Source organism: Hibiscus syriacus, unplaced genomic scaffold (genome assembly GCF_006381635.1).
Source record: "Hibiscus syriacus cultivar Baekdansim isolate YM2019G1 unplaced genomic scaffold, ASM638163v2 tig00002317_pilon, whole genome shotgun sequence".
Lineage (NCBI taxonomy): Eukaryota > Viridiplantae > Streptophyta > Magnoliopsida > Malvales > Malvaceae > Hibiscus > Hibiscus syriacus.
In genome coordinates this window covers 1144285-1216373 of record NW_024061925.1, presented here as the reverse complement: position 1 = coordinate 1216373, position 72089 = coordinate 1144285, and the positions used below count along the sequence as shown (strand labels likewise).

At 34.5% G+C, this 72089-nt stretch overlaps 3 protein-coding genes and 2 pseudogenes across 3 annotated transcripts; 3 read left to right on the top strand and 2 right to left on the bottom strand.

The window, feature by feature from the left end:
- Positions 1 to 9101: 9101 nt before the first annotated feature.
- LOC120144742 lies at positions 9102 to 12472 on the top strand (annotated as a pseudogene).
- A 4543-nt stretch (positions 12473 to 17015) lies between these two features.
- LOC120144541 (auxin-responsive protein SAUR76-like) lies at positions 17016 to 17639 on the top strand. The gene has a single exon (XM_039158588.1). The coding sequence runs from the start codon at positions 17016 to 17018 to the stop codon at positions 17382 to 17384; it is 369 nt and encodes a 122-aa protein (XP_039014519.1). The 3' UTR covers positions 17385 to 17639.
- Positions 17640 to 23309: 5670 nt separating this feature from the next.
- LOC120144368 (putative pectinesterase 63) lies at positions 23310 to 31944 on the top strand. The gene is made up of 6 exons (XM_039158447.1): positions 23310 to 23364; positions 23446 to 23534; positions 25885 to 26049; positions 26130 to 26336; positions 31518 to 31666; positions 31785 to 31944. Exons 1-6 carry the CDS (start codon positions 23310 to 23312, stop codon positions 31942 to 31944), a joined length of 825 nt encoding a protein of 274 aa, XP_039014378.1.
- A 213-nt stretch (positions 31945 to 32157) lies between these two features.
- LOC120144730 lies at positions 32158 to 56481 on the bottom strand (annotated as a pseudogene).
- A 13555-nt stretch (positions 56482 to 70036) lies between these two features.
- Positions 70037 to 70674, bottom strand: LOC120144357 (auxin-responsive protein SAUR71-like). The gene has a single exon (XM_039158441.1). It carries the CDS (start codon positions 70502 to 70504, stop codon positions 70037 to 70039), a length of 468 nt encoding a protein of 155 aa, XP_039014372.1. The 5' UTR covers positions 70505 to 70674.
- Between the last annotated feature and the right edge of the window lie 1415 nt (positions 70675 to 72089).

The window sequence follows — 72089 nt, the reverse complement described above, 5'->3', positions numbered from 1 at the left end:
TAATTGAGGGTCTGGAGGGCCCAAAGAGGCACCAACAAGGACAATTCGAGAACATTTGCTTTAAGACCAAACCATCATATAGATAATTTAGTAAGCTTGCCCCACTAGAGCCATGCGGAGGCCTTAAGAGAACTAAAGCATATGTAGTTAGGACTTTAATTTTCTTTTTGTGTTTTATTTGTAGACTTATTTATGAGTTGCATTTAATTATTTTTTTACTACTTCACATTACTTTGATTATTATTTCTATTAACTTGGTTTTCTTTTGCCTCGTTACATGTTTTTCATGCTTTATTTTCTACATAAACATGACATCTCATCAAGTGTATTGATCTTTGAAATAGTTTCTCATTTAGAAGGTTCTTGAAATGACAGTGCCTTTCATTGGGTCAAATAGAATTTCAAAAATTCCTCTATGGAAAAAGCAAAAAAAAAACAACAAGATTCTAGAGACAATCTACCTTGTTACGATTTATAAAGCTCGATCGATAAACTGAAACATTACAAGAGGGGGTGAATTGGCTTTTTGAAATTTTAGGGAGTAAGGAGAGAAAGGATAGACAATTTGCACAATTATTTTATAGTGGTTTAACTTCCTTAATGAAGTCTACATCCACTACCTAAGCTATTCACTTAGGCTTTTCCAAAAAATCCACTAATTTGTTCTTTCTTTTTCAAGGATCAAGAGTAACCTTTACAACTCTTTCATTTTTTACTTGGCTAAACTGGAACCAAAACATCTTTTCAAAAGGATAAGAAAGTGTAAACAAGAAATCTCTCAAAAAGAAGGTTTTTACAAAATTAAGCTCACTAAAACACACACTATTTACAAAAGAAAGAAAAATAAGAATGAAAAACTCTTCTCTTGTGTTTGATTGTTTGGATAGGTGTTGGTCTACTTCTTCAAGTGTCCTTGGAGTGTTTTTATATGTTAGAATGAGTTACTAGTTGTTTCTAGCCGTTGAGGATGATTTGGACCCATTGGAAGCTGAAAAATCTACAATTCTGCACAGGGGTTTCGAAACCTTTAAAAGGGGTTTTGAAACATGCATTTAAAATATTTGACCATTGGCGTGGGGGTTTCGAAACCTTAAGAAATTTTTGTATTCTGCCATAGGGTTTTCGAAACTTCTTGAAGGGGTTTTGAAACCAGGCCCAAAATTGTCTGTTTCACCTTTTAAAAACTTAAAAACTTTGAATTATTTTTGCAATGTTTGAACAAATTCAATTGATTCCAAAGCACATTTTGCTCTATCTTATGCCCAAATAAAAAATTAGCTAGGAGATAGAGCTAGATAATCTTTGATTTTTACTTTCCCATAGTACCGAGATATTAACAATTTTTCGAGAATTATTCTAGGAACAATTATTTTGGGATCAATACCTTTGTTGAATTCGCATTTTGCATTTGCATCTTTATATTTTGTATTCGCATTCGCATCTTTGTATACATGCAATTGTATCTCTACGTTATGCATTGCATCATAGTATTTAAGCATTTCCACATACATCAAGCCAAGAGTATGGGAATAATTGGTGGAGGATTCTGTGACGAAAATTTTAAAAGTGAATTGAAGCCATCTCGTTCATACCTAGAAAAGAATTAAGAGACATGGACATGATATTAACACCACATATGAAGCATGGGCATGCAATTGAGAATTATGGGGCACCAAAAAGCCAAGTTCAGAATTTAATTAATTTAGGGGCATGGACCTTTAGTGAGTAATGGGGCATTCTAATGCGAATAAAGAAGAAATCATTACATTCATTATGAAGCTTTATTGCATGGGAATTCTCTTGTTTGAACTTTTTTTTGTTCTTTATTTCTTTGTTTACTTAAATATTTTGTAAAAAATGTTTGGTGATTGAACTTATGTCTTCTTATAGGGTTATAAGCAATAAAACAAGTTTTAATATTGCAGTTCTTTGAATATTAACAAATTAAAGATTCTTTTAATCTTTTAATAATTATAGATCTTTGGCAAATGGCAAGATTAGCCCTTTCGTATCCTGTCTAAAGACAAAGGTACAATCACTCGATTCGTTACCTCAATTACGTTTATTTAAGACCCCAAAGTCATACATTTGCCTTTTTCGAGATACCAAATTCATACCCTTACCTTTTCAGATAGAACTGCTCTTTTCATAACACTATTATTTCTCAAATATATGACTTTAAAGTCACATCGTCATCTTTTCAGACGCAAAACCATTTTTCTACCTCGATAAAACCTCAAAGACATTGAGTATAAGACATTCATCCATGTGTGAATCTTCCTGCAAGGAAAACTAGACGAGGCATCCATAATTAACTTTTTGAAGATAAGTCTTAATAATCGGGGCATATCAGGAATAAGGAGAAGAAGAAAAAATAAAAAGAATAATTGAAATAATTCTATCATGCATTAATTACATTAATTTCATGTGAATAAAAGTTATTCCTAAATATTCATCCCCTGGGATACCTCTTTTGCAAGGACTTTGTGTATAAAATGATGAACGACATTCTTTCATTTATCCCTTCACAAAAAGAGAAAATATATCCTTTGTTGTCCCTATTTGATCTTTGAATATTTTTTTTCTAATTTCAACTCTAACCAAGGATCACCCTCCACATTGTGAGGTATAGGTAAAGAAAAAAGTTTACTCACATGAAAAGTAGATTTTGGTCGAATTACGAGGATGAAACCCTATAAACTATAGGCAATAAACGATAAGACATGTTTCAATCATAGGAATGGACTTTTTCTCACATGGCATTGAAGTTTTTGAGTTCATGAAAGAAAAAGGAAACGGAAGAAGAGAAAAAAAAAGAAAAAAAAAAGTAAGACAAGAAAGAGAATGAAACATGAGATGAATAGAATGATAAGCATGTACGTGAAGTCTCTTATCAATGATGACTCTCTTGAGTTCGATTATCTTCACATTGAAACATTCAACTTGTTCAAAGTCTCGGATGCGACATTTTTAGAAAGTTCATAATCCTTAAAGATAGAAAGAAGAATGAAGTGAACTCTAGGGTGAAAACTCATGAATAGACAGTCTAGAGCAATCCAAGAAAATAAAGAAGACATGTGAAAACAAATTCAAATTAAGCAATGAGAGATTAGAGGCATCATAATGAATTGATCATTGGTTTGATCACCCTTAAACACTTGTTTGGTTCTATTTATCACTTTCTTTCATAACCTTGAGCCCTGACCTACGTTACGAGCCTGAACGTTCTTTCTAATCATACATAGATTTCTAAATAGAAGAGATTATCTCTAGATTTCGTTCCGTCTCTCAGGGTTAATCTTTTTATTTGTAAAAAGTTTTTTAAAATCTTTAATACATGATAGGGAAAAATAATAAAAGGGATTTCAAGACAAAAATTTCAAATGACGTCTTGAAATCAAATAAGGATTCGAGTTGAAAACCTGAAAAGGTGGCTTGAATATGAAGATTGTGCAGTTGTTGCATAGTATGTAGTCTTATACATCTCTTGATAAAGCATCGTACCACCTGAAAGTATTCAGAAGAGCTGGGAACCATATAATATTTCAAGAAGCTGAGTGTAACGACCGTTTCATCATATCAATGACCACCAGAATCAAGAATGCAAGATTTTTACCAAAGAAGCCAACTTGAAACATTCTACCTTCCCAAATCAACCTCAACCTCAAAATTAGCATTAATCTTGACACTTTTCAAAGGGTTATAATTTTTGAAGGATTAAAAGAGTAGTTGACTCATTTGATATTCAATGAACTCTTTTTTTAAAATTTGCTTAAGTGGCACCATTTTTCAAAATTTCTTTATCGAACTTTTCATATTTTGGAAAATGAAAGAGAAAGAAAAACATTTTCAAACAAGATAATCTCTCTGGGGAATAGATCTTTAAAGTTGGCCAAGTTTTCTCAGACTTAAAGTCTCAAAATTAGAGACTCGGGGCAAAGGAATTGAATGTTAAACGACAAATTTGTTTGGGGGAAAAAGAAACAATTTGTCACGAAATAAAGACTCAGCAAAGAGAACGAAGCAGAGATTTACAAGACAGTGGAGCTCACAATAATAAAAAGACGTCATACATGCATATTTAGGCATTTGTAAAAATATGAGCATGCACATTCATTTTTATCAAGTTTTGAATGTTTTAACAGGAATTCAAAAGGTCAAAAAAGATCTCATTTCACAACTTTGAGAGAAAGAAGATGATTTCAACAAATATTCAGTCCATCTTTTCACCATTGAAAGAACTGAATCTTAGTAAAGAATTATGGATCTTCAAGTCACTACCTTCGGGTACTTTAAATACATACAACTGACATATTACAATCTTTTGCAGGTTTAAAATTTTTCAAAGAGAAGACAAACCAATAAGCACTTCCAATGGAAGTGTTCCTAATAAGAACTCGTCCGATGAGGGAGAAGAAGTTCCTAATAAGAAAAACTTGTTCAACATTGGCTCATCCGTATCATAAGGAGTTGGATCGGCGTTATCTCACTGAAGATTGTTTCCCTTGATACAGAACATAATTTCGCTTGATTCCATCGCATAAGGAGTTAGATCAGCATCATCATTTCAATTTATTCCAAAACATAAAGAGTTGGATCAACACCACCATTTCATTTAATTTCATCCTATAAGTAGTTCGATTAACGTCATTTCGCTTGAGATAGTTTCCCTCAAAACTAAAAAAGATCATTTCACTCAAGATTTTATCTCACTTGAGAGTGTTTTTTCTTAAAAACAAATTTTATATCACTTGAGATTGTTTTTCTTAAAACAAATTTTTCTCACTTAAAATTGTTTTCCTTAAAATAAATTTTATCTCACTTAAAAATGTTCATCTTGAAACAATTTTTCTTCACTTAAGGAAATTGTTTAAAGTTTTCCTTAAAATCATTTCTTTGAAAATCAGATTTCATCTCTTTTAAAATCAAAATATTATTTTTTGTGTCACATGAGACCATCGTTTCTAATAAATAATAAAAATAAATATTCAAATGTGCTAATCAAGGACATTTGTGTCTCTTGCAGGTTCATCCATCAGAGAATGAGGTGAATCAACATTTTTACTGGAAGGGTTCATAATGAGAATAACTCGTCCAATGAGGTAGAAGAAATTCATAATGAGAAAACTCATTTAACCTGAGCTCATCCATCACATAAGGAGTTTGATCAACATCACCATTTCACTTGATAAGGAGTTGGATCAACATCACATTTGCTCGATTTCATCATAAAAGGATGTGCATCGGTATTTCTAGTGGAGAGTTTATAATGAGAATAGCTCATCAGATGAGGGAGGAAAAGTTCATAATGAGAAAAACTTATTCAACTTTTGCCGATTCAATCACAGAAAGAGACGAATCTCCATTTCAACATCTTTCAATAGAAAGTTCATAATGAGAATAACTCATCTAAAGAAGGATGAGAAGTTACTAATGAAAAGAATTTATTCAACTATTCTATCATAGAAGAAGGTGAATCAACATTTCTACTAAGGAGTTCATAATAAAAAAAACTCAATCAATGAGAAAGGAAAAGTTCAGATAGGAAAACTTATTCAACCTGAACAGATACATTTACAAAAGAGTGGAGAATTCATACTAAGAAAAACTTGAAGCTTGAGATTCATTTACAATATGGCCAGAAAAAAATTGGTGTTTTATATATTTGTTTTATTCATGTTTCACATTAATTTAATAAGACAATTGTAATTACTAATTTTGAACCCTTATTATAGTATTATTATTATAACAAAAAATTCCTAGAAATTTGGGCATTGAATGCCCAACTACTACCCTGCAACGCTAGGCATCTGAACTACTGACACCCACCATCAAGCATGCACCCATGCTTGCAAACAGAAATTATATGTAAAAATAAAGCTTTTCCATTTTTCATTTTTTTAATCTGGAGGGGTCATATAAAACCCTATCTGAAATGCATGTAAAGGGTCCCCTCCATTCGAAAGCAATATAAGAAAACTCTATTTTTTATCTGGAAAAAACGTTGTAACAGTGAGGGGATCTATTATATTTGAATCAAAACAAAAAAACTTCAAAGTAGCCTTTTAAAAAAAAAAAGAAATCGTATTTTCAACAATGGCTATGCTTCTTCCATTTTATGTGTTCAAAAAATAAAAGAAAAAGAAATAGATGATTTTTTTACCTGAAACATTAAAAGCTTTGAGAGTTTCTTCTATTTTCCTATAGTTCATTTGGGGTAGCTTTTGGAAGTCTTAGCCTCGGTTTAGGGTGGTTTAGGTCGAATCTAGGTGAGATCTAAGTGTATGTGGTTGTCACGAACGGAGGAGGGCCACCACCGGAGTGTAGTGGCCGAGTTTGTCTTGGCCTTGGTAGCATGCAACGTCTCTCGAGTGAGGAAGAAATAGTTGGGAACGAGAGAGGACACAAATGAGGAAAAGAAATTAGGTTTTCAGGTTGTGAAACGACAAATTGGCAAGGAATTAGCCTAAATAAAAGTTTTTTGGGGCTAGTTACACTTAGCCTATCCATCTTTAGCTGCTTATTTGCTTTTCAATCACCAATCCTGTGTGTTTTTTATTCATTGCAAAGGTCCTAATCTCACTATTTTACACTTTTGATTCTATTAGTGGGTAAGGGGATAGATTTTAGGAGCAATCACGCATAAGTCCCCAGACTTTAGGTGTGGTATACAAAATGGTTACCATCTTTTTATTTTTCATTTCATTTTTAACCCCTCTAACTTTATTAATTATCATTCTAACCCACCGACTAATTTTAATCCTAACCCCTTAATATTTTATTTTCTTGCAATTATGTCCTCGTTGCTCTTTTAATTTAAGCATTTTAAATTATGCATTTACATTTTAGTACATTTACTTTTTGTAATTTTAGTTTCAGCACTTTAATTTTTTTTATTTACATTTTAGCACCTATATATAATTTATTTCCATTATTCACGTTTATGCCATTTTCTACGTAGATGTTAATTATTTAATATTTTTAAGTTTGCTCATGTCCACATAAAGCTAGCTTTTTAAACAAGATATTTCCTTTAATTTTCTTTGACTTTTACCATTTGTCTCCCTTCACTTTATTTCTTCATCCTTAATTTATTTTTTCAAATAAAATATGTTCATTTTATTTCTTACCTGTTTTGGTTTTTTCTTTTTCAGATCAAGATGTTAATCTGGCAATTTTATTTCCTTTTTCATGTTTGACGTTTTATCTATTTGTTTACTTTCTTAATTGACGAGAATATTTATTCTATTAGCTTTAGGTTTTAGAGACTTAGTTAGAGATTTTAGTACTCAATTCTAGGATTAGAGAATATGAGTTTCTAGAATTTAGAATGGTTAGTGAACTCCTTTTTTGTGATGTAATTTTTTAATTTATTTTTGTTGCATTTAGATTAAAGAAACATGTCTTACATTTTTAATATTTTCGTCACATTATTTCAAATAAGGTATATTCACAAATTAATTGAACATTCAATAAATTTCTAGGCGTTAAAGAATTTCAAAGTTATTTAACAAGAGAACATACCTTTCATTTTTTTTTCTTCATAAAACCAATATCAGAGAACTTTCGGACTTTGAGGAACATTTCTAATTTTCTTAGACGTTAGAAAATCTTGAGGTGTTCTAAAGAGTTGTAAGTTCCAAGTTTTAGCACAATTCATAAAAAACAAGGTGTCTTCTTGAATATGATTAAATTTCAATATTCTTCTAGACGTTGGATAATGCTTGAAATCACCTATGAAAGACTTCGACATCAAAATTTTCATAAATTAATTTATGAATTTTTAGGGTTTTCGAGCATAATTTTGATTCTCTTGGTCGCTAGAGAATTTGTAGTTATTTTTCAATAAATTAAAAATTCTCTATTAATCAAAAAATACATTAATCGTATGCATAGATCGAGATAAAATATTTTTGATCAAGTAAGCACCGTTTTTACGGGCTTTGTGAGGGTCTTAACTCTTCCTCACACGTAATTGTGCTCTCGAACCCAATTTTAGTTTTCGTAGACCCTAAACTTTTCTGATATTCCAATCTCACTTTAAACAGATAGGTGACGACTCTCTTCATCTTTTTCAAAAGTTCGAACCAAATTTTTATTTTAAAAAAATGGTGTCGACACCGCCCTTTGCGGTCGATGAAGTTCCACTAACCCTAGGATGAAAATTGCGATCCCGCGTGATTCAGACGATCAATCAGCGGCAACTAAATGGCATATGACTAGGAGAATGGCAGGGACTTCGTCGACGGTGGTGGTCGTTGTGGAAAAGAGCAGCGGAGGCAGTTAGGGTTAGGGATTCAGGATTTTTATAGATTTGGATTTTTCTTTTTTATAATTTAAGAGAAATTATTTTTTTATAAATATAATAATATTTTTAATTAAAAAAATTAAAAAAATAAATTTCAAAATTACTATAATATGACATCTATCATTTAATGGAGAAAGTTTAGCAGTTACAGTCTGAACAACTAAAGTGATAACGTTTGTAACATTAAACACCTAAATCATTCAAAAATAATTTAAATACATATTCGTTAAAAACGCTATAATTTAAGTAATTATTTTATAATTAAACCTTATTTTTATAGAAGTGCGTCAGGAGGCCGCATATTAAAAAAATAAACACAGCTTCTCCGACGATAAATTTCGTCTACAACCTGTAGCTTCCATTTCCATTCTCCATTTCGTTATTTCAGTTTAGGTGCTCCTCTGTTTCTCTGTTGTTTTCTTTACTTTTACTCTTAAAAAACGAAACAAAACAGTGACACATTCAAGTGATTGTTCTAAAACTTTTCTTTGAACTACTCCAAAATTTAAACTTTTTTTGTTTCAATTAATGGTTTGTTAACTAAATCATTGCAGCAACACACATTTGAACAGTAACCATAATTTGATCGACACTAAAGTATTTTTTCCCTTGTGGTTGGTGGCTTAAGGTGGTAGGTTTGGGTAAATTAAGTATTGGTTTCGATTTTTTAGTGTTTATCCATCTCCATTTTTAGATTATCATATTAGATACTCACAGTATCACTCCTCCATTTCTCTGTTCGTACTTACTCTGTTTGGGCTCTGTTTTTTCGTTTCCCAGTTGGAAAAAAAAAATGGCCGAGCTTGATAATACCCGAGTTTAAACCCTCCGTCAGCGTTTGAATGAGGCCATTATTACCTATGAAAACGAGATTTTGGCCTTGCTGTCAAGTAAATTCTAAAGCTGATATTCAAAGTTCTTTTTTTCTCCTTCGAAATGCTTAGATTTGTTGTTCTTATTGTAAGGATTGAGGATAAGGGAAAAGGAATTCTTCAACACCATCAAATCATTCTCGAGTATGAAGCTATCCCCGAAAAGAATTGAAAGAAGCTCGCCGAGGGTGCATTTTTTGAAAATTTGAAGGCTAGTCAGGTAAAATAAACCATTTTCCCATGTTTTTTTCCCGGGTTAAAAGTTGTGTACTTTGGTCATTTTTATGCTATATAGGAAGCGATCGTGTTGCCTCTTTGGGTTGCACTTGCTTTCGTCCAAGGCCAGGTGTTTGGGAGTATATTAGAGTGAATGTTCATGCACTTGTTGTTGAAGAACTCTCTGTTGCCGAGTATCTTCACTTCAAGGAAGAGCTTGTTGATGGAAGGTAACTTGAAAAGGCTCTTAATTTTGTTGAATTCATATGATCCGTTTTTAACAGTGCTTGCAGTGCTAATGGCAACTTTGTTTTGGAATTGGATTTTGAGCCCTTAAATGCTTCTTTCCCTCGCCCGACTCTTTAGAAGTCGATCGGCAACGGTGTCGAGTTCCTCAATCGTCACCTTTCAGCTAAATTGTTCCATGACAAGGAGAGCATGCATTCCTTTCTTGAGTTCCTAAGTCCACTGCCACAAAGGCAAGGTATGCAACATACAAATATCTTCATAGACCAGACATAATTTGAAGAATTTCGTGTCCTCAAAGTTTTAGTTTGAGTTTTGCAGAACACTATGCTGAATGACAGAATTCAAAGCCTGAATTCTCTTCCATATGTATTGAGGAAGGCGGAGGAGTATCTCGGTGCACTGCCTGCCGACATACCATATGCCGAATTCGAAAACAAGTTTCAGGAGATCGGTTTGGAGAGAGGTTGGGGTGACACCGCCCAGCGTGTGCTTGAGATGATCCTACTCCTTTTGGTTCTTCTCGAGGCACCCGATCAATGCACGCAAGAGAAGTTCGAGAGTCCCAATGGTGTTCAATGTTGAGATCCTTACTCCACACGGATACTTCGCTCAGGACAACGTTTTGGGGTACCCCGATACCGGTGGTCAGGTTACCCTTTCAAGCCTTGTTTACTTAGAGAACAAGCTTTGGATCTGCATAATTTGTGTAAACATTAATCCTTCTACCTTTTGTTATAGGTTGTGTACATCTTGGATCAAGTCCGAGATTTGGAGAACGAGATGCTCCTTCGTATCAAGCAGCAAGGAATCAATATTACCCCTCGGATCCTAATTATAAGAGTTGTTGATTACTAGTTTTTTATGAACTTCTGTTTCGGGTTTCTTTCCGATATATGATTGTGACTGTTGTTGATCAGATTACCATTCTTATTCCCGATGCCGTGGGAACAACTTGCAGTCAACGAGTCCAGAAAGTAGACGGAACGGAGTACTCCAACATCCTCCGAGTACCCTTCAGAACGGAGAAGGGAATCTTACATAGATGGGTCTCAAGATTCGAAGTCTGGCCCTACTTGGAAACTTACACTGAGGTGAACCATAGATGGGTCTCAAGATTCGAAGTCTTTGCTTCTAGTATGTCGCTCATGAAATTTTGAAAGAGTTGCAAGGCAAGCCTGACCTCATCATCAGAAACTATAGCGACGGCAATATCGTTGCGTCGTTGTTGGCTTATAAGTTGGGAGTCACACAGGTTTCTTAGAGACTGATTCACTTGTTTTTCGTTGGTCTTTGTTCAGTATAGTGACATTCTTTTTCATCCTTCTGTAGTGTACCATTGCCCAAGCTTGGGAGAAGACAAAGTATCTGGATTCCGATATTTACTGGAAGAAGCTGAGGATAGGTACCATTTCGCGTGCCAATTCATAGCTGATCTTATTGCAATGAACCATACAGATTTCATCATCACTAGTACTTTCCAATAAATTGGGGAAGGTATATGTGTGTATTCTTGATATGCTTTTCTATAGGTATTTTAACTCATAATATTCTTATGATTTCAGTAAGGACACTGTTGGTCAATATGAGAGTTACACTGCTTTCACTCTTCCTGGTCTATACCCATGTCTTACATGGTATCGATGTGTTCGATCCCAAGTTCAGCATCGTGTCACCTGGTGCCGACATGAGCATTTACTACCCTGACACCGAGGAGAAGAGGTTGAAGCATTTCCATCCCGAGATCGAAGAGCTCCTGTACAATAAGGTGGAGAACGATGAACTTGTAAGTACAGCACTAGAACACCAGAAATGTTTTCATTTGCTTTGTTTAGTAATCCTGATTTCAACTAAAAATTTGTTTGTTTGTTGTCATTGTACAGATGTGTGCTAAATGACCGCAGCAAGCCGATCCTATTTACAATGGCAAGGCTCGACCGTGTTAAGGGACTCGGCGAGTGGTACGGCAAGAATGCTTGAGTTGGTTAACCTTGTGATCGTAGGAGGTGATAGGAGAAAGGAATCAAAGGATTTGGAAGAGAAAGCCGAAATGAAGTCAATTCAGATGGATTTCGTCCCAAATGAACAGAGTTCGGAATTGCGAGCTTTACCGGTACATCTGCGACACAAAGGGTGCCTTTGTACAACCTGCATTGTACGAAGCCTTCGGATTAATGGTTGTCGAAGCAATGACTCGCGGTTTGCCAACGTTTTCTAAATGCAACGGTGGGCCTACTGAGATCATTATCCACGGTAAGTCCAGGTTCAACATCGATCCATATCACGGTGATCAAGCTGTCGAGATCCTCGTCGACTTCTTCGACAAAAGTAAAAAGGATCCATCTTACTGGGACGAGATCTCCGAGGGTGGCTTGAAACGTATCTAGGAGAAGTTCACAACGACTTGATTAACTCGAATACAAACAGGAAATAATTCGAAAAATCAAATACTCTATCTTGCTTGAATTTATCATTTTGTAGTAAATGATGCTTACTTGTCTGCGTTGTTGGAACCAGATACACATGGAAGATTTACTCGGAGAGGCTATTGACACTGACCGGGGTGTACGGCTTCTGGAAGCATGTTTTGAATCTCGAGCGCAGCGAGAGCCGTCGTTACCTCGAGATGTTTTATGCTTTGAAGTACCGCAAGCTGGTACTGTTCGACCCCGTTTCCTTTCATCCATTAATCTCGCAAGTGAAAATTGAAGAGTACTAGGGTACATTGTTAATGTGTTTGTAATTTGTTTCAGGCTGAATCGGTTCCTCTGGCAAATGAGGAGTAAAAAGAATCTGAAGGCATTGAAACAACATGCAGGTTTCACTGGAGGATTTTTGTCTGTGTTCTTGAGAATAATCTTTGTTGTTATTATAGTATCTATTCGGACAAGAAAAGCCTCTCATTTGAATGAGATGTATAGTTTGTAATTTACTAAAATCTCTAATTTTTTCGATTTGAAGTTTTTCCTTACTAATATTCTCTGAGTTCTTTTTATTCTTCTATGGTTTATAATATTTTTGTTATTTTGTTTAAAAAAAAATAATATTTCGTTGAATTCCTATCTTTTCCGAGAAGATAAGATGTGAAGTCTTTTCAAGTAAAGTTAGTAATTCAAATTCTGACATTGTCAATTGGATAAAATAATCTAGTTGAAAGAATCGTTTCTATAATATATATTTACAATGTTCTATTTGAATTAATTAATTAATTAATTGAATACTAATATATATATATATATATATATATATATATATATATATATATATATATATATATATTAAAAAAATGCTATTTGCTAACGGGCCATTCACGTTTTCTGAAGGCAGCAAGTCCTTGAAGGCCTTAAAAGGCTGAAGCCATAATGACTGAACTGATACATTTTATAGTATAGGGACTAAATTAAACTGACGTGCTTTTAAAAAACTTCAAAGAAGTCCACGTTTTAAAGGTTTTAAATAAAAACAGATCTAATAAGACAATGGTTAAAGCTGATTAATATTATTAATAAACCCTCGATAATGCTAATCACATGCTATATGTCATCATAATGTTGCTGTGATGATCAATTAATCTACTTGCATGAATATAATTTGTTAATATTATTGTCATCACGAGTGACCAATTCATTAATTTTATTTAATAAATTTCTCATCAACACGTCATATCATTAATCTACAAACATATTTCATAAGCACCCAGAAGCAATCTTATCCGCCATGACTGACGAGTGTTGTCAATTTAATTTAAATAATGTGATGTTTCATTAATTTAATAAATTTCTCATCAACACGTCATATCATTAATATCTCATGCATGCATCTTATTGTTTTCTCCATAATTTTATTCATTTATCAAAGTTTTAAAATTTTATCCTTAAATTAATTAGGTGGAAATGATTAATGTACCAACAACATAATTTTGATTATATATCATTTTTTTTTAAATTAATCAATGATATCTTATCTATTGATCGAATAATTTAGATCGAATACTGCAGAGGCGAGTTTTACTCTCTCAATCTAGTTTGCTCCATTCGTAAACGTCGTGATTTATACCCCTGATCTTGCTTAAGGAATCTAATGCCTGTAAACACTATTTTTTATTTTTATTTTATTATGTACAAAAAAATATTATAATATTATAGTGATTTGGGTTATTAATACCCCAACGAACCTTGTAAAATCAGAGACCCCCTTCCCCGAAAATAAGGAATGAAAATATATCTTCTTTGACTTTGTGCTTGCTCTCCATTTTTGCTTTCTTTCTTCTTTATTATTTTTAGCTTTTTTCCCTTCATCGTGATCTTTGTTTCGGAGTTCGAGTATTCGACGTTGAGTAGACAAGGGTGGTGGCCGGCGTTGGGCTCGTTTTTTAGCCTTCTCGGCCACCGAATGGGGAGGAGAAAGGAAGAACGAGAGAGTGAGATAGGAAGAATGGGGAGATTTTTGGCCGTTCAAAGGAGTTGGTCGATCCTCCTCCGTTCATGGTTGAGGTCACCGGTGGTTTAGGGTGGTCGGTGGCCGGCGTGTGAGAGCCGGAGTGTAGTGGCCGAGTGCATTTGAAGCTTTGATAAGCGTTTACGTAAAACAAGGGAGAGTATTTGGTTTATATGGAAAATAGGTTAATCATGTATCAAGTCCCTAGTTTCTAGGGGTTTTCTGTTTTGTTCATCTGTTTCAGGGTCAAATCATTCACCAGGTCCTCCTATTTTCAACGTATTTACTCTTTGGTCATTATCAGGGTAAAATCATCCTTAGGCTCCTCATATTTTAGCTTCTTTTGCACTCTGGTCATTGACTTTGTTATTTATTTCGAATATGTATATTAATTTTATTAATTTTCGAATTTAGTCACTGTTTTTTATATTTATTCATTTTAGTCGCTGTTTGGATTTTGTTTCTTATGTTTTTATGATTTGGATGTGATATTTTCAATTTACTCATTGTAGTCACTTTTTTATTCTGATTTGGCTACTATTTTTTGTTTTATTATATTTTGGTCTCGTATTATTCATCAATTTAATTTCACTCTTGTAATTATTGCACAATAGGATTTGTAATTTAATTTTAGTCTGTTTTAATACTCATGTTATGTGATATTTGTATATTAGCCATGACTTGTTATATGTTTATTATTAGACCTCTAAAATTTGATGTTCTTACTATTTGGTCCTTATTTAATATTTATGATTGTATTTTATTTGTATTATAATTCATCATGTTTGTAAATTATCACTCATGTCCCTAATATGTATGCATGAGTGTATATGCATGTTTCATATTTTTATCACATTGAATGCTTTATTTTGCTATCTTGCATTTTGGTTCTTTTGTTATGATATGATATGATTTTATTTATTTAAAGCACTTATATTTGTGTGATAATTATTTTTGGCCCTTTGATTTTTATTGTGTTTATACTTTTACCATTTTAGTTTAAACTATCATTATCTAGCATGATTAATACAATTTGGGTTAATTGCCTTAATTTCTTATTTTGGTCAAATCAAATTGTTTAATCTCGAATTCTTGGGAGAAGTTATAATATTCTTTTTATTTCATTTGGAAAGAGAAATATTCGTCCTAAAATATTTTAGGGATTATTTTATCTTCGATTGGAAATATTAGAATATTTTTCATTTCTCCTTAGAATTTTTCATTAAATAAATATTGTATGGCTGAATCTGGAATAATAGGATCGTAACTTAAATTTATATTTGAATTCTTAGATTTTCACTATTAAAGACAATTTATAATCGATGGGGTACTAATTTTGGGTGTTGTGGGATGCTTATCCTTCCCCACATGTAATCGATCCCCGAACCCCTTTTTTATTTCAAAAAGAATGAATCTCTGGTTACACGCAGACTGGTTTATCTTTTAAAATGAAGTTTTTCTTAAAAACTCTTTCAAAAGAAAATTTTTAGGTATTCGACCTACCTAACTCAAAAGGTCGATGACGACTCCAAAACATTTCAAAATCTTTTCAAAAGAAAACCCCAAGTCGTACTAAGTTTTCCCCCGCTCGGGAGGAAAATGGTGTCGACAGTGCCTCATCGTACTAGATCAATTGGTTGTGGGTGATTATATATCATTATTGTATTTAAGTTTAATAATTTTAAATACGATATAATATGCTTGATTTTCAATATATAACATATTAGTGTAAAACTGAGTCTTTCACGCATTGTTAAAATTTTTACCATTGATATTTTAATAATTTAATTATTAAATTTATTATTATGCATATAAATATTTGAGTCAAGTTAATATCTTAATCATGCTGATTTAAAATAATATATTTATTAATATATATTTAATATTTTTTTAATTTTTATTTTTACAAAAAGCAGTAAGTTAAGTTACTCATGCATAACCTACATGAAGAGAACATGAAATTCGACCATTAGATCATTAAAATATTAATAATAAAAAAATTATAAAAATATAAAAAAGTACACTTAAATTTACACTAATGTAAGTAAATTCTTTGATACTAACTTAACCTAAATTATATATTTTGATCATTTTCTGATTAAATTTATAAGTGATTAATCAATGACACAAACTTAATCAAAATTATTCTAAATAAGATAGATAAGCCAAAAAATTCTGTGAATTTAATTTAGTTGCCAACTTCATCCTGAAATATATTCTGCATCATAAACTATTAAAATATTCTCTGGATAAATCATTCATAAAACGGCGGAGGATTACGTAAAAAACTTCAGAAACAATGGGTTTGTCTTTATTAATACCCAAGACAAAAGGTCAGGGCCCATTATCCGTTGGTTTAATGATATTTTCACCCTCGATCCTTTTAAAAAGTTATTTTAGTCCTCAACCTTTTCCGTCAAATTTAACTCTTAAACTTTTTTAGTCAAATTGAATCAAGTGAAAAAAAAAAGTGATAGACTCGTTAAATTGATGATAATTGGTTTATCTTTTTTGTCAATATAGATATTATTATTTTGCCCTTTCATGTAAAAATAAAAATAATAAAAATATTTTTGAAAAATAAATTATTAAAAATTGTAAAAAATATAAAAGGTATTAAAACCATTCTAAAGTTAATTAAATGTAATAAAATTAAAAGAATAAAGAATAAAACATCTTAAATTTACATAGTGTTATTATAGTTTAATACCGAACTTCAAAATTTAAAAAGAGATTTTAATATTTAGATTCAATATTACGAAAATTATAAATTAGACCCGTCACCATATTCACATCTTATCCTAATGGTAGAATCACATCTCTAATGAAATTTACAATTTTATCCCTTCCAACTTCCTTTATAAACGAACCTTCTTCCCCTTTCACAGCGCTTACAAAAGCACCTTCTTCCTCACAAAAATCCTTACACCTCCCAAATGGAAAAAGGCATCAACAAGCTGATAAAGCTGAAGTCAATTCTCAAGAAGCTAAACTCATTCAACCAAAAGCAAAGCCGTCCGGCGTCTTCCTCCGTAGTGGCTGCGTCCGATGTTTACGAATCGTCTTCGGACGTCAACCTCCAGCCAGTCTACGTCGGAAAGTCAAAGAAGCGATACCTCATCAGCTCCGACGTCCTCAAGAACCCTCTGTTCCGCGAACTCGCGGAAGTGTCGGGCGAGAACGACGAAGCCGTCATCAACGTGTCGTGCGAGGTCGTCTTGTTCGATCACTTGCTTTGGATGCTCGAAAATGGTGATCCTCAGTCGGAGTCTCTGGCGGAGCTCGTCGAGTTTTACGCTTGTTGAAAGATTACTTTGGCGATCGAAGGACGGTTCCCGTGGGATAGTTCTCATGGTACACAAAATTTGTACATTATGTAACGATAAAAATGCATGTGGATGTGATTAGGCGATGTAGATTAAGAAACCAGGGATTAATGATTATAGAGATTAAGATCAGAAAGAAAGGTTGATTTCGACGGTGAGGATTTAACCGAGTTCACGCCGGCTAAACTGTAAGCCTGGTCGGAGATTATATCAGCGCATCATCGTTGTTCATTTCCATTTTTTCTTATATAATAACATAAGAGATTAATGTTTCATTTATGCTACTATAATTCAATAAACGTATCACATTATTTTGAGGTTATTCTTATGTTTTATTACACAATAACCCCTTGTTTGCTTTTTGTCTCATTTTATTTGTCAATTTCTAGTTTGTGACTCGAATTTCATCGGTTCAGCTCAAAAAGAATTACAAGATATATAATTATTAAAGATCGTGACTTGAATTTCGTTGATCCAGTTTAAAAGTTAATAATATAACCTATGGAAGAAATAAAATTTATTTTTTCTAACCTTCAATTTTCCAATTTTAAAAATTTCACATAAATTTAAATATTTTTATTTTTTTACTACTTTACGATAATTTACTTGTTATATGTAATAATAATATTTGTTCAACTAAACAAAGAAAAACCACGTATATACTACATTATCACTTTTTTCGAGAGAAAAAAAAAACAAGTTAAACTCTTTAACATAATTAAATGAAAGGATCGGCTTTCTCACTGAAAATACACAATTAAACAAGTGCAGGAGCTATAAACAATTAAAATTAAAGCAGGATGCCTAGATTTGCCACAAACAAAAAATATGAGGACCATCTCTATAATTTAACCTATTTTATTTAACTTACTAGATTATTACTGAATTAACCTGCCGGCATTCCCCAGCCTTGCTTTGAAATTCACCAAATAAGCAAAATCAAAAGCCCTAAAATGTGAATGGTTCCAATATTACAAAACAAAAGAGAAAAACAACTGGGTAAATTACACGTTTGGTACCAAAACTATCAATTTTGGTACGTCTTAGTACTTAAACTTCTAATTTTTTTAAAACAATACCTAACATTTGTTTCATTTTATTATCTCTCAGTTAAAAACTTATCAGGTCTGGATTTTTATGGGTAAATTACATCATCCATCCTTCAACTATCTTCTCACTTCTATTTTGATACTAAAGTTTTTTTAAAAAAAGGTCAAGTTAACTACTCAACTTTCAAATTGCTCCTATTTTAAATACTATAATTTATTTCATTAATAATTTTTGTGATATGACAAATTTTTTATCATTTTATTAATATATAATTAAAAATAAGAAATAAATTTGAAAGTTGAAGTGATTAAATTAGGAGTAATTTGAGAGTTAAGTAATTAAATTAAAAAATTTAAACTTTTTGGACGAAAATAGGAGTGAGAAGATAGTTGAGTGATGAATGATGCAATTTACCCATAAAAAAGCACATGTTAATTTTTAACGACGAGATACTAATACGAAATAAAAACTAAACGTTAGGTATGTTTTTGAAAAATTGAAAGTTTAGGTACTAAAACGGATCAAAACTGATAATTTGGTACTAAACACGTAATTTACCCAAAATAACACGAAAAGGGCAGCAGCAGTGAAATGTGGTTGCAGAAAAATGGTGTCCATACCATATTGCGAGACAAGAAGCCGGAGCCAGGAAGACGACAATAAGAGGTTTTTAATTAAAAATTATGAGAGTTGGTTACCCTATAATTGCAACTATGAAATTGCATGGCGTTCAAACTGGTCATGATCGGGTGGTTAAGAGATGCCATCTCCTTGAACCATTTTATGCTTACGATTTTCTTGGCGGAGGGTTGGTTGAAAATTTTCGAAAACACGAAATAACGCCTTTTTTTTAGCGATCTGTTACGCGTTTGCCATGGCCGCCACCACTTCCTCAGAGGAGGCTAATTCCACTTTTCACACTTTGATCCTTGATTACACGTAACTTCATGCCTTATTTAGTTTTGATTTCATTCTACCACACATCCTTAAACTATGTTTTTCATTCAAAATTGGTTCCTAAACTTTTGAGTATTTCAATTTCATCCCCAAACTTATAACACACATTCTACACTAATCACTGAACTTTTGAATGTTCCAATTTTACCCTCAAGCTTTTGAATTATTTTGATGGGATGTTATTGTAATGTTCTAAAGTTTGGAGATTAATTTAGAATGAGAGTCGTAGTTTGGGGATGAATTTGGAATGTTTAGAAGTTTAGGGATCACTTTAAAATAAAAACTAAAATTTAAAGATGAAATTGGGATGTTCAAAAGTTTAGAGACCAATTTAGAACAAGAGGCATAATTTGAGAATATATGTTGCAATTAAATCTCTATACTTCGATCCACTTTAGAATTACTAGAACATGCTTCTCGTTATATTTCGCATGGTGTTTAAATTAAATTTAGATGGAATAAGATAACAAATAAAAAAAATATAATAATGAATTCAAATTTAAATTAATTAAAATTTCAAATTGGTCCTACTTATAGCATCTCTCATTAACCCGGTAAAGAGAATACAGTAGAAACTCTTTAAATTAATACTCGGTAAATTAATAAACTCTCTAAAATAATAAATTTGTCTGGCTCCGACTTGGGCCAATGTAAAAAATTGAAAAACTCGATAAAATAATAAGATAATAATTTTTCGTGAGAACCCTTTATAATTTTCGGTCCCAAGAAAATCATAAATTAATAATTCATAGAAACTGAAAAAAATTTATTACACTCTATTGAAATATGATTCAATAGTTGTCTGTTTTCCTTTAAAGTTTAAGTCTATTTGGAGCTCATTATTAATTTAACTCATCTCTTACAACGTAATTCTAAGAGGTATAGACTAATTTGCCTTTTTGTTTGGTATGTACAGTATAATTACTTAAAAACTCTTTAAATTAATAATTATTAATTTATCGATAAATTAATAACTCTCTAAATTAATAAATTTCTCCGGTCCTGACATTATTAATTTATAGAGTTTTAACTGTATATAATTTACCAACAATCAATTAGTCTAATGAAATGAGACACTAGATCCCTTAAATAAAATCAGGAATTCAACTTCTGTTTTTTGCGAATGGAACAAAACGGATTGTGAAGGTCTCATTTACCTATACAATCAAATACATGTGATTATACCAATTATATATATATATATATTCAAATACTGATGTTTGCGAATGTAACAATATAAGTTGTGAGGGTCGCTCTTACCTATACAATCAGATATAGGTGATTATACCAAATATATATATATATATATATGATTATGATCAACTTACACAATGTAAAATGTTTTAATTTTATACAGATTTAAGATCGTTAGATGAGAGAAATCAAAGGCTGAGATTAACTCTTTATTTTTTTTCCATGTGATAATCTTCACATTTCTTACTTTTAATCTCAGTCATCTATTTCCACTCATCCAATAGTCTTAAATTTGTGTAAAACTAAAAGAGTTTTACATTGAATAATTAGATCATACCCCATATATATATATATATATATATATATATATATATATATATATATATAATTCCATTTTTTGAAAGGTGAAAGTATATAATGAGTAAAGAAAAAAGGGGCTGATCCCACGTGAGAGATGGTCGTGGAAATCGGATATGAAGTAATGATAGGCCCATGTTACACGAGGAATTTTTGTCCTTAATTATTGCTTTCTCTTTTGACGTATATTTTCCTGTCTCTCACGTCCCCCACGCCCATAAACGCACATGCAAGAGACGAGAGAGTTATGTGAACTTTCTTCTCCTCAATAGATTATATATGTATATATATATCATTGTTTCATCCGGTTTGGGTCACTCCCAAACATTATTTGTTACGCATTGAACCTTGTTTACATTGTAACATACATCTCTTAATACGAGCGAAGGGTTGTTTAATGATGGAATTTAAGATTAGTATGATAAAGATATGTTTATCAGACAGGTTTTATTTAACGTCCCCTAACCTTGTTTTAGGCTTACATTAATGATGAGTCTCTCTACCTATAAAGTTCTGCCCTCTACCTATAAAGTTCTGCCCTCTACCTATAACTCGTTAAATGCTATATAATTAAGGGAGTCGGTCATAGCATAAATATGCTTGGCTTCTAATGTCTTAGGCATTAAATATTCAAGCATGACACAAGGGGACCAAGAAACATTGTATTGTAACGTTATGGTATTGGTTGTAGGCACTAAAATCCAAAAGTTCAAAACCTAGTGAACCACATGACATGCGATATGTTCCCAATCCTAAAATCCCACCCAAAAAAACTATGGGTTCTTGTATTCATTCTCTTCCAAACAAAAACAAGGCATAAACAAAATATATATATATATATATATATATACTATGGGTTCTTGTATTCATTCTCTTCCAAACAAAAACAAGGCATAAACAAAATAATATATATATATTAATGGGAATATTTTATTTCGTAAGTCGTGAATAATTTATCTCTTTTGATTTGGATGACGAATTGTAGTCGATGAGGGAATGATTACTAATAAGTTTTTGAATGAAGAGTAGGATGGATTATCATGAGGAAGAATAAAGAGGGTTGATTGGGAAATGAGAACAATTATCTTTCTCGGTTTTCATTGAGGATTTTTATAACATCATTTAGTGTGTTAGTCATAGAATAAAATTAGCTGATCCTATTCCCATATGTAATGGGGTAAGGGGGAGGTAGGGTAGTAGGCTGCTTCCAACGCCAGGTTGAGAGCAACTTCCGTGTAAGACATCCGTTATGAATTGCCCTCAGTGGGCTCGATCCCACGACCACAAGATTAAGACCTCCGCCATAGAATCATCATGGCTAATTGTACGTTGGCAAAGTAGGTAAATTTGGTAGTTTGATTTTGAATTTTGTTCTAATACATCATTTGAGTCTGTCATAGATATTGTCTATGCGTCGTAGTTGGCCTGAAACATGTGCTTAGAGTTTGGAGGTTGGTTGAAGAATATGATAAATGAAGAAGTTTCTAGAAATCATCTTCGAATATATAACAATATATATATATATATATATATATATTCAAAATTCAATTATTTAATTTTGGTTTAAACGAGAATTTTTTTTTTTACTTTTTTTGAATATTTTGAATCTAAAAAATAATAGTAGTGTTAGTTTGATTTTTGTTTAAAATTCAAATTAGTTCGATTCTATATTTAATCAAAATTCAATATGATTATTAGAAAAATTGACCTTGCACTAATTACAAACTTTTGATAAATTTAATGATTATTTTATAATAATTTGATTAATGTAATGATCATTATATAATTTTAAAAGTTCAATGACCAAGATGGCCATTTAAGGATAGTTTAGCTACCTAGGGTGTACTTTGTCCAACTTAAAGTAAAAACTTAAAGAGTCAAAACCCGTCGTTTCCTAAGCAAAAGAAAGAAAGGCCAGCAATCCCAATCACCTAAACATGGCCTGTAGATATTGATTTCCAAATCCATAGGCCCAAACCCATCTTCTTAACGCTCTTTACCGATCCGACTCAGTTGCCCCATTTGCCGAACTCGGCTAGTAACCGTGCCAGTCATGACGACCATCTTCAACAACAAACATTAGAATTTCCGGACCCTGGAAAATAACATAACCGACTTTTCCTTTGAACCATTTCTTTTGCATAACAATCCTATAAAAACCAAAACCATCTATGGATTATGACGAAATAATCAATCCTGAAATGTCTCAAGAAATGAAAAACCGTCTTCCTCTTCTTCCTCACTACTGTTTCAACAACTTTCCTTGTTCCCGGTGTAACTTTGTACCCCAACTACACCGCACAGTCGCCATTTGCACCCACGCTTGAGTCATGGATCGCTGCCAACATGAAAGAACTCCAAGAATTGCAATCCAACGACATTGCCCATGCCTTGTTCAACGGTACCGTTCTGGATTACGTCTTAGTTAACGCCGAGTAAAGGGGTTTTAAACTGATCATCGTAAACAAAAACAAAACCGGAGACTTTGACAACGTGACAGCCGCCGTCGATAGCATCCCGTTATGGAATATGCAAAGGGTTGTGATCTGGATAGGCGGAGGCTACTACTTTGTGTTAGAATATTAGAATGTTAATACAATTAGTTCGTATTTGTTATTTTGTTAGGATTTTAGTTAGTTGGTTAGCATATTATTAGTAGGCTATATAAGCCTAACAATGTAGTGGATTAAATCAAGCATTTTTATAATTCATTTACGCATTTAGTAAAACAAGCCGCCTCTTTAACAGCTTCCTATATTCATTGCTGCCGTTTACATTCATTACCACCGGTAATCTCCAGCCACCATTGCACCTTTCTCACATGGTATCATTCGCCAACAATCCTGACATCGTTATCTTCACCACCTACGTGGGTTATCTCCTTCATCCGCGTTTGCCGCTATTTTCTTCCTCACGACATTTATATGTGTCGACGATTGATGATTCAGGTGATTCTAATGTCGCTTCCCTTGTCGACGATTGACTTCAATAGTCGTAAGTTCATTTGCTTGTCTGATTCCTTTACATGTCATTACTTGTTTCCCATTCAACAATAGATCTAGCAAACCTTAATCATTTTTCCACTAGCACAGATTCTAGCGTGTTATCAATGTTTCACTGTCAGTTTGTAGATCTCCAATAACTCACAGTGAAAGATTCGGTCAGTTTTTCACATGATTTGTTGTATCATTTTCTCTCTTATTGATTATGCACTGGTTTGATGAATTTCCATCGTTTTTGCACAAGATTATGCAATTTGGCTTGTGAATATTGTTATCTTGTGCATGAGTGAGGTCAAGCGTGATTTCTTATGCTGGTATGATTTCCTGCTTTGTTGGAATTGAACGCGGTTCTTTTTATTCATCTTTTTGTACTTTAGTAGCATCTTAGACTTCTATTTCTCATCAACATCTTGGTTTGGAAATTTGAAAACAAGATTGGTGATTGATAATCTTCTTTGATGATCCATTTTCTACGTTTAGAGTATAAGATTGATTTATAATTGGGTTCATGCCTTTGTTTGTACACCTACCATATGCTTGATTGTTTGCTCTAAAGAGATGCTTTGCTTCTCCCTAAGTTATATTTTATCTTGGTCCATCTTGGGACTCTGAGTCACTTAAAATGAAGCTTTCAATTATCCACGAGGCTCGTCTATTTCTCTTGGTTGTTTGCACAATTTTTCCCCAAGGAAGCAACAATTTTCGATAGTATAATATTCTTGTTGATTGATGATAGTGTGCATGCTTGCTACTGGAAGTCAATGTTGATCATGAGAGTAGAGAAGGTTTGACATCAATTGGTTGAGCGAGACTTGTGATTTGTCAAATTACATGAGTGTTGGTTTCTTAAGATTTTGATGCTGATTTTGAGCTTTAATCCTCCATTTGGGCATTTTGAAAGTCATGAGTTGCTGATCCAAGTTTTTTCACACTGGTCACTATTAAATTATTGGTTTCAGTGATTGTTGTTGGTTGTTGATTTAGGTTTTTCGTATCTTGGTTTGCATTACTTGTTTGTTTGCTCAAGTACTCTTTGTTTTAGTTTCTTCATGGTCTGCTGCTTCTATCACAAGGTAACATGAGACTTGAATGCTTCACATCCAAGTGTTCGTGACAAAAAATATCTGGGGAGGGTTAAGAGTTTAATAGTCTTACCTTCCTTAACCAGACAAAATACACTGTTTTCTTGCCCAAGAGAAGCTTCAGATTGCACCCGGGAGCTTGTAGCTTAACCATATTTCTTCCACCAAAAAAAGAAAGTCCGAATAAGTGAGAAGAAGAACAGTTTTGATTCATGAAGAAATTTCAAATGAAAGAAGAAATAAATGAAGGTTAATAAGAAGAACGAAAGGAAGCGTCGCACTTTCGATTCAAGTCGAAAGGAAGGAAGAATCACACTTTTGATTCAAGTCAAACAGAAGGAGGCATCGCACTTTCGATTCAAGTAGAACGGAAGGAAGCTTCGTACTTTCGATTCAAGTCAAATGGAAGGAGGCATCGCACTTTTGATTCAAGTCGAACGGAAGGAGGCATCACACTTTCAATTCAAGTAGAACGAAAGGAAGCATTGCACTTTCGATTCAAGTCGAACGGAAGAAAGCATTGCACTTTCGAGTAAAGTGTTCATCTTTTCATTTAGAATGTTGAAGAAGTCGGGTGAATGTTAGAATATTAGAATGTTAATACAATTAGTTAGTATTTTTTATTCTGTTAGGATTTTAGTTAGTTGATTAGCATATTATTAGTAGGCTATATAAGCCTAGCAATGTAGTGGATTAAATCAAACATTTTTGTAATTCATTTACACATTTAGTAAAAAAAAGCCGCCTCTTTCACAGCTTCCCATCTTCATTGATGTCGTTTACATTCATCACCATCGGTAATCTCCAGCCACCATGGCACCTTTCTCACACTTTGAGAAGATCACCATTAATAGGACCAAGAATTTCGTGACCTTTTTTGGAGACCCTCTTGATATGCCAAAGATAGAGTTTAATGGGACGGCGGTGGAGTTTGTTACGTTAAATAGTGCGACGGTGGTAGTGGACAGTGATTACTTCGTGGCTGTTAACATTGCTTTTATGGCAGTGTTTTTCTTTTTTTTCATTTATTACTCAATTTCCTTACTTGAGAAAGTTATATCATAGGTTTTCTTGGTGAATAGAATTCAGCTCCGATGTCGGACGGCCAGAAAGTGTTGGTGCAAGCGGTGGCTATAAGAATATCGGGAAACAAAGAGCCTTCTATAACTGCAAGTTCAATAGGGTTCCAAGATACATTGTATGACGATAGAGGCATGTATTTCTTCAAAGACTACTATATTGAAGGCACTATTGATTTCATCTTCGGAAATGGCAAATCTCTTTATCTGGTCAGTAATCCTCTATATCGTACCCAATTCACGTACTGATCAATGCATTGTTTTATTACAGAATGTTACGGAATACGGCTATCGGATAGAAAAAAATCACAATTGATAATTTGAGAAAATAAAAATGAAGATAAAGAAGACACAAATTTTACGTTGAAAACCCCTAAATAATATAGGGTAAAAACCATAGGCAACGGTAGAAGAATTTCACTATGAGAAAATAGGAATTACAACTTCTCTCGATCTAACAAGGAGAAAACAATAACAATTCTCTCTCGATAAAAAGGAGAAAACAACTCTCAAGAAATTTCTCTAAATTCTCTAGTATTAGGAGAAAGCTAGAATGATTTGGGATGATTTTGAAGCTAAATGGGTTAGGATATTTATAGTTGAAGCTTAAGGACTAATCTTGTAAATATTCTAAAGTACAAGGACTAAATGAGTAATTTTACCATGCCATTTTTTTCAACAAAATCAGCTTCCAACTTGTTGCACCGAAAATTTCACCAAAGTTTGGCAAAGTTGGCCACTTGACTTTTCAACAATCTCTCACTTGAAGATTTAATTGGAACAATTATATCTTCACACTATTCTTTCTACCTTGTACCATTCATGTTGCTTATGTCTCTGATAGGCCACAAGAGGATCGACACCAAGTAAATTTGTTCGTATTGATCGCCTTCATCATAAAATCTGCTATGTTGTCTTTGGTATGAATTTTCTGCATATCTACCGTCCCTTCTTCAACCTTTTCATGAATAAAATGGTACTGAACTCATATGTGTTTTGTTCTTGAATGAAATACTGGATTCCTTGCTAGATTCAAGGCACTTTGATTGTCACAAAACAGAGAGACATACTCTTGATTGTGCCCAAGATCCTCCAATAGCATCTTCAACCAGATTGCTTCTTTACTGGCTTGTGTAGCTGCTACATATTCTGCCTCTGTTGTGGATATAGCCACAACTGACTGCAATTTTGAAACCCAGCTTACAGCTCCACCAACAACTTTAAACACATATCCTGTAGTAGATTTGCTTTTATCCAAATCCCCTGCATAGCCAGAATCAACATACCCATTGATAAGTAAATTTGATCATCCGTAACATAATGCAATATTTGAGGTCCCTTTGATGTATCTTAAGATCCTCTTTACTGTATTACAATGCTCTTTGCCTGGATTCACCATGTATCGACTAACCACTCCCATTACTTGTGCAATGTCTGGTCTTGTGCATATCATAGCGAACATTAAACTTCCCACTACCGATGCATACAACACTCGAGACATCTCAATCCTATCTTATTCACTGCTAGGTCTCATACTGGAGGATAATTTAAAGTTAATAGGAAGAGGGGTAGAAATTGTCTTACAATCTTGCATGTTGAATCGTGATAAGATCTTCTCCAAGTAATTCTTTTGTGAAATTCAAATCTTATTATTACTTCTATCTCAGTGAATTTGCATCCCTAGGATCTTGTTTGTTGATCCCAAGTTCTTTATTTCAAATTCCCTATCCAGTTGTGCCTTCAATTCTTCAATATGATCTTTGTTGGGTCCTGCAACCAATATGTCATCCACATACAACAACAATATAACAAAATCGTTATCACCAAACCTCTTGAAATAAGCACAAAGGTCTACATTAAGTCTGTTGTATCCAAGGTACATAATGAAGGAATCAAATCTCTTATATCAACATCTTGGGTCTTCTTTAGACCGTACAAAGATTTGTTCAACCTGCAAACCAAGTTCTTCTTTTCTTTTTCTTTAAAACCTTCAGGCTGAAGCATATAAATCTCTTCTTCAAGATTTCCTTGAAGAAAAGTTGTTTTAACATCTAGCTTCTCTAGATGTAAATTCAATGTAGCGCACATTGCCAAGACTACTCGAACTGTTGTTAGTCGAACCACAGGAGAAAATATTTCATTGAAATCAATACCTTGTTTTTTAGCATATCCTTTGACCACCAGCCTTGCACGATACCTCTCCACTTGATCATTACCATTTCATTTGATTTTAAAGACCCATTTGTTACCAATTGGCTTCCTTCCTTATGGTAGTGACACAAGGTCCCATGTATTATTTTTATGAAGGGCTTCAATTTCTTCTTGCATCGCCATCATCTATAGTGAAGCATCTGAGCTGTTTATTGCCTCCTAGAATGTTGATGGCTCACCGTCCTCTGTTAAAAGCTAGTATGCAATATTTCCTTCTATAACATAATCTGAGTGCCAATTGGGAAGTCTTTTCACACGATCTTATTGACGAGTTATTGGAGCTTCAAAACTCTCTGGTTCTTGTTCATCATGTGCTGGTTCTGCTTCAGAAGAATCTCTTTGTTCAAACTCCTTTTCCACATGTATATGTGTAGTCTCTGACTTTTCAGTGCTATCATCGTCTTCTTTTCTTTGTAATTTATCTTCTATAAAGAAAATATCCCTGCTGACGATTACTTTTCGGGCAGTGGGATCCCACAAGCGATATCCCTTTACACCATCATTTTACCCCAATAATTTGTATTTCCTAGATTTTGGATCCAACTTTGAAATTTCTTGGGAGTTGTACATCGCATACAAAATACTTCCAAATATATAGAGGTTTGAATAATCAACTGGTTTACCAATCCTTATCTCCATTGGTGTCTTCATCTCTATTACAGTTGATGGAGCTTGATTCATTAAATAACAGGTGGTATTGACTGCTTCTTCCCAAAATGATTTTCTAGGACTGTAGCCCTCAACATTGCTCTTATTCTTTCTAACAAGGTTATGTTCATCTGCTCTGCCACTCCATTTTGTTGAGGAGTGTTCGCCACTATGAACTATCTTTTTATTCATTCTTTCATGCAAAAGTCATTAAATTCTTCACCTGAAACATTTGATCGTATTTCCATAATCAAGTTCCACCCGGGCTTTGAAGTTTTTGAAAGTTGAAAACACGTTTGACTTCTTCTTAATATGGTACACCCAACATATCCTGGAGTAGTCATCAATAAATGAGACAAAGTGTTTTGCTCTGCCTAGGGATGTAAATGGTGCTTGCCGTATGTCAGAATGAACCAATTCTAGAACACTTTTGCCTCTAGAATTTGACGTGTTGAATTTTAACCAGTGCTGCTTACTTGTTATACAATGCTCACACAAAGTAAGTGATACCTTTGTTAAGCCTGGAAGTAGCTTTTGCTCCACAAGGACTTTCATTCATTGTTCTGACATGTTTCCAAGTTTCTGATGCCAGAGCATTGCAGAATCTGAACTACATGAGGCAACAGAGGCTTCTGCTTTTAACAAAGTCTCTCCCTTCAGCATGTACAAGTTTGCTGCTATCTTTTCACCTTTCATCACCACAAACACTCCATGGAACACCTTCATGATTCCTTTCTGTATTTTAATCTTGCTTGCATTATTATCCAACAATCCATAGGATAATAAATTTTTCTTCAGGCCTTTCAAATGTCACACATCTCGAACAACTTTAATTGTTCCATCATACATCTTCAATTTGATGTTCCAACGCCAAAGATCTCTAAGACATGATCATTGCAATTATACACAGATCCTCCTGAGACAGGTTCATAATGATGAAACCATTCTCTTCTTTGATTCATGTGATATGTTGCTCCCGAATCAATGAGCCATATATCTGCAAATCTTTTTCTACCTTCCACGGTGGTTGACACTTCACAACATAAAGCATCTCAATCATCTGAAGTGTTTGTGGTATTGCCTTGTGGATTGGAGTTTTTACCTAGACTCCAACAATCCTTCTTCAAGTGACCCTTCTTTCCACAGTTGTAGCACTTTAAATTCTTCTTGCTTCTCGACTTTGATATACCATATTTGTGACTGCTGCTTTGGCCACGTTATGTTGATCTCCCTCTCATCGTTGTCAATGCTTCCACTTGTTGCAGATTTACTTTCCTGTCTTCCTTGTTCTTGCACCGATTTTCTTCTTATAAAACAACATCTGCAACATCATCGAAGACTAGACTGGTGACATTACTGTTTGTCAAGTTGATGATGAGTTGATCATATGAATCAGATAGACTTTGAAGTAGAAGTTCAGCACGTTCTTGTTCTTCTATTGTACATCTTAAGGATGTAAGCTGAGAAAATAAAGTGTTCAGTGTGTTTAAGTGCTCCGTCACTGAAGTAGATTTTGGCTTTTGGAGAGTGTATAATTTCCTTTTAAGGAAAATTTTATTGTGCAACGATGTGGCCTCGTATAGTTTGGTGAGATGATCACATACCTCTTTAGCTGCCTTCTTCTCCTCAATGCTTTACAATACTTCATCTGCTAATGCTAGATGAAAGTTTGACAATGCATTCTTGTCCATTTCGATCCATGTATTGTCATATGTGAAATCTATCGGCCTTTCACTGATAGCTGCTAGACAACCGTCTTTCCTCAGGATGACATTCATCTTCAATTTTCACAATGAGAAATTTCTCCCATTGAACTTTTTAATATCAAATTTCGTTGCCATAACTTCTGTTACGAATAGCTCTCACTATTTCACTATCATGAATAGTTTTTTGGAACCTTCAAAGAATGAGTAATAACTTCTTACTTTCTTATGTTGGAGGATCCACCTTTTGGTGGCAACCACAAAGATAATAAGTAGATATTACATACTCAAATCTGGCTCTGATGTCAATTGTTGCGGAATACGACTATCGGATAGAGAAAAATCTCAACTGATAATTTGAGAAAATAAAAATGAAGATAAAGAAGATACAAATTTTACGTGGAAAACTCCTAAATAATATAGGGTAAAAACCACGGGCAACGGTAAAATAATTTCACTATGAGAAAATAGGAATTACAACTTCTCTCGATCTAACAAGGAGAAAACAATAACAATTCTCTCTTGATGAAAAGGAGAAAACAACTCTCAAGAAAACTCTCTAAATTTTCTAGTATTGGGAGAAAGCTAGAATGATTTGGGATGATTTTGAAGCTAAATAGATTAAAGTATTTATAGTTAAAGCTTAAGGACTAATATTATAAATACCTTAAAGTACAAGGATTAAATGAGCAATTTTTTCATGCTATTTTTTCAACAAAATCAGCTGCCAACTTGTTGCACCGAAAGTTTGGCCAAGTTGGCCACTTGACTTTTCAACACAAAACACCATGATTCATTTTCTTCGCCAAGTACCCCGGTGTGATCACAGCACAAGCAAGAGAAAAGGTTGAAGATAACAGTGGATTTACATTCCTTTACTACAACATTACTGGTTCGGGCAACGCCACAACGTACCTCAGTCGTGCATGGAAGCAAAGGCCGAGAGTCATCTTTGCTTTCATTTACATGGGCAACATCGTACACAACGAAGGCTGGTCTACTAATAAGCACCCGAGCGTAGCAAGTATGTATATATTTGAGCTAATTAAGTTCACCTAATTGTTTCTAAATGTGATTTGGTTTAATGATTTTGCAGGACCGTGTACTATGGCGAATACAAGTGCATGGGGTCGGGGGCTAGCTCAACTGGTCGAATTGGATTTGCGAGAATTTTGAGCGAGTTTGAAGCTAGACCTTTTCTGAGCTTAACGTATATTAACGGCAGCAATTGGCTTCTACCACCTCCATCAATGTGAAAAACTTGAAAGAAATTCGTGGGACTATGTATATACAATATGTCGTTTTTGTAAATTCATGATAATAGAAATTCGGATTCAAAGATGAATTGCGAGACTCTAACTAACAGAAACATACTTTATTGCAATCAATGGGACAAAACCCAAAAGTTCAAAACATTCCAAGGGAAAAGGAGGAAACTCACAAACAATATTTATGAGAAACAGTTTTGTTTACTCAACAGCAAGAGGAACAGTTTTGACCTGAAAAGCACCGCACAAGGAACACATTAAACAGTGTTGAAACATGAATTTTTGAAGAAAAATGAATAATCAGAAATATTTACCTGCTTTTTGTACATGAATGCATGCAACATCTCGATGTAATGCCTGTGGCCACATTGTTCTAGGTAAGAAACATGTTTCGAGAAGCCATAAACACTAGTGAGAGTCAATAGCTTCTCAGAGTAGATCTGCCATGTATACCTATAAGGCAAAAGTAAATGAGAAATGGTATATAGTTTCATACGTAAAACTTTAATATCACGCAAAACCTTATTTCTTACTTCTCCTGTATGCGTTTCAAGCCTCCCTGGGAAACCTTCTCCCAATTGGACGGATCAGCCTTGCATTTCTCGAAGAAATTAACAAGGGTTTTGGTGGCCGCATCGCCGTTATAAGGATCGATGTTGAACCCTGATTTACCGTGGACAATAATCTCAGCAGGGCCTCCATAGCATGTTGCAAATGTTGGTAGGCTGCAGGTCATTGCTTCAACGACAGTCAAGCCGAAAGCCTCGTATATAGAAGGCTGAACGAATGCGCCCTTGGTGTCGCAAATGTAACAATAGAGTTCACCGTTTCTCACTCGGTTCATCTGGGATGATATCCATCTGAATTGTCTATTCAGCTTGTATTTCTGGATAAGTTCATACATCTTCTTCATTTCAGCCTTCTCTTCTATGTACTTGGATTCCTTTTTCCTCTCTCCACCTACTACAACCAAGTTAACGAGTTCCCTCAGCCGGCTGTTCTTGACATAAAACTCAACGAGTCCGGTTAAGTTCTTCACCCGGTCTAACCGTGCCATGGTAAACAGAATCGGCTTGTTTCGATCATTTAGAACACATCTTCCAAACAACAATGTTAACATCGTGCAGGTAATCTAGTGAAAAAGGGTGTAAAACAGGTTAAAAACTCACAAGTGCTCTGCATTCTCAATAGGGCTGTAAAGAAGCTCTTCGATATCCTGGTGAAACTTCTTCAATCTTCGTTTCTCTTCCGTGTAAGGGAAGTATATGTTCATATCAGCACCAGGAGAGACAATATTGAATTTGGGATTGAACGGATAGATCCCGTCGACAACACGGTAGAGCCCCGGAAGAGTGAACGCCATGTGACTCTCGTATTGACCAAGTGTGTCCTTGCTGAAATTCACAGGATGTCGACGTTGTTAGCATCTCAAATCGGTACTGACATTAGAGGAAGTAAAATGGAAGATATATATAGTACCTTCCTGTAATCTCTTGGAAGATGCTGATGATTATAAAATCAGTTTGGTTCATTGTAATAAGGTCAGCAGTGAACTGACAAGAGAAGTGAAACTTATCCTCGATCTGTTTCCAGTTGATGTCCGAATCCGGGTATTTCGTCTTCTCGAAAGCATGAGCAATGGTGCACCGCATTCGACATCGAAGAACAAGTTTATAAAATGCATATGAAACATCAAAATACATCAAAAGAAAATTGGTTAATGAATTGGTTTTTAACAAACCTGTGTGACATCAAACTTATGTGCTAGTAAAGAAGCAACAATGTTTTCATCACTGTAGTTCCCAATAATCAGATCATGTTTGCCCTTGAACTCTTTGGTAATCTCAGCTGCAACATCCTCGGTGTACGTCTGCAGGTAGGACCATACTTCAAATCTAGATATCCATTGACGTACAATTCCCTTCTCGGTTCTGAATGGTACTAAAAAAATATCAGAATACTCTGTTCTGTACACTTTCTCGAGACGCTGACCGTAAGTTGTTCCTACGGCATTAGGAAGGAAACGAGTAATTTGGTATAAGAACAGCCAAAGTAAAGCATCAAACATGGTTATATACAAATTTGGATAAAAAGGAGAATCAAAACCGATGTAACATTAGGATACGATAAGGATACGTGGGGCAATGTCGAGTCCTTGAAGTTTGAAACGGTGAAGCATGTCTTCCTCCAAGGCCTGGACTTGATCCAAGATGTAAACAACCTAGCCACCAGTGTCAGGGTATCCCAAAACATTGTCTTGAGGAAAGTATCCATGAAGAGTCAAGATAACTACATTGGTGACCAATGGGATTCTTCCGAGGAAGGTATCGAGTGTGACAGGATCCGACGCTTACAGGAGATCCAGAAGTAGATGGATCATCTCAAGAACATGCTCAGCATTGTCACCCCATCCTTTCTCCAGACCAATCTCCTTGAACATTTTCTCGAAAACTGAGCATGCAGTATCAGATGGTAAGGTATTCAGATACTCCTCTGCCTTCCTCAATGCACGTCGAAGCGAATTTACATCTTTGATTTTGTCATTCAAGAGCATACCCTGTGGCACAACAGTGAATGATCCTTAAGTTCTGATGTACTAAAATTTACAATGAAAATCGAACAACAGATCGATATAGTTCGTTACCTTTCCCTTTAGGCAATGAATTTGTAGAAATTCAAGCAATAAGTTTAAGTTTTCCTTGTCTTGGAATAGTTTAGCAGAAAGGTGGATATTGAGGAATTCCATGCCATTGCCAATGGACTTTGAAAAAGATGGACGATGAACAAAATTGTTGAATGAACCAAAGTCCAATTCCAACGTGAACTCTCCGCCATTGGAGCTGAATCACATCATCGAGCATCATTCAACATAAACTCGATATTAACTCAAAACTAGAAGATCGTAAACTACCTACCTTCCATCAACAATCTCCTCCTTCAACTTCAAATACTCCGCAACCAACAATTCCTCCACAAAAAGCTTTTGGACCTCCACAACAATATTGTAACACCCCAAACCCGTACCCGACCTAGATATGAATATGAGGTGTCACATTAACTTTTTAAAGAACGTACATTTATAAAAACCGTAGTAAATTTAAACTTTTATTAACACAAAAACTATACTTACATCGTTAAGTTCAAAACATTACAAACTTTATTAGAGCTTACGTACTGTACGACTCTTTTTACATGCCAACACCTATATTACATAACAAACATACTGTGTAAGGGCTTCTGATATGATCTTCAAGTTGTGATATGCTGCTCCTAAGATTGGTCTTCTTGTTTTTCTGTACCTACGTGTAAATCACTTACACGCTAAGTCATAAACTTAGTGAGACATAAACTTATAATAATGCATTTCTTATGAATGTGAACATGCAACATAATATTAAGAATTCCATCTCATTTCGTATGATTCAGTATAAAGAATACTATAACATATAAAGCAATACAAACTTTTCATATTATTGATAGGCCCATGTATATACTGAGAACTTAAGGTATTCGAGTACATAGAGGTTGTGCACATTTGTTGTCACCATAGCTCGTATAAGTCCCACTGAGTGGCATATGAGATTTGTCCCGAATGACCTATGAATATGTCCCGAAGGACCTATGAAACCCTTGACTCTTGGTATGCCAACTATATCTAGAGCTCTCATATAACATAACATGGGCATTAATATTTTACTTCATATAAACATGTGCTTATGTCATTTCCCTTGAAATCTCATATATCCTTTCTCCTATCACATTTCACATGTGCATATAACCATCCATCTCATATTCTATAACATAAGTATTTGAATATATTTATATGAGTCATATAACATGTAGTGAATCATATGTAAACATATATGACTTATGCATATTTAATAAAGACTATAATGTATGCATGTTCATAACTATTATACTATGAAATTAACCTAGGAAATAGACTTATCGCAAGTCTTATTTCCATTAAATTATACCTATATTATGCACTCACCTTGGCCTTGCTTGCTTTGATTGAATCTTAATTCTTTGATTTCCAGAACGGGATTGCGTTCTATATCTACACAAAAATACATGGATTCATATCAATATTCTAATTGATATATTCTAATCTTTCATTTCTTAAACTAAAAGAAAGGCTAATTTCATTTCTTATTTAGGGTAGGTATCGGTACACTGTATAGTGTATCGGTACATCCCTTAACGTGTGTATCGATATACTACCTATGTATCGATACACAAATTACATTCGAAATTTTTCATCTTAAGGGGGTATCGATACACTGTCTGTGTATCAATACACTTATTGCATTCGATGATTTTTCGTTCGAGAGTGTATCAGTACCTGTTGAATGTGTAACGATACACTTGCCCAGAAATCTTTGTTTAAGCACGAAAATTCACTATTTTCAACTTCAATACTTAATGTTTCATTCCCTTTCATATTATTAAATCAATTACACATACTTAAACCAATTTCTACTTATTCAATACATCCATTACTTCAAAATTCCTTTCTCCATATGGAAATCAATAATCATACCAATTTCTTAATATGTTCTAAATTCAATTCTATCACTTCATATCTCTTAATTAAGTTTATGACAAGTCAAATTCCATCTCAAAATAAACCTCTTATCTTTAATCTTTTATAACTTATTTCTCTTTTGATTTTAAGATAACTTAAGCTTTCCTTAAGCTTAAGTATCACCTAAGGATCAAAATCCACTCTTAAAATCAACTAACCAGAAAACTTACCTTGGTTCACGGTGGAGAGTAAGGAGAAGAATGAAGAGGACTCTGGAAACTTTGTTTTCTCTCCCCCAATCTTCACGTGTATATATCTCATCCTTATCTCATTTTAATTCATTTATTGGTCAAATGACCATTTTACCCTTCACTTTATTTAATAATTACTAACAATCATTCATAAAATATTTCCAAATAAGTCCTTGAACTATTCAATTATTTTATTTTAATTACCAAATTCTGAAACTTTACAATTTAGTCACTAACCCGATATTGAGGATGTTACAAATCTCCCGCTTAAGAAAATTTGTCCTCGAATTTTTATTGCACAAAGAGATAGGGATATTGACACGTTGTTTCCTCTACCTTGTGATTCCTCCACAAGACTTTAACCAATGGAATAGTCTTGTTTCTCAAATGCTTAACCTCATGAGCTAAAATTTGAACCGGTTCTTCTTTATAAGTCATATCAGTCTGAACCTCTACTTTCTCTGGAGTAACTATAAGAGAGGGATCAGACCTATATCTTCGGAGCATGAAAACATGGAAGACATTGTGTATCTTCTCTTTTTTCGGTGGCAAAGTTAATTAGTATGCCACTGATCCCACTCTTTTTATAATCTCATATGGTCCAATAAATCGAGGACTCAACTTTCCTTTTTAACCAAACCTTAACACCTTCTTTCATGGAGACACCTTTAAAACACTTTATCTCCGACTTGGAATTCAATTTCCTTCATCTTCAGGTATGTATATGATTTTTGTCTATCTGCTGCATGTTTGAGGTTACTCTGAATTATTTGGACCTTTTCTTCCATTTTTTAAATCAACTCAGGACCAAGAATTTCTCGATCCTTAAGCTCGTATTAGTTCAAAGGTGTACGACACTTCCTCCCATATAACACCTCATAGGGAGCCATTTTGATACTTGACTGGTAACTATTGTTGTACGCAAATTAAGCAAGTGGCAAATATTTTTCCCACGATCATTTGAATTCAATCAAACAGGCTCTTAATATATCCTTTAGGATTTGGATAGTTCGCTCAGATTGTCCATCAATCTGAGGATGAAATCCTGTGCTAAAATTCAATCGAGTTCTTAACGCTCTATGTAAAGACTTCCAAAACCGTGATGTAAATCTAGGATCCCGATCAGAAACAATGAAATAGGTACACCATGTAATATTATAATCTCTCTAATATAAAGCTCATCATATTTATCCATAGATAGATAAATCGGTTCAGACCAGAATGAAATGAGCTGACTTAGTCAATCTGCTACAATCACCCAGATTGAATCTCTTTCGTTCGAAGTCAAATGCAACTCTGTTACAAAATCCATCGTTGCATTCTCCCATTTCCACTGAGGAATAAATATGGGTTGCAACAATCCTGATGGAACTTGGTTCTCAGCTTTGACTTGCTGACACGTCAAGCATTTGGACACAAATTCTGTAATATTTCTTTTCATTCTAGGCCACCAATCACGACTTTTGAGATCCATATACATTTTGTTTCCTCCGGGATGCATCGTTAATGGACTACAGTGAGCTTCCGTTAACAAATCATTCATCAATTCATCATTATCGGAATTACTAATCCCCCTCGATAATATAAATTCCAATCGACTTTTATCTCATAACCATTAAGCTCTCCGTTTCTCACTTACTGTAATTTCTTTGAACACTTTTCATCTCTAACTTGCAATTCCTTGACTCTATCTATCCATGATGGCCAAATGAATAATTTTGCACATAAAGAACCATCATCATTCAATGACAACTTAGCATCCAGGGCTCGTAAGGTTGCAAACGTCTTTCGACTCAAAGCATATGCTACTACATTTTCTTTTTCAGGATGGAAATCGATTACTACATCATAATCTTTTAGAAATTCCACCAATCCTCTTTGTCTTAAATTTAACTCCTTCCAAGTCATCAGATACTTTAGACTCTTATAATCTGTATACAAGTAGCATCTTTCACCATACAAGTAGTGGCGCCAGATCTTAAGAGCTAACACTACTGCAGCCATCTCCAGATCGTACATCGGATAATTATTTTCATGTGGTTTTAATTACCTCGAAGTATGGGCCACCACCTTGTCTTCTTGCATTAATACGCATCCCAAGCCATTATGGGACGCATCACTATACACTATGAAGTTCTTGCCAGACTCAGGTTGGACTAACATTGGAGCTTCTGTCAAAATCTTCTTTTAACTTTTCAAAATTTTCTTGACATTCAGGAGTCCACATAAATGTCACACCTTTTCTCATTAGCTTAGTTAAGGGTAAAGCGATCATCAAAAAGTTCTTAACGAACCTTCGATAATAACCCGCAAGTCCCTAAAAACTTCGAACTTCAGATACATTCTTGGGAACCTCCCATTCAAGAATAGCTTTTACTTTTTAAGGATCTACTCGAATTCCTTCCGCAGAAATCACATGTCCGAGAAATATTACTTCATTTAACCAAAACTCACATTTGGATAGCTTGGCATATAACTTCTTGTCTCGTAGAATTTGTAAAACTGTTCTCAAGTGTGCACTATGATCTTCTTTCATTTTTTGAATACACCAATATGTCATCGATGAAAACCGCTACAAATTAGTCCAGATAAGGTTGAAATATTCTATTCATTAGATCTATAAAAGTAGCTAGTGCATTTGTAACTCCAAAAGGCATCACAATGAACTCATAGTGGCCATACCTTGTTCTAAATGCGATCTTTGGAATATTTTTTTCTTGAACCTTCAACTGATGATATCTAGATCGTAAATCAATCTTAGAGAAAACCGAAGCTCCTTTCATCTAATCAAATAAATCATCAATCCTAGGGAGAGGATACTTATTCTTAATGGTTACTTTAGTCGATGCAGAAACGCATGGACCCATCATTCTTTTTCACAAACAACACTGGAGCTCCCCAGGGTGAAACACTCGGTCTTATAAATCCTTTGTCCAACAACTCCTGTAATTGTATCTTTAATTCTTGCAACTCTTTTGGAGCCATTCGGTATGGTGCCATTGCAATAGGCGTTGTTATAGGCATTATTTCAATTTGGAATTCTACCTCTCTGTCCGAAGGTAACCCTGGTAATTCTGCTGGAAAAACATCAGGAAACTCTTTGACTATAGGGATTTATTCTAACCCTTTCTCCTTGGTTCTATTATCCAATACATTAGCCATGAAACCCTGACATCCTTGTAACAATAGTTTCTTTACTGACATCACCGAGATAACGTTGCCAATTTATTTCATCTTTCACTGAACACTACTACTTCTAATCCATTTGAACTGATTAAAGTTACCCTCTTCAATCTATAATCAACATTTGCATGATAGCAATATAACCAATCCATTCCCAGTATCACTTCAATTCTTCAAAAGGTAATTCCATCAGATTAGCAGGGAATTCAATTCCCTTAACCTGTATGGGACACCCCAACATACCAAATTCACACGAGCACTATGCCCTAATAGATTCATCACTATCACCTCATTGCTAGTAGTTTCTAACCAAATGTTCAATTTTCTCACTAACTTACTATTAATGTATGAATATGTAGATCGCGGATCAATCAATCCCATAACACGTCTATCAAATAGTAGAAAGGTACCTACTAATATCTATGGATCATCCCGGTCTTTATTGGTTTTGAGGTTATATACTCGAGTAGTGGAGCGAACTTCCTGCTGAGTAGAGGATTCGAGTTAAATTCTATCTCGTCCCTTCTGGGACATTGAAGTAGATCTCTCCGATAGAGTAGGCTCTTCGGCCCTCAAGGGACAGTCTCTCATGAAATGTCATGTTTCCCAACATCGGAAACAAGCTCCTGTTTTAATTCTACATATCCCGCTAATATTTCTTCCAAAAATTTGACACTGCCTCACTTGACTCTGCTGTGCTCACCCATCACCAGACCCTACAGATTGAGTCAGTCTCGCTCTAATTTGATTTGATCCTCTTGTAGTGGATGCCACCGAATCTGACCTCGTCTGAAACCGAAAACCAGAATCTCTACCTCTCTTATGTGGTGCAAAACTTTATAAATCTCTAGTTCTTTTGGATAGTTGAGCTCTCTACTCTCCAAACCGTTCACTCTGAGCTCTATCTATAGATTTGGTACGATTTACTACTTCTTGGAATGAAGACAGATTCATTACGATCAAAATTTCCTTCAACCTCGGGCGCAAGCCCTCCACAAACCATTCGCACGCGTCTTTCTTTGTAGGCAATAATTCAGCCGCAAAACTACTCAATTTGTTAAATTCATACTTATACTCATACACCGTGTGGTTCATTTGCTTAATATTAAAAAATTATTGCTTCATTTGTTTTATAAATTAGTCTCCTATATACTTATTCCTGAACTCTTCAAGAAACAGAGACCATGTCACCTGATCACTGGTTATTCTCAAAGTTACATTTGTCCACCAAATTCTCGCTTGCCTACTAAGCAAGGAGACCACTCCGTGTAACTTCTCCACTTCAGAACAGTGGAATCCCTCTAACATGATCTTCACATAGTTAAGCCAAAGGTCCGCAACAACAAGACCTTCCTCAGCTTCACCTTTAAACTCAGGAGCTCGTAATCCCTTCAGCTCCTTTGAAACATTCATCATCTGTGTTGAGGAGGCAAGAGATTGGAAACGCTTCAAGATTACGTCCAACATCCTGAAGAAGATGTCTTGGTCTTGTAAAGGCACTCCAGAAGGTGCATGTTCTTCACCTTACCTGGCCAGGGCAGGTGAATTACTACTTTCAGCTAGCCTCTCATCTCCCGCTTCACTTCGAGAGCTATCTTGTCTGGACATCTAATAAGATATAACCAAATATCTCTATTAGCTAAACATCATACTCATTACTCTTATCAAATCAGAATTTCTTACTACTATGTTGGCATGTACACTTTTTAAGACACTATGGACTTCGGTTTATGTTGAGAATCGACTAAACCGTAGCTCTAATACCATTAATTATAACACCCCCAACCCGTACCCGACCTAGATACGAATCTGAAGTGTCATATTGACTTTTCAAAGAACATACATTTATAAAAACCGTAGTACATTTAAACTTTTATTAACACAAAAACTATAATTACATCGTTAAGTTCAAAACATTACAAACTTGATCAGAGCTTACGTACTATACGACTCTATTTACATGCCAACACCTATATTACATAACAAACATACTGCGTAAGGGCTTCTGATCTGGTCTTCTTGCTTTTCTGTACCTACGTGTAAATCATTTTCACGCTAAGTCATTGTAACACACCAACCTGTATCCGACCCGGATACGAATCCGAAGTGTCACATTAACATTTCAAAACATGTACTTTTATAAAAACTGTAAAATTTTGGACTTTCAGTAATATAAGGTTAACCTTTTACATTAAAACATTCAAAACATGACCAAACTCGATTAAATATTACATACTTGATGACTTTGTTTACATGCCAACCCATTTAGTACATAACAAGACATATTGTGTAATTTACTTCTGATCTTCGAGTGGAGATATGTTGTTTTGTTAAGCTTAGCTTTGATCCTCTTACTTTTTAATACCTACGTGTAAATCACTTACACGTTAAGCCATAGACTTAGTGAGGCATAAAATATAATAATAATGCATCTCATATACATATGAACATGTAATCTAATTATTCTATCATGTCACAGATAATTCAATGTAAATGATAATAGCATGATAACATGTAATAATGCAAACACTTGTGATAGATTTTGTAAGCCCATGTACATTACTGAGAACTTTAAGGTATGTAAGTACATTGAGGTTGTGCACTTATGCTGTCACCATAGCTCGTATGGTCCCACTAGGGGTGAAATTTGTCCCGAAGGACCACGTAGAACCCTCGACTCTTGGCATGCTAACTATACCTATAGCTCTCATATCATATAACATGGGCATTATTCTTATGCTTCATATATTCATTTACTCATATCATTTCTCTTGTAATCACATATGTATTTTCTTCTATCACATATCATATGAATCATGTATCATTTATCAAATCATGTAAACATATATAACTTATGCATGCATTATAAATCAAATAACATTTTAGGAGTCACTTATTACCATAGTAACTCTATCACTAGCTCATGGCAAGCTAATGTTTGTTCAATAACATAAGTACAAATTAAATTGCACTCACCTTAGCCTTGCTTGCTTTGATTCTTTGATTATTCCAGAATGGGATTACGTTCTATATCTACATAATAATATATAGACCCATATCAATATTCTAATTGATATACTCTAATCTTCCCTTTCTTAAACTAAAGGAAAAACTACTTTCATTTCTTATTTAAGGTAAGTATCGGTATACTCCATAGTGTATCGGTACATTCCTTAACTTGTGTATCGATACAATGCCTATGTATCGGTACATAAATTACATTCGATGTTTTCAATTTCAAGGGTGTATCGATACACCTCTGTGTATCGATACACTTATTGCATTCAATGTTTTTCATTTAATAGTGTATCAGTACCTGGTGAAGGTGTACCGATACACTTTGCCCAGAAATCATATTTTAGGAACGAAAATTCACTCTTTTCATCTTCAACACTTCATGTTTCCTCCCCTTCTATGTTCTTAACTCACATGCATATACTTAAACCAATTTATACTCATTTATTACATCTTAAACTTCAAAATCTTATTATCCATATAGAATTCAAGAATCATACTCAATTTCCAACATGTTCTAAATCCAATTCTATCATTTTATATCTCTTAATTAAGTTGATGACAATTCAAATTTAGTTTCAAATTCAACTTATCAACTCATTTCCAAAAAATCATTTAGAAACCTCTTCTCTTTAATCTTTCATAACTTCTTCATCTTTTGATTTTAAGACAACTTAAGCTTTCCTTAAGCTTAAGTATACCTAAGGATCATAACTCATACTTAAAATCAACAAATAATCAGCTAATCAGAAAACTCACCTTTGCTCCCTTGGGTTCACGGTGGAGAAGAAGAAGAAGGAAGAGATTTCTAGAGAAATCTCTCAACCTTATCCTCGTATATATCCTTATCTTATCCATTTCTAATTCAAATGACCATTTTGCCCTTTAATTATTTTAATAATTACTAACAACCCTTCAAGAAATATTTTTAAATAAGTCATCAAACTATTCAATTATTCTACTTTAATCACCAAATTCTGAAGTTTTACAATTTAGTCACTAACCCGTAGTTTGGGATGTTACAGTCATATACTTAGTGAGGCATAAACTTATAATAATGCATTTCTTATGAATGTGAACATGCAACATAATATTTAGAATTCCATCTCATTTCGTATGATTCAGTATAAACAATACTATAACATATAATGCAATAAACATTTTTCATATTATTGATAAGCCCATGTATATACTGAGAACTTAATGTATTCGAGTACATAGAGGTTATGCACATTTGCTGTCACCACAACTCGTATAAGTCCCACTGAGTGGCATATGAGATTTATCCCAAATGACCTATGAATATGTCCTAAAGGACCTATGAAACCCTCAACTCTTGGCTTGCCAACTATACCTAGAGCTCTCATATAACATGACATGGGCATTAATATTTTACTTCATATAAACATGTGCTTATGTCATTTCCCTTGAAATCTTATATATCCTTTCTTCTATCACATTTCACATGTGCATATAATCATTCATCTCATATTCTATAATGCAAGGATTTGAATATATTTATATGAGTCATATTGTAATACCCCAAATTTTGGTTAGTGACCAAAATATAACTTTTGAAAGTTTGATGGTCAAAGTATTAAACTTGGAAGAAATTTTAGGAAATTAAGTGGTAAAGTTCATGAAAAGAATTTTATTTCATAAATAGATAGTTTACTCTTGAGAGTGGGGTTTTATGGAATTATATTTGGAATTTGGTAAAGAAAAATTAGAAATGGTTAAAACCGGTAAGGAATCGGTAATTTCAGATTGAATTGGAATTTTACAAAAATTTGAAGGATGTTATAAAATGGTTGGAAATATTATTTTAATATTTTGGATCAAAGAAATTTGGTCTGAAAATATGGAATTTTTCATATTTAATTGAAACAGTGGAATTTGGTGACTAAAATGCAAGTTTTGAAATTTCATGGGAAAATTCGGAAATTTAAAGTCAAAATATTTCATCTTTGACTTTGAATTATGATAAGGATGAGTTGTCATGGTTTTATGGTAAATAAGAATATTCATTAAGGGTAAATTGGTCTTATCCCAATTAAGTGAATATTATATTCATTTAAGTGGATTATAATGTAAAATATTATGATATGCACCCAACATATCATTTTAATTGTTCATCTTCTTCTCCCAAAATCAGCCGTGGGTTTCTCCAAAGGTAAGATAAAATTCCAACTCCATTTTCAAGCAATTTGATTCAATATTTTGTGTAAGTTGTAAATAGAAAATGGTTGTATGGGAAAAACTCTATCTTTTGGTACCAATATGGCATGGTAATCTTGTTGGTGTTCAAAGATCCTAAATTTAAGGGCTTGTGTTCATAAAAGGGATCATGAAATTGATGATGGATTTTGATGTTTGTGAGGTAGTAGATTCATATTCAAGCATGTGTGATGATTAAAACATGTTTGATCTTTTGAGAATTTGTTATATGAGTTTTGACCATGGATTTGTTTGAGTGAGAAAAATTATGGTAAAGTTATATATGACTTGGAAATGATGAAGGAAGTATTATACAAGCCTTAGGAAAATTGGGGATCATTTTGTAAGTTTTGAAAAGTTGGAGATCAATTCGTAAATTCTAGAAAAATTGAGGGATTGTTGTGTAAGTGTTATATAATTGATGTGCTATACTAGAATTTTTGGAATTAAAGATTTAGGTGATAAAATAGTGAAGGACCATTTTGAGTAAATTGGAAAAGTTGGTTCCAATACTAAAAAGAATTAATAATGTTAAAGTATATGGTGGTGAATAGTTTGAAGCATGATTATGGAACATATTTTGGTTATATATTTATGTTAGTACAATACTAACATATATAAGTATGAATCTATATTTTGTACAGATTGTGATTTACTCGGTGTTCAAAACGATTCGAGTATAAAAGAAAAGGGTTATTGTGGACAATAGTGAGGCATATTTTGGAAAATTATAAAGTGTCAAGGTGAGTGCAACACATGCATGAAATTATACGGATGTATTATACATCATCAGGAAGACTTGCGATAAGTCGACCTTGTTTTATCAGCATGATATTATATCATATTTTTATAAATTGATATGACATTGATATGTCATAGTATGAAATTGTAATGCTTTGATTTTTGAAAATGTGGTATTTTACCATGAATGTTATTTTGGGTATGAACTGCCCAATGTTAAATTATAATAATATACTTTGCCATGGATGGATTGAATAAAGTAGACTATATGCCCGAATAAGTCATTGAGGGATAGAGTATAGTTGGCATGCCATAGAGTATAGCAGTTGCAGGTTTATATTAGCACTATAGTGTGTAAGGACACTAAGTGCAGGTTTATGTCTGGATTAGCACTATAGCGTAAGCTTAGTGTAGGTGGTGGGCACGACCTTATGTGTATTGTCCGGATTAGCACTATGGCGTAAGCTTAGTGCAGGTTTAGCACTACGGTGCATGTATTTTACTCGTATACCCAGGGTCCTCAGGGTTGTATATTGAGCTATTGTCTATGGTTTTATACATTATTGGTTAATAAATGGTAAACATGAAATTAAGCTTACGAGCTTAAGAAATTAATGGCAAGTATATTGGTAAGGAATTTTATACTTAGTTATATTATTTTTGATTATGGTAAAATATTGGATATGCTGATAATATAATTGTAAGGTATTTGGTTTTTATAATAAAATTATGCATGAATTGTATTGCACTGTAAAATGTTTTAATTGCCTCACTAAGTATATACTTAGCGTGTGATGATTTTCACGCGTAGGTAAAAAGCTCGTAGAAGAATAGAGAGTTCAAGGCAACATCAAGCATCAAGAAGTATATTTCTTTATCAGTAAGACATCCTAAAATGTAATGTAGATTTAATTAGTGGCATGTAATTATTATGTAATTATTATGTTTTATTTGCTTTGCTGAACAAAATTGGAAACAAGAAAATGGAATTTTATGAACTTATATGTAATTATTATGTAATTATTATGTTTTATTTGCTTTGCTTTATCAGTAACCGCGTTTTGGCAAATTTCCATATTACAAAAGGGGAACCGATTCCCCTGCTACAGGGAATCGATTCCCCCACTATTTACTGTAACTGTTCACGGACACTATTCACTATTCATATAAAATAAATCTTTTGAATTAAATTGGTTACAACGAAACATGATTTATATGACATGGTATTTTTATAATATTATTTACTATTTTAAGAAAACAAATTTTAAATAGCTTTTGAATTTTGAAATGTTTTTTTAATACGGATGACATCTATAATCTGTATTGGTATAATTATACGGGTTATGGGTGTTACATTTATTGGCATCAGAGCTACAGGTTTAGCCGATTCTAGGACTAAATCGAGGTTGTTTTTGAGTTAAAAAGTTTGTACATGCCACTAGGATGTCAAAAGTACTGATAGTAGTATATATATATTGTGATGATGCTTTTTAGGAGTAAAGTTACTCATTACTAATGGACGATGATTTTGACTGTGTTCAGATGTCAGATCATCAAGAATCGAGTAGGGCAGGCGAGCATGTTACTCATGTTCAGAGTGGGAGTAACGAGGTGAATCAGAATCCACCCAATGCTCAGCCAAATGTAGAACCGTCTAATCTGAATCAACATGATATGCCTGTTCAGGATCAGGGATTGTTCCTACAAGCTATAGACACCATCATTAACCGTCGAACCCCAGTGTCAGTTCTAAAAGAACTAAGGAAGATGATAGCACCTGAATTTCGAGGTGATTCGGATGCTAATCTGATGGCTGCTGACTTCTGGTTGAATGATGTTAAGAATATGCTCAATAGGATTCCTTGTGGTGATCAAGGAAAGTTGGATGAGGTTGTGTCTCTACTGATGGAACAAGCCAGTTTGTGGTGGAATACAGTCGTTGCATGAGTTCCCACTGAGCAGATTACTTGGGAATTCTTTCTGAATGAATTCAAGGAAAGGTATATTGGGGACGTGTTTGTCAATGAGATAATGCAACAATTCCTATATTTAAAGCAATCTGTCAAAACAGTTTATGAGTACGAATGTGAATTTCACAAGCTGAGTCGATTTGCTTCGGAGCTTATTCCGACTGAGAAATCTAGAATTGATAGATTTGTTTTTGGATTGGATTCTCAGTATAAGATAATTCTGGTTTCTCATCATTTCACTGCTTTTCAAGAAGCAGTAAACAAGGTTAAAGCTATGGAAAAAGTTGACCTTGAAGATATAGAGGCGAAGAAGGCTCAGACTAACAAAAGGTTTGGAAGCTCATACTTTGCATCTGCACCCTTTTCCAAACGCAACAAGGGCAAGCAATAGAAAAATTATGCTTCCTCAGTATCCACAGGAAGGAAAGGATTTTCTGGAGGAAAGTTCAAGCAGACTCAGGCAACTTCAGTGGGTACTCAAGGCTCAGGATTCCGTCCTATTACTGAATGTAAGATTTGTGGGAGAAAACATTCGGGTCAATGTTGGTTTGATGAAGGGAAATGCTTCCATTGTGGTAAAGCTGGGCATTTTAAGAGGAACTTCCCAGAACTTCATCCAGATCAGACAGTATCGGGACCACAGAAGGGTAGAGGTGGAAAATTGGGTAAACCTGGTACATCTGAGACTGCATCTAATCATGAAGGTAGAACTACTGCAAGAGTTTATCACATCAAGACTGATGATGACAGAGATGCTCCTGAGATTTTAGCAGGTACCTTTTATCTCTTTGATGAACCTGTTTTTGTATTGATTGATCCCGGTTCTACATATTCGTATATAAGTACAAAACTGGTAAAAGATAGGGGAATCTTTTTAGAACCTATTTCTAGGTATATTGTGGCAATCAATCCATTGGGCCATAGTGCGAAAATCTGTCGGATTAGTAATAAATGTCCGATAAAGATACAATGAGTGGAATTTCCTGCAAACCTGTTAGAATTGCCTTTTGAGGAATTCGGGATAATCATAGGCATGGATTGGCTATCTTCCTACTATGGTTGGGTAGATTGCCGTTTGAAGAGATTGTTTTTAAAGGATACAACGGGTTCAGAGATAATATTTGTTGGAGAAAGGTTAAATCCCTTATCCAATGTGATTTCAGCTTTTACTGCTAAGAAATTATTGTCTCGGGGATGTCAGACAATTTTAGCAAATGTGTTAAATACCAGAACTGCAGAAGTTAAGTTGGAAAGTATTCCAACTATACGAGAATATCCAGTGGTGTTTCCGGATGAGCTACCTGGATTACCTCTAGATAGAGAGATGGAGTTTGGGATTGATGTATTCCCAGGTACATCATCTATTTCGATGGCTCCTTATCGAATGGCCCCAACAGAGTTAAGAGAATTAAAGGCCCAATTGCAAGAGCTACTGGATCGAGGATTTATAAGACCAAGTATTTCACCTTGGGGTGCACCGGTGTTGTTTGTGAAAAAGAAAGATGGATCAATGCGTTATGCATAGATTATCGACAGTTAAACAAGGTGACGATAAAGAACAAGTATCCTCTTCCGAGGATTGATGATTTGTTTGATCAACTTAAGGGAGATCTATTTACTCTAAGATTGATCTTCGATCGGGATATCATCAGTTAAAGATTAAAGAGGAAGATGTTCTAAAGACAGCTTTCAGAACACGGTATGGACACTACGAGTTCGTAGTAATGCCGTTTGGGTTGACAAATGCTCCAGCATCATTCATGGATTTGATGAATCGAGTATTTCAACCTTATTTAGATCAATTTGTGGTGGTCTTTATTGATGATATTCTGGTATACTCAAAGACAAAGATGGAACATGATGTTCATCTTCGTACTGTGCTCGAAATACTTAAGGATAAGAAGTTATATGCCAAGTTGTCGAAGTGTGAGTTTTGGCTATTAAAGTTGCTTTTCTTGGTCATGTTGTCTCGGAAAAAGGCATAAGAGTTGATCCTAAGAAAGTTCAAGCAATATTAGAGTAGAAACCTCCAAAAAATGTTACCGAGGTCCGAAGTTTTTTGGGACTTGCTGGTTATTATCGAAGGTTTGTGAAAAACTTTTCAATAATTGCTTCTCCTTTGACCAAGCTCTTGAGAAAGGATGTTTCATTTGTTTGGACTGAGAAATGTCAAGAGAATTTTGAAGCTCTAAAGAAGATTTTAACAGAAGCACCCATGTTGGTACAACCGGAATCGGGTAAAGAGTATGTGGTGTATAGTGATGCATCTCATAATGGTTTCGGTTGTGTACTTATGCAAGATGGTAAGGTGGTAGGCTATTCTTCTCGACAATTAAATACGCACGAGAGGAATTATCCTAACTCATGATCTTGAGTTAACAGCGGTAGTTTTTACTCTAAAGATTTGGCGTCATTATTTGTATGGTGAGAGATGCCACATCTACACGGATCATAAGAGCTTGAAATATCTATTGACTCAAAAAGCGCTCAATTTGAGACAGAGAAGATGGATAGAACTTTTAAAGGATTATGATTTGATCATTGATTATCATCCAGGCAAAGCAAATGTTGTAGCAGATGCACTTAGTCGTAAAACTTTTGCAGCTTTACGAGCGATGAATGTGCGACTATTATTGAAAGAAAATGGCGCATTATTGGTTGAATTAAAAAAAAGTTGATGCTTTTAGATCGGATAATAGTGCTACAAAGGAAAGATGACAGATGTTTGGAAAAGAATTCACTAGTGGAAAAAGGTGAGACTAAAGACTTTGAAGTCAAGTCAGATGGAGGTCTGTATTATCGAGGAAGAATCTATATTCCGAATGATGATGAGTTAATGAAAGATATTCTTTTTGAGGCACATTATAGTCCACTAACTATGCATCCAGGTGGGAGCAAAATGTATCAGGATGTAAAGAGTCGATTTTGGTGGCCGGGTATGAAAAGAGCCATTTCTGAATTTGTTGCGACATGTCTGACGTGTCAGCGAGTGAAAGCTGAACATCAGGTGCCTTCAGGATTGTTACAACCAATTTCTATTCCAGAATGGAAGTGGGACAGAGTTACTAAGGATTTTTGTTACAGGGCTACCATTGACATCAAATAAGAAGGATTCCATTTGGGTGATAGTTGACCGGTTAACTAAATCGGCACATTTTATTCCGGTGCGAATGGATTATGCCTTGGATAAATATGCAGAGTTGTATATCAAGGAAATATTTTGGCTACATGGAGTTCCAGTATCAATCATATCTGACAGAGATCCAAGGTTTACTTCTAGATTTTGGAATTCTTTGCATAAAGCTTTGGGTACTCGATTGAATTTCAGTACGGCATTTCATCCACAGACGGATGATCAGTCTGAGCGAACTATCCAGATTTTGGAGGATATGTTAAGGGCATGTGTGATTGAGTTCGAAGGATCTTGGGAAAAGTATTTGCCTCTAGCAGAATTTGCTTACAATAACAGCTATAAATCGAGCATTAAGATGGCTCCTTACGAAGCTTTATACGAAAGAAAGTGTCGGACACCATTAAATTGGTTCGAGTTGAAAGATCGAAATCTTGTTGGTCCTGATTTATTAAAGGAGGTTGAAGATAAAGTGAGAATAATCCAAGATAATCTCAAGATTGCAGCTGATCGTCAGAAGTCTTATGCAGATTTGAAGCGAAAAGATATTGAATTCCATGAAGGCGATAAAGTTTTTCTTAAGGTATCACCTTGGAAAAAGATATTTCGATTTGGGCACAAAGGAAAATTAAGCCCAAGATTCATTGGACCTTATGAAATATTAAAGAGAGTTGGACCAATGGCGTATCAGTTAGCACTACCTCCAGAATTGGATAAGGTTCATAATGTGTTTCATGTGTCGATGCTTAGGAAGTATCGATCAGATCCTTCGCATGTCATTGCACCAGAGAAAATTGAAATCTGTCATATTTGACTTATGAAGAAGAACCAGTTCGGATCTTAGCTCGAGAAATCAAAGAATTGCGTAGCAAGACAATTCCCCTTGTTAAAGTACTTTGGCGAAATCATAAAGTCGAGGAAGCTACGTGGGAAAGAGAGGAGGACATGAGGAAGCAATATCCTCATATGTTTTCATCATAAACGTATAAAAAAATTCGAGGACGAATTTTATTTAAGGAGGGGAGAATTGTAATACCCCAAATTTTGGTTAGTGACCAAAATGTAACTTTTGAAAGTTTGATGGTCAAAGTATTAAACTTGGAAGAAATTTTAGGAAATTAAGTAGTAAAGTTCTTGAAAAGAATTTTATTTCATAAATAGATAGTTTACTCTTGATAGTGAGGTTTTATGGAATTATATTTGGAATTTGGTAAAGAAAAATTAGAAATGGTTAAAACCGGTAAGGAATCGGTAATTTCAGATTGAATTGGAATTTTACAAAAATTTGAAGGATGCTATAAAATGGTTGGAAATATTATTTTAATATTTTGGATCAAAGAAATTTGGTCTGAAAATATGGAATTTTTTAGATTTAATTGAAACAGTGGAATTTGGTGACTAAAATGCAAGTTTTGAAATTTTATAGGAAAATTCAGAAATTTAAAGTCAAAATATTTCATCTTTGACTTTGAATTATGATAAGGATGAGTTGTCATGGTTTTATGGTAAATAAGAATATTCATTAAGGGTAAATTGGTCTTATCCCAATTAAGTGAATATTATATTCATTTAAGTGGATTATAATGTAAAATATTATGATATGCACCCAACATATCATTTCAATTGTTCATCTTCTTCTCCCAAAATCAGCCGTGGGTTTCTCCAAAGGTAAGATAAAATTCCAACTCCATTTTCAAGCAATTTGATTCAATATTTGTGTAAGTTGTAAATAGAAAATGGTTGTATGAGAAAAACTCTATCTTTTGGTACCAATATGGCATGGTAATCTTGTTGGTGTTCAAAGATCCTAAATTTAAGGGTTTGTGTTCATAAAAAGGGATCATGAAATTGATGATGGATTTTGATGTTTGTGAGATAGTAGATTCATATTCAAGCATGTGTGATGATTAGAACATGTTTGATCTTTTGAGAATTTGTTCTATGAGTTTTGACCATGGATTTGTTTGAGTGAGAAAAATTATGGAAAAATTATATATGAGTTGGAAATGATGAAGGAAGTATTATACAAGCCTTAGGAAATTGGGGATCATTTTGTAAGTTTTGAAAGTTGGAGATTAATTCGTAAATTCCAGAAAAATTAAGGGATTGTTTGTGTATTATATAATTGATGTGCTATACTGGAATTTTTGGTATTAAAGATTTAGGTGATAAAATGGTGAAGGACCATTTTGAGTAAATTGGAAAAGTTGGTTCCAATACTAAAAAGAATTAATAATGTTAAAGTATATGGTGGTGAATAGTTTGAAGCATGATTATGGAATATATTTGGTTATATTTATGTTAGTGCAATACTAACATATAAGTATGAATCTATATTTTGTACAGATTGTGATTTACTCGGTGTTCAAAACGATTCGAGTATAAAAGAAAAGGGTTATTGTGGACAATAGTGAGGCTTATTTTGGAAATTATAAAGTGTAAAGGTGAGTGCAACACATGCATGAAATTATACGGATGTATTATACATCATCAGGAAGACTTGCGATAAGTCGACCTTGTTTTATCAGCATGATATATATATATTTTATAAATTGATGACATTGATATGTCATAGTATGAAATTGTAATGCTTTGATTTTTGAAAATGTGATTTTACCATGAATGTTATTTCGGGTATGAACTGCCCAATGTTAAATATATAATATACTTTGCCATGGATGGATTGAATAAAGTAGACTATATGCCCGAATAAGTCATTGAGGGACAGGGTATAGTTGGCATGCCATAGAGTATAGCAGCTGCAGGTTTATATTAGCACTATAGTGTGTAAGGACACTAAGTGCAGGTTTATGTCCGGATTAGCACTATACATAAGCTTAGTGTAGGTGGTGGGCACGACCTTATGTGTATTGTACGGATTAGCACTATGGCGTAAGCTTAGTGCAGGTTTAGCACTACGGTGCATGTATTTTACTTGTACCCAGGGTCCTCAGGTTGTTATTGGGCTATTGTCTATGGTTTTATACATTATTGGTTAATAAATGGTAAGCATGAAATTAAGCTTACAAGCTTAAGAAATTAATGGCAAGTATATTGGTAAGGAATTTTATATTTAGTTATATTATTTTTGATCATGGTAAAATATTGGATATGCTGATAATATGATTGTAAGGTATTTGGTTTTTATAATAAAATTATGCATGAATTGTATTGCACTGTAAAATGTTTTAATTGCCTCACTAAGTATATACTTAGCGTGTGATGATTTTCACGCGTAGGTAAAAAGCTCGTAGAAGAATAGAGAGTTCATGGCAACATCAAGCATCAAGAAATATATTTCTTTATCAGTAAGACATCCTAAAATGTAATGTAGATTTAATTAGTGGTATGTAATTATTATGTAATTATTATGTAATTATTATGTTTTATTTGCTTTGCTGAACAAAATTGAAAACAAGAAAATGGAATTTTATGAACTTATATGTATTTTCGCAGTTACTGTAGCATTTACTGTTCATTGGTACAGTAACCGCGTTTTGGCAAATTTCCATATTACAAAAGGGGAACCGATTCCCCTGCTATAGGGAATCGATTCCCCCACTATTTACTGTAACTGTTCACGGGCACTATTCACTATTCATATAAAATAAATCTTTTGAATTAAATTGGTTACAACGAAACATGATTTATATGACATGGTATTTTTTTAATATTATTTACTATTTTATGAAATAAATTTTAAATAGCTTTTGAATTTTGAAATGTTTTTTAATACGGATGACATCTATAATCTGTATAGGTATAATTATACGGTTATGGTGTTACACATATATCATGTAGTGAATAATATGCAGACATATATGACTTATGCATATTTAATAAAGATTATAATGTATGCATGTTCATAACTATTATACTATGAAATTAACCTAGGAAATAGACTTATCGCAAGTCTTATTTCCATTAAATTATACCTATATTATGCACTCACCTTAGCCTTACTTGCTTTGATTCAATCTTAATTCTTTGATTTCCAGAACGGGATTACGTTCTATATTTACACAAAAATAAATGGATCCATATCAATATTCTAATATTTCATTTCTTAAACTAAAAGAAAGGTTAATTTTATTTCTTATTTAGGGTAGGTATCAGTACACTGTATAGTGTATCGGTACATCCCTTAACGTGTGTATCGATACACTAACTATCTATCGATAAACAAATTACATTCGAAAATTTTCATCTTAAGGGGGTATCGATACACTGCCTGTGTATCGATACACTTATTACATTCGATGATTTTTCGTTCGAGAGTGTATCGATACCTGTTGAATGTGTATCGATACACTTGCCCAAACTCTTTATTTAAGCACGAAAATTCACTCTTTTCAACTTTAATACTTCATGCTTCATTCCCTTTCATATTATTAACTCAATTACACATACTTAAACCAATTTCTACTCATTCAATACATCCTTAACTTCAAAATTCCTTTCTCCATATGGAAATCAATAATCATACCAATTTCTTAATATGTTCTTCAATTCTATCACTTCATGTCTCTTAATTAAGTTGATGACAAGTCAAATTCCATCACAAAGTTCATTAATCAACTCTTTTTCAGAAATTCATTTAGAAGCCTTATCTTTAATCTTTTATAACTTCTCTCTTTTGATTTTAAGACAACTTAAGCTTTCCTTAAGCTTAAGTATCACCTAATGATCAAAACCCACTCTTAAAATCAATAAATAATCAACTAACCAGAAAACTTACCTTGGTTTACGGTGGAGAGAAAGGAGAAGAATGAAGAGGACTCTGGAAACTTTGTTTCCTCTCCCCCAATCTTCACGTGTATATATCTCATCCTTATCACATTTTAATTCATTTATTGGTCAAATGACCATTTTAACCTTTACTTCATTTAATTACTAACAATCCTTCATAAAATATTTCCAAATAAGTCCTTGAACTATTCAATTATTCTACTTTAATTACAAAATTCTAAAACTTTACAATTTAGTCACTAACCCGATATTGAAGATGTTACATATGTACTCCCAAACACCGGGAGCCGAACGAATAGCAAGGGAGACCAATGGAGACGACACCAAAGCTTCTTATTACACAATATAAAATGTATCAGACCAATATTCTCATCAAAATAACATCAAGAAACATAAACAAAAATAGGGTTGCTCATTGTCACCTTAGTGGACATGAGGACATCAACAATAACCCCATCAAGCGCTTGATTTTTGGCCTCCTTATTGAGAACCGAGATCAGCTTTTGAGAGTTATGAATACCCTTTCTGAGGCTTTCAATAATGCATTATATATGAACAAATGCAATCAAAATTAACAAACAAAAAACCCATAAAGATTTTAGCAGGGTTTATTTGCCACATACATACAAATATACATACATACATACATACATACATATACCTTGAGAGGATAGATTTGGCTAGCTGTGGATGAGTAGCTAGAGATTCACCCAAATGTTTACAAATGGCAACATCGGCCATTGCTTCTTGGTTCCTAGAATGGCAAAGGAGAAGAAATGTATGGAAAATCAAGCTATGGATAAAATGAGAAACAACAAAGCTGCTATATAGCATTGGAAAAGTTGGTGGAGATTACTAGACTAGATCTAACTACATCACAAACAGAAAATCTTGTCAAACAAGGGTGAAGAATTCAACTTGTTTTCGCAGACAATTAATAAAAAAAATCCAGAAAAAATTTGTGGAGTTGAAGATTGAAGGACCTACCTAGGAAAAAAGAATTGAGTATAGGAGAAATGATAGAGAAGTGTGGTCTAAGGAAGCATGAATTGCATTGAATATGTAGGAGAGTAACTATTGAGCTAAAGATGATAACTTTTTGCCCAAGATATTTACATAAATCTTGACGCTAGTCCTTAGAAGGAAATGATACTATGTTGAGATTTAGTAACATTGATTAATATTTATAAAAATGGAATTATAGTAAATGCATTATTTTCCTCTTCTATTAAAGAAAAGAGAAAATCGCCTCAGTGACCAAAAATGCCTTATAATATACGATTTTAACCAACTTTTTTTGGATTTACCAAAATGACCAACAAAATCGCAACGCGAAATAAAAATCGCAACGCGATCCCCAGAATCGCAAATCAGTTTCCAAAATCGCAACGCGATTCTTGAAAATCGCAATGCGATAGTACAAATTCGCATTGCGATTTTCCAGAATCGCAACGCGAATATGAAAATCGCAACGCGAACACATAAATCACAACGCGTATCCGTAAACCGCAACGTGTATCCGTAAATAGCAACGCGTATCCGTAAATCGCAATGCGTATCCGTAAATCGCAACGCGTATCCGTAAATCGCAACGATAATCCGTAAATCGCAACGAGAATCTGTAAATCGCAACGATAATCCGTAAATCGCAACGAGAATCTGTAAATCACAACACTGAAATTTTGGGTATATAACTACGCAACAGCAGCAAATCATAAACTAAATCCCTAAATCGCAACTCATTCCATCTCCATCTATCACTCTCTCCGGCGACATCCGTTCCTATATCCAACGACATCCTTCCCAATCCGGCAACAGGTTTTAGTTTCGCAGCTTGTTTAGTAAATTAATTTACAACCATGAAATCATCTAAGTTGATCATGTTTGGATAGATTTGTGTTTTGGAGGGTCATGGATAATGTTCATGGTGTTTTACAATATTGCCTTTACCCATGAATCTTCAACTAAAATTGTCTTTACCAAAGTTAACTTATGAAACTAATGCTACGTGTTTCAAAGAAATTGAATTTAGAGCCCCTAAGTGGATTTAGGCTATCTTATCAGAGAAATGGTAAAGTTTATTTGTTAACCGACAATGAAGATGTTGAACGATTCATTGCTTACATTAGTGTTTCACAAGATGATGTTACATTGTATGTTGTTGAACCTAGAAGTAGTACGCAACGCGTATCCGTAAACCGCAACGTGTATCCGTAAATCGCAACGCGTATCCGTAAATCGCAATGCGTATCCGTAAATCGCAACGCGTATCCATAAATCGCAACGATAATCCGTAAATCGCAACGAGAATCTGTAAATCGCAACGATAATCCGTAAATCGCAACGAGAATCTGTAAATCGCAACACTGAAATTTTGGGTATAACTACGCAACAGCAGCAAATCATAAACTAAATCCCTAAATCGCAACTCATTCCATCTCCATCTATCACTCTCTCCGGCGACATCCGTTCCTATATCCAATGACATCCTTCCCAATCCGGCAACAGGTTTTAGTTTCGCAGCGTCTGTTTAGTAAATTAATTTACAACCATGAAATCATCTAATGTTGATCATGTTTGGATAGATTTGTGTTTTGGAGGGTCATGGGATAATGTTCATGGTGTTTTACAATATATGCCTTTACCCATGAATCTTCAACTAAAATTGTCTTTACAAAAGTTAACTTATGAAACTCTAATGCTACGTGTTTCAAAGAAATTGAATTTAGAGCCCCTAAGTGGATTTAGGCTATCTTATCAGAGAAATGTTAAAGTTTATTTGTTAACCGACAATGAAGATGTTGAACGATTCATTGCTTACATTAGTGTTTCACAGATGATGTTACATTGTATGTTGTTGAACCTAGAAGTAGTATTGTTGGGTCAGTAGCGGGTAGTAATCAACTAAGTTTTTCTCAAAACCCACAACCTTTCTCTAATCCAAATCCCAATCAACTTTCAGCACCAAATTCCGGTTTTCGTATTGACCAGTTAAACGATGATGAGCCAACAGAAAAAATTGTGAGTACTAGTCAGTATTCGAAATTTGGTCTTGGTCAATATCCGGACTTTGATATTGGTCAATACACGGATTTTGATGATGTTTCAGAAGAAGAAAACAGACCCTGCGTGTAATGATTTTGATATTGGTCAATACCGAATTTTGATGATGAAACAGCCGTTGCCGAAGAAGATATTGTTGATGATAATGAGGAGGAAGTTACGACTGTGAATGAACATGTTGAACATCCATTCTGTAATTCATATAATCCTGAAGAAGAAAAAGAAGAAAAAAAAGTCCCCGAAGAAAAGAAAATGCCACGGGCGTATAACTGGAATATGCCAGAATTACTTCAGATACCGGAAGAAGAGTTGGTAAAGAAAGCAGTTGATTGTTACACAAAGTTATTCGTATCAAGAAAGATGATTGTTTTGATACAAAGGAAGACTTGAAGATAGCTTTGTATACGAAATGTGTGGAAGATGGCTATCAACTAAAAGTTAACAAATCAAGCAAAGATCGTTTCGAAACAAGGTGTATGATTGACAAAAACTGTACGTGGCGTATGATTGCAAAGAGAATAAAAGATTGCGAAATGTTTCAAGTTAGGACTTTTATTGATAAACATACATGTTCAAGAACCCAAGTTTTTCCTCACCATAGAAGGCAAACAAAAAGGTGTTGGGTGGTTTTCTGGCTGAGTTAATGTTTTTGAATGGCAGGGTATATCGGGGACATGAAATTATGACTGACATGAATGCTCGTTCAGATTAGTATATCATATTCTCAAGCTTGGAGAGCCAAATGTTATGCCTTGGAATTGTTGGGGGGTCGCCAGAAGCATCGTTTGCCCAACTGCCGGCTTATTGTCACAATTTAAAGCTGAAAAATCCTGGGTCGGTAACTCATATCAAAACAGATAGAGATGGACACTTTGAGTTGCTGTTTATCGCCATTGGTGCTACGGTTAGTAAATCAATATAATTTTGTTGACTCATTTTTGTTAGTTACATGATTTCACATTTAAATGATTATATTTCTTGTGTATATTATTTTGTAGATTGTTCGTTTATTACTTGCATGCGCCCAGTTATTATAGTTGACGGAGCACATTTGAAAGGTCGATACCTTAGAGTAAACTTATTAGCAGTAGCCATGGATACTAACAATGGGATATTGCCAATAGCTTACGGGGTTGGCAAATCTGAAACCTCTGATTCATGGACATGGTTTATGGGGCATCTTAGGGATTGCATAGGTCCTATTAGCAATCTGACAATCATCCGATAGGGCAACTCAATTGACAACGCTGTTAGAAGGTGTTTCCCAGATGCTTTTCATGGACTTTGTGGTGTTCATTGTATAGAAATCTAAAATCAAGGTCTGCTGGTATAAAAAAGCACAAATGGACATACTGGAAGGCTGTAAAAGCTTATCGGGAAGTGGATTTCAATAAGCATAAATGTGTTTAAGACGTGTTTTGCCTCAGTGTGCTCAAACACTAGAAGAGGTTGGGTTTGAAAGATGGTCAAGAGTACATCAACTTGGAGCAAGATATGGTTTCATGACGTCTAATAGTGCAGAATCAATCAACGCTCTAAGTCGTCATTCCCGGAAATTACCCATTACTATGTTAATGGAGTTTTTTCGAGCCTCTATTCAACAGTGGTACTACAAGAAAGAAACCATGCAGGTATTATTTCTTTGAATTCGTAACTTATCATATTTATATATTTTACTAAGTATTGTTTATTTAAATTTACAGGAACATTGGAACATCGTGTTACACCATGGACTGAAAAAAGATAACGAAACGTGTTGTGAAGTCAACGTCATGGAGAGTTGAACCATGTTCAAACACTTTGTTTCAAGTACTGGATAATAATTTAAATGGGCTGGTCGATCTAAATGCAAAGACGTGTAGTTGTATGAAATGGCAAACATCTGGTTATCCGTGTGGCCATGTTATAAAAGTTGCTCTTCATTTAAACCAAGATGATTCAAGAGCATACGCTATGGATTGCTACACTACAGAAGTTTATCGACAGACTTATGCCGAGATTGTCTACCCTATTCCACATCCTTCTGAGTGGGACATACCAATGACTTACAAACAGTTTTGCCACCAGCCATGGACAGAAGGCTACCTGGCCGACCAAAAAGTCACGATCGTATACCGTCTAAGGGTGAAGAGAAGAAGAGATCGACATGTATCGGTGCAAGGAAAGTGGTCATACAAGTTGACATGTGGATCACCAGTGCCATCACAATCATCTTTTCCTCTACCAAAATATGGATCCTCATCAAAATCCAAAGCTCATGGTGTCAAGCAAAGGCAATCATCTTTAAAATCCCAATCACAACTGGCTTCACCTTTGGGACTGTTAACTTAGGTGATTTTAAATGCAAACGTTGTATTATGTGGATTTTATGTGTGAACTTTTAACATTTTCAGTTGAATTAATGACTCAGGCCAACCATTTTAACTTAACCAACTCTTGTTATTCAGTTGCTATCACTTATTAGGCATGCATTTGACTATCGCAACACGGAAATTACAATCGCAACGAGAAATCGCAATGCGAAATGAAAATCCCAACATGAAAATCGCAATGCGGAAATGAAATCGCAATGCGAAATGAAAATCGCAATGCGAAATGAAATCGCAACGAGAGAATCGCAATGCGGAAATGAAAATCGCAATGCGAAATAAAATCGCAACGAGAGAATCGCAATGCGGAAATGAAAATCGCAATGCAAAATGAAATCGCATTGCGATCTCTCGTTGCGATTTTCATTTCCGCATTGCGATTTCATTTCGCATTGCGATTCTCTCGTTGCGATTTTCATTTCGCATTGCGATTTTCATTTCCGCATTGCAATAGCATTTTTGCCTTCAACATAATGCAGATTGAATCAACAAAATCAACCATTACATTTCAATCAATTAAACAGCACAAATAAGAATTATGTTCGCATCAATTACACAATCAACTTTTACAAATCATCTTTTACAAATCAATTAAACAATCAAAATAGCAATAATTCTTATTTCCAATCATCTACTATTGAATCAACTTTTACAAATCAATTAAACAATCAAAAAACAATCAATTAAACTATTGAATCAACTTTTGCAGCCATACATCATTTTCACGCAATTCACTTCTGAGATTAACCTGCAGAACCAAACATTTGCTCAAACACACTTTCTACACATCTAAAACCTACAAACAGCCAATTATTGAATTTAGGTACTTAACCAAACATTTTCAAACCAAAAGTCTATAAACTACCAATTGTTTATGGACATTTTTATAACGCGGATGCAGGTAGGCAGCGTCTCGTATATCGATTTAGCCATAATGCCGAAACCACAAGCCTACTGCAGCTCTATCTCTATCGTGGGAGGTAGATACTTGGTTCTTCCCGTCGTCAAACGCTCCAACGCCAAGCATACGAGAGGACCACAATCTCCTCTGGCTCCTTTCGTTTGTTGTGGCACGGTCTCGTCTCTAATAACTGTAATATTGAGCTTCTTTGGCTCTTGTTTCCAGAACGAGTCCAATAATTGATCGCATCCAAGAATTTAGCCAAATGAGAGCTCCATCCCTTAATAATATCTTAAATCAGCCATGATATGTAATTTATCATGCTGTCATACACTATTGTCTTAAGGGATGGGAGCTGAAGCTCGACGAGAATCCAATGTTTACGTTTCCAAAACAGGATAACACCTGCAATCAAAGTAATATTCATTCATTTGCGCACTTATTTCATAAAACCTTAAACTCAATCTAAATAATACTAACCTTATCGACCTCCCACCATGCAGGATAAAGTTTAGCTTGTCCATTGCCCAAATCAAATGATTCATCTCGTTGATTCTTCAAGTGAACGGCGTTAAAAGACGTCGGCATAATTGTATATCGTATATTTTTATTTTTCTTAAGTTTTCTTATTATTATAAGACGTGTCACCCACGCATCGATATGTTGTTTTACAAAAAAGACATATATTAGTGACTTACATAAATTTAAAAAAAAAATTAATCAAATTGAAATATAAGAAAAATATAAGACTTACCCCCCCATCGAAATAGCCATTGTCTTCGACCCCTAATAATAACGCCCACCAAGACCGATCAAGCAACAAATAGATATCATCGGTGAGCTTGCATAGTCAGTGAAACACCCCTGGCTCCGCTCATGTAGATAAAAATCAACTGCGGTCTTAGCCCAAAGGGTGTTATCCAGAATTATGTCTGGTAGTTGTCTCCTCTCCACTTCCGATACCGGAATGGTACTGGCCGGTAACTTATATGAGAGCCAACTCTCATCCATTATGTCCGGCACGTCAGAGGGTTTCTCAAGAAGCCTACATATGATGCCATGTGAATCGGGCTCTTGAATGGTGGGAGGGACCTCTTCAATGATGACAGTGGCCTCTTGAACGGTGGGAGGGGACTCTCGAGGAATGATAGGGGGGCCTCTTCAACGATAGGAGTGGACTCTTGAGGATGACAGGCGAGTCGGGCTTCTTCTTGCGTGTCTTCGCACTATTGGGGTGTACTGAGACTAATAGCACGTGCACGCTGTCTGATGCGTGAACTCCGTCGTGCAAGCATAACCCGACGTAAAGCATCCACTCTATCGGGCCGCTAAATAATTAAATACAAAAATCAGTAAATAAACAGACATGATATTTAAACAGTGAAAACAAGACAAATATGTTTCAAACTTGCATTGTATTCACCCAAGTCATTATCTATCATAGTTCACAAAATGCATCAGATAACAAAGAAAATATGTTTCAAACTAATACCCTGAAGTTAGTATTGTCTTTGTTTTGTCTATTGGTTGAAGTAATGCAATCCATTCAAGTTTCAATTTGCAGAAGAAGAAATAGTTTACTTTCGCACACGAAACTTAAAATCGCAACGCAAAATGAGAATCGCAACGAGAAACCAAAATCGCAACGCGAAATGAAAATCACAACGACAGAATCGCAATGCGAAATGAAAATCGCAACGAGAGAATCACAACGCGAAATGAAAATCGCAATGCGATTTTGGTTTCGCGTTGCAATTTTGTCGTTGCGATTTTGGTTTCGCGTTGCGATTCTGTCGTTGCGATTTTCATTTCGCGTTGCGATTCTCTCGTTGCGATTTTAAGTTTCGTGTTGCGAAAGTAAACTATTTCTTCTTCTGCAAATTGAAACTTGAATGGATTGCATTACTTCAACCAATAGACAAAACAAAGGCAAATACTGACTTCAGGGTATTAGTTTAGCAGAATTGGCAGCACCGAACAATTTACTTTCAACCAAAAGACAAACAAAGACAAATACTATTTCACAGTGTTAAAGAATACACAGTTTAACAGAATTGGCAGCAACCGAATAAATTTACTAAGCAATCTAAGTGAAATGGCTAATCTAAGTGAAATTACGAGTAAATTTATCATCAAGTTAAATATGGAAAATCTTAAACTTACCTCGTTGCGTAGAGTATGAACCTCATTCTGCAACGATACTATCATCTCACGTAGAGCGGCAACCTCACCACGTAAAGTTGACACCTCCACACGCCATGCATCATCGTTATCGCGTAGAGTACCGATCTCCTCACGCAAGGCATTGACCTTATCACGTAACTCATCCCGTGGAGGTGGAGAACAAGGAGATAAATGTCGTGACCTCTTTACCGGTCGCCTATCATGAGGTGATGGTAGAGAAGAGGCTCGATGATGTGACGGGATAGGTGATGGCTCTCGTTCTAGAGGTGTATAGTCGGGTCGATCGGGTGATGGCTCTGGGTGAGGTGATGGCTCTCGAATTGGAGGAAGTGGATGCTGCTCATCATCCGTGCCATCAAAAAAACTCTGACTAGCTTGCCACCAATCAGTGGCAAGCTCTTCCTCCGTGGGTGTCAGTCTTTGTAATGGAATGTTGGCCTCCTAACAATATAAAAACTCAAACAAAGTTAAACGTCTACTATTAATAACTTGTTTATATATTATATGAAAGTATTTGTGTTAACTTACATTATTTATTGTCACATATGGTATTAAGTCTTCCCAATCCAACAGATTTTTCCTCTTCCAGGAAATAGCCCTGGGAATATCATTTGACGTTTTTATTGCATATGTACGCATGCTGGGGAAAGCCTCGAATATCCAAATCTACAAACAATATAATAACAAAATTAGTAATTGTTAAATAATTAATTATAATTTTAGAAACATTATATAGAAATTCTTACCTTAAAGGCCCAAACAAAGCCTGACAAAGTGTATTTCGACCCATCGCCACGCAAACTTTTGCGGTCATCAAAGGCAGTACACAACTTAGTCCAGGTAGCTTTCCATATATACGAACCCCACGGAAACAGATTCCATGCATTCAGGTCCTCTACCAATATTATTAGCTCCCGAGGAATAGGTTGTCTGGCCTCTCTGCCTAAAAAGCCGGCATACACAAGTAGTAGAAGGCATACTCGGATAACATCGACGTCATCCATCCGAGTGAAACCATCTTTCTTATTAAACAATTTCTTCAGGTCGTCGACGTGTAGGTTCGGCTTCTCCATTGACTCATCCGGAAAAACCCGGGATAACCATGATGGGCGGGCGATATGACGAGTGTACCGGCCTACATCATCGTGTCCGAATCGTAGACCAGTGATTAAGCAGAACTCCTTCTGCCCAAAACAAGTATACGCTGGTGGAAAATTAAACCATATCTCTTCCTCACCACGTTGTATACTGTCGGGTAGATTTGATGTCATGGTCTGAAGCCACAAATGGGTCAAATTAGCATCTCCACCCGGATGCTGTACTCTCAGCCATGGCCCGAAGCAGGTTTCCTCAAACAATTGTCTTTGTGCAGGTGAAAGCTTCGAAGCAATTGTAGTGGCTAGGCTAACTTTATTCCTTAATGTCAATGAAGCCGAAAAAAATTTCTACAAAAACAATAAACATACCAAGTTAGATATACCAAAAACTACACTGTGAAGATATACCAAAAACAATAAACATAAAAAGTAGTAGTTTATTCTTGAAACTAAAATTTGCAACACTGTTTTGTCTTTTGGTTGAAATGAAAATCGTAACGAGAGAATGACTGTCGCAACGAGAGAAATGAAAATCGCAACGAGAGAATCGCAACGCGAAATGAAAATCGCAACGAGAGAATCGCAACGCGAATGAAAATCGCAATGCGATTTTGGTTTCGCGTTGCGATTTTCATTTCGCGTTGCGATTCTCTCGTTGCGATTTTCATTTTTCTCGTTGCAGATAGTCATTTTCACGTTGCGATTTTCATTTCTCTCGTTGCGACTCTTCTGCAAATTGAAACTTGAATGGATTGCATTACTTCAACCAAAAGACAGAACAAAGACAAAGACAAATACTAACTTGAAAATCGCAACGAGAGAATAACAACGCGAAATGAAAATCGCAACGAGAGTATCGCAACGCGAAATGAAATCTAAGTGAAATGGTTAATCTATTATTGAAATGACCAGTAAACTTATCATCAGTTTCAATATGAAAAACCTACAATAATGCAAAAATTTCAAAATAAAAATAATTAAAAAAACTAACCCTCGGAGGTTGATTTTCCATTTCTGAATATTGTGAGGGATTTCTGACCGTGAATGGTTGTGAGGGATTTCGCCGGAGATGGGGACGGAAATCTTCGGAGATGGGGACGGATTTCGCCGTAGAGAGTGAGAGATGGAGATGGGACTGAGTTGTGATTTTAGGTTATGAGTTGCGATTACGGGATTTTGTCTTAATATTCGTTTTTGTAATTTGAAAATATAATACGCGTAGCGATTATAATGGCGCTTTAAAAATCGCGTTGCGATTTACGGATACGCGTTGCGATTTTACGTATTGTCGTTGCGATTTACGGATACGCGTTGCGATATACGGATACGCATTGCGATTTACGGATACGCGTTGCGATTTACGGATACACGTTGCGATTTACGGATACGCGTTGCGATTTATGTGTTCGCGTTGCGATTTTCATATTCGCGTTGCGATTCTGGAAAATCGCAATGCGAATTTGTACTATCGCATTGCGATTTTCAAGAATCGCGTTGCGATTTTGGAAACTGATTTGCGATTCTGGGGATCGTGTTGCGATTTTTATTTCGCGTTGCGATTTTATTGGTCATTTTGGCAAATCCAAAAAAAATTGGTTAAAATCGTATATTATAAGGCATTTTTGGTCACTGTGGCGATTTTCTCTAAAGAAAATGATGTGTTAAATGTTATATATTTTTCAAACATAATAATTAAATAATTTTTTATTGATAATATCTTTGATTTTTCTTCAAAATATGGAGGAAGTTGGGTTACGCTTTTTGGTCCCACGTCAACCAACCGACCAATCCACAATCAATTTGCATTGTTTGGTAAGAACCCTTATAATTCAAAATATATTTATATTTTAAGTTATATGGCAGCACCTGAGAATCTATTAAGTCTTTAGGAAAAGGGTTCGATTCCCCCTTACGTCACCAACACCAATTAAATTTTAGGTATATAACCTATTAATTTTGGTCTATTTTAGTATTTAAACTTTTTTTTTTTAAATTATGTCTAACGTTTAGGTTTTGTTTCATTTCAGTATCATGTTGTTGAAAACTTAACTCATTTACTACCTAAACTATCGGTTTTTATCCGTTTTAGTCCTAAACTTTCAAAAAAATTCAAAATTTAACACTAAGTTTTTAACGGTGATAAATGAAACAAAAAGTAAACATTTAGGTATGATTTTAAAAAGATTAAAAGTTTAGATACTAAAACGGATCAACATTAATAGTTTAAGTACTAAATGCACAATTTACCCTTAATTTTTTTTCACTCTTCGTCCCATCTCATTTGGGCTAAAACATATATCTCTTAAATGTTCGTAAGACTAAAACAATACAATAGGTTGTTTTTTAAAACACAATATAATGTTTCTATGTATTTAAGGTTAGAGTTGAGCATCAATCGAGTTAAGTTTATGATGTTTCGAGTTCACTCTTTTAGCTCAAGTCTAGCTTTATTTTTTTTATTTAGAATTTGAGTCAAACTTGACAATTTCAACCTCTTGAATTTTCAAATAGGGTATCAAGTAACTCGTGATCTTTCATGAATATATATATATAAGCTCATGGGCTTTCAAGTCGAGCTTCAATTTTTTATTTCGAGTTGAACTTAAAAAATTTAAACTCACAAATTTACGAATTGAATCAAGCTCAATTTGAAAATTTTTAAATCAAATCGAATTCAATAATATTCTAACTCGACTTGACTAATTGTTAATCCGGCTAATACGATCAGTAGTATTTTGTTTAGGTGCCATTCATAATAGTTCAAAGATATGTGTTAGTTCATTGGCCAGCCTTGGAATTGCTTTTATATGGTTACTTGCTAATCATTTTAGGCTCTCGGTCCAATAGCTAAATAAACACCCTTATTAAATCATTAGATTATAGGTTTTTTCTTTTTGATTAAGCTATGGTGATTACAAAGTAGTATCTGTTTTAAATACTCTCAACTGTTTGACAATAAACTCTCAATCACCTTGCTGCAATCGTTGGTGCTCGAACCCGTGATTTCTAGAAACAACAACGATTTCTTTAACCACTAAGATAAGTTGGTCCGTGCTAGATTAGAGGCTAATGCATTTTAACTTGTGACTTGTAAATTTTGGTAAATATTTTTAGACCCAGCAAACTTAATAATTTGAATCGATTTACTCCATCAAAAATTATATATAAATCATGACTCAAATTTAATCCAAAATCTAAAATAAATAAAATTAAATTAAATCAACTTAAATTTTAGTTGGACATATATGAATCTATATCTAATTTGATCCAAACTGAAAATAACTCGATTTAAAATTAACTTAAACTAAAAGTAATCCAAATTTGATTTATCCAAATATTATCTAAATTAATCATTGATTTGTTTTAACTTGATGATCGTCAAAGTGAACAAATAATTTATTTTTATTATTATCTACTTTTAGTAATGTGATATTTAATAAAATCTTGTATGTTTTATTCTCTTTTTATATTATAATAATAGTTAATAACCACACAGTTGATGGTAATTTAATGACTCAATATTATTATACAACCATCATAATTGGTGATAACTTCATGGTTCAATGTTATTATACTACTAGTAAGTTAACTATCATCTTTTTTTATTATCTATTTTTAATTTCATTGGACTCATACTCATCTTTATCCGAATTTTCGTAAAGATCCAAAGGTTAGTCCAAACTAAAAACTCACCAATGTGGTATTAACTAGGATGGACATGAGACCCGAATTCGATCTGATAGGGGTTTTTTTTATAAAAAAAATCAAGCCGGGTTGGGTTTTTAGAGGTTATGTTCAGGTCGGGTTGAGTTCGGGTTTAGGGTGAAAAATATCTGGCCTGACCCAGGAAAAAAATAATTTTACCTTATATATTTATAGATAATTACAATAAGACCCTCTATATATTATTTTTTCTATTAAATCCCTATTTTTATTGAATAAAATTAATACTTTTTTAATAAATATATTATTTCAGACCTAATTCGTTTCGTGTGGAGGGTGTATATTTTTTGGGTCGGGTCGGATTCACCGAAAACCGACCCGTATCTATCTCTAATATTAAAACGATTAAAAAACCAACCGATTGTATATTAACTCGACTCAAAAAGCCACTAATATGATATTGACTTGATGAGAAAAGCAAGCAATCTTTTGGATCATGTGCAATTTGATGAAGAGAGCAGCGCGAACAATTGAATAAGACTCTTGGAGGATTCATAATAAAATATGAAATAAACAATCATAAGAGCTCATGGGTAACCAGAGTAGTGATGGTGCAACAATAAGACAAAAGTGGGACAGCTCAATCCAAACCCACATGACAATGCAATACTCTATTACATGCATGTAGAATCACTGGCATTGCACTTCACTTTCCATGCAATCACACTGTAGTACCATGTGCTTCTTCATCCAAGGTTCCAAACATTCAATTCAGCCAGAAAATTATACACACGAAAACATAGCAACGGAATCAAATTCAGACATTCAACGTTTTCTGTGGTTTATCGATTAACAAATGAAGTAATAAACTAAAACGCTTACATGGTGAGCTTGCTCCAATGTTCAACTTCACAATTCTAGTGAATCTGCAGCTGCAAAAAAATGAAAAGGAAGTTTTGAATTAAGGTGAAGTTTGGAGAATAATGTGGTGGAAAATTGAAATGTGCGATGCAAAGTGATTAAGAAAATGCCTGTTCGGGAGCCGAGGTGTGAACAGGATGATTCTCTATGCACTTGAGCAGATACTTGAACGTCTCGATCTCGCAGGGGAGAGTAAGTCCGCCGTTATGATCGTACCCGAATTCCTCCTCCGCCTTCTCCAGCAAGATCGTGAAGACCGGATGGCTGAGGTAGCTTGTGGGGATGATGAACCTTCGAAGCTCCGGTCCCACGTAAACCGCCAGATATCCCTTCGGGACGTCGGCCGGTGGCTCTGGACCGTGGCTGCTGTCCTCATCGGAATCGTAACGCATAACATCTGTTAGCCTCCTGTTGATCGCCGGTGAGAAAAACCCGGGATCTTCTCCCGAGTGCGGGGTATCCGTTTCCGGCATCGAACATAACGCGACAGGTTGCCACTTTTGAAGGATTTCTTTTAATCTCATGAACTGCCGGATCCCGGACTTGCTCTCGCCTTGATCATCCATTGTTGAATCTTCTGGTTCTTCCTAAAACCGACGACTGGAAAATGATACGAGGAATAAGAAGATGAGAGAAAAAAAACACCCGAAAAGACAAAACAATCGTCAGTGAAATCGAAGTTTGGTAGTTCTTCTGGTTCTGGGTTTTAATTATTTCGAAATGTTTTGCTGTTTCGTTGATTATGGAAGCAACATTTGCTTTGGGTAAAGCGACTGTGTTGGAGGTTGGAGTTTTCTGCTAAATAAAATGCAGTACGGTGTCCATTTCAATGGATTTTAGAGCTCTATTTATCAGTTCATCGGATATTAATTACCCTTAAATCAATTATGTTATGGGTAAAGCATATAAATGGTCACTATACTTTTAGGGTGCTTGCATTTTGGTCACCCAAGTTTTTAAACTTGCAATACAGTCACTGAACTTTTAGTTCGTTTTCAATAAGGTCCCTCCATTAATTTTAGCTGGTGTGGCATGTTAACTCCGTTAAAATCCCTCAACCTTCTTCTTGTTCTTTCATCTTTCTTTTTCTTCTTCCTCTTCTCCTTTCTTCTCTCTTCTTCTTCTTCTCTCTTCTTCTTCTTCTCTTCTTCTTCTTCTTCTTCTTCTTCTTCTTCTTCTTCTTCTTCTTCTATTTGCATAACAAATACATGTATGTTTAACAACCAGGAAATACTTCCCACGCTTCATTTATCAAACATCCATTCCTCAAAATGGAAATTCAACTTTGAATTCATTCATTTTTCTTTTTTAGATTAAACCAAGAGTTTTTGCCCTTATTTTCTGTTAAAATATTGGAAAGATGGTGAAAATAAGGTCCTTTATCCCCATGCATTTGTTAACTACAACTACTAATTCCATTTTTTTAACTTTAAGCCCTATTAATCAAAGTTGTCTTTTCCATTTTACTGGTACTGCAGACGTGATGGTTTTATCACTCACCCAGCTTTTTGTGATGCACTGGCTCCAGAGAGTGCTAGACACCCCACCAACTTAAGCACAATGGGCAATCATTGTCTCTTTGAAAGTAATCATCAAATGAGTTTAGGGCCATTGCAAGACCAGAATCAAGTTTACCCATTGAGTAATCTGTTGCGATTAGGGAGTACTTCTGGACCACCAAAGTTTGATCTCTTTATCGCTCCATCGAATTCTTCTTCATTACAGAACATGCCTTCATCTATGTTTTTCATGGGTGATGTTGTAAACCAAGGGTTTCATCACCAATACCATGGCTACGTGTCATATCTGAACAAACCATTGCATGGGTGATATGATCGCCAATAGAAAAGACCCGGAGAAGTACCCAAGTGGCCCATCACACGAGCAAGGGCTAAGGAGTTTCAAGCAGCCATGGAGAGTATGTTTACATCAAGTTTGGAACGTGATGAAGGAGTAGTAATAAGGGAGGAACATTTTACGTTGCTTATGCATGAATTTGCATGAGAATTTGAAGATTGCATAACATTCATTGCATTTAATAAGTGTGTTGTTCATTCAAGCTTGCATTGCATTTAAATCATCTAGTTCATTTAGGGAAGTAGTTCATTAATTAAACTAGTTCATTCATCAAACTAGTTCATTTATTAAATT

What these genes read in the sequence shown, in the direction of transcription:
- LOC120144541 (XM_039158588.1), top strand. Translation starts at nt 17,016, where the DNA reads ATGGAAAAAGGCATCAACAAGCTGATAAAGCTGAAGTCAATTCTCAAG.
- LOC120144368 (XM_039158447.1), top strand. Translation starts at nt 23,310, where the DNA reads ATGAAAGAACTCCAAGAATTGCAATCCAACGACATTGCCCATGCCTTG. An exon ending in TGCCCATGCCTTGTTCAACG is followed by an intron (nt 23,365 to 23,445) that starts GTACCGTTCTGG and finishes ACAAAACCGGAG; the next exon opens with ACTTTGACAACGTGACAGCC. An exon ending in TCATTTACATGGGCAACATC is followed by an intron (nt 31,667 to 31,784) that starts GTACACAACGAA and finishes ATGATTTTGCAG; the next exon opens with GACCGTGTACTATGGCGAAT.
- LOC120144357 (XM_039158441.1), bottom strand. Translation starts at nt 70,504, where the DNA reads ATGGATGATCAAGGCGAGAGCAAGTCCGGGATCCGGCAGTTCATGAGA.